The sequence below is a fragment of the Xiphophorus couchianus genome, chromosome 15, assembly GCF_001444195.1.
Source record: "Xiphophorus couchianus chromosome 15, X_couchianus-1.0, whole genome shotgun sequence".
NCBI classification, from domain to species: Eukaryota; Metazoa; Chordata; class Actinopteri; order Cyprinodontiformes; family Poeciliidae; genus Xiphophorus; species Xiphophorus couchianus.
In genome coordinates, this window is record NC_040242.1 from 17,770,797 (window position 1) to 17,825,486 (window position 54,690).

Sequence of the window (54,690 nt, forward strand, 5' to 3'; positions counted from 1 at the left end):
AGAGGAGAAAATCCTACAGATCTGGATAAACGGCTCCTGAGCTTTTGAGCTTTCAGCCGTTTGCCATTTGGTCTCTGCTGTCCACTTAAGGAACGTAAATCCCAACGGGCACCAGTAGCTTTCAATCCAAATTATTTCTTCTTTTTCTGCAAATCAGATGTAGCAGTCGGCAGACAAAATTAAACATGTTAAGGAATTGGATGAGGCACATTAAAAATGCGCGCGTAAAACCATTCGGCACAATAAGTGCCAATTTAGTCCATGAGTTTCATTCACGCTGCAGACAGACAGGGCATCTGTACCAAAGAGTGACAAGTGGATGCAGCTGGTGGCCTATGGCCCGAAGCATCCACGTTATCACAGACGAGAGCTGTTAATGCCGGGGCTGAATAGGAGCCCCTTTTGAGTCACAAAATAGCATTCTGATTAGAAAGCCAGGAAATACACATGTGAAGAGCCGGAAATTGTCACAATGCAGAACCGTGGCCCATTTGGCACCGTCTCAAGCTGGGTATGGAGGAATGAGATCCTAACGAAGGGATGTGCTCAATCAGACGCATTGAGGTTACTCGTATGCTTGTTTCTTTTTTTTTTTTTTGGTACGTTTGCAGGAAATGTTCCATTTGTCAGAGTTTTTTCTTCTTCCCATGTCACATTGATGCTAAAAAATAAAAGTGCAGTAGCACACTTGCAGGTTTGCATGCAATGTTTGTTGCCACATTTGTTTTTTTATTTTAAAATTCCATGTTTGTTTCCCATAATTCAAAATTCCAAAAGTAAACTTTTTTTTTCTTCACATTTTAGTTAAAGATGAAAAAGTCTCTCAAACTTTACATCAGGAGACAAAGCAGGGTGTAAAAACAAAATCGGAATAAAAGATGAGTGTTAGGATGGATGGATGGATGGGAAAACAAAAAAAAGTATACTCTACCAATGGGAAAAATAAGTAGTGATTTTCTCAGAAAGCTGTACTATCTGCTAGTCTCTTGTGAAAAAAATGTCAGAAAAAATTCTACTCAGATTCATACTTAAACATCTTCACTTTAGGACTAATTTTATCTTATTTCGTGGATGGAATAATCTTATATTTTTATATATTTACAAAGAACATAAGCGGACAGTTTTGTTGTTGCACAGCCTATTTTAAGGTTTGCACTATTTAATGTTTAAAGTTAGCCAGAGATAATCAAACTACAAAACTAAAAAGCACATGACAAAAATCCTTGTTAAAGCAAATGAAAGTGGGGTAAAACACTTCTGTACACAACTCCTTTGTAAATGTTTCAAAAACTAACCCTCTTGTTAAATTTAGAGCTACTTTTGTTTCTCTGTGGACGAGTAAAAGGAGAAATTAGTATCTGTGATAATTAATATGTTTTAAGAAGCAGTTCAGCACACGAGCTCACACTTTAAAACACAAAGTTTGAAGTTTTCCCTCCATTTAATTGAAACAAATTGGAAAATTATTTAATTTACATGACGGAAGCAACTGATCCATATCTGGGTTTTCATTTCAGGCTGAGCCTCCACCTTCATCAGGATTAATGACTAGCAGCTGTGCACCTTAACTCGCGACGCTCTGATTGGTCAGTGAAAGTCTCCCACAACTATAATCAGCTATTTGCACGTTTATGTAACTCAGGCTGTAGGAGGTTGCTCATCAAATATGATGGCTGGCTTGGCCTACTCAAGGTAACAACTAGTTTATGGCTTCCTCTTTTTTTTCTCCTTTCAACTTGATTTTTTATTTTTTTTAAAAAACAATTTTATTCTGATGTTTCTCAATAGGCTGTGGCTACTTGTCATACTGGCTGGTGCAATTAATGGATACTTCACAAAGAAAGGTAAATCCACTTTTTGATCAATCTGGACACATCATGCCTTATCAGCAGAAAAACTGCTAATGTCTCCCTTTGCAGCTTTGGATCCTCTTGGGGCTTCTGGTACAAACCGTTTTTAGTTCCAGTCGGGAACCTGGCCCTGGATATGTCGCTGAAGACTCTGCTTTCTCACGTGCGCCAAAGTGAGCTGCACAGCTTTATACAGATGAGCAACCTAGATGCACTCATCCTAGTGCTCAGATGAGACCAGTTCCTGCTCTCTATGGGTCGGATGTATATCCAGTACATCAAGGATTCCCTACCTTACCAAACCAAGGTAGGTGACTAGCTAGAGGTGTTCTCTGTCTTGGGATCTAGGCTAAATGAATTTCTTCTCCCTCAGTTCAGTGAGCGGTCGATCCTCCCACTCCTTTTTTTGGTAAAACTTCCCCTCTGGTTGAGTCAAGCTTTGTCTCTGAAAGTCCTGGCTACGTGAGCCCTCCAGGGCCATTTCCCATGTTCCAGCCAGGAGAAGCTTCTTATGAGAAGAGGACCTACGAACAAGGAGACTATGACTCTGAAGACAGAGGCCCTCCTCCCCAGTACCTTCCTGTCCCGCCTCTAAATGAATTTGCCATTGGTAGCCCACTGGCACTGGGCACACCTGTAGATCGACTTCAACATGGTTATCCTCTACTTGAGTACATGTTGAGTAGGTTTCCACCAATCAACTTGCCCACCGACGAAACCAAAGGCATGACAGTGGCCACTTTGGTGATCCTTGGTAAGGATCACGTTACCATACGTGTCAACTGGAAACCTACCCAAATCGTAAAAGGTACCCTCTTCAAACTCAACAGAACATTGATAAGGCTGGCTACAGTGTTCACTAATGTTGTAGCTGAGTCTCTAATGGTGCTGATCTGCAGGAAGACTCCCCTAATGCCAGGGGAGTCTTCCCCTTCACCAATCTTTCAGAAGCTCACTCTGCTGAAAGATTGTTTAACTCTTTGGCAACCTGGATTTTAATTTTTCTGAAACTACTACTTGACCCTTGATTCTGTTAAGCTCAGTAAGTGCTTCTTTAATATTATATGCCTTGTGAGACCTTTAGGATCATTCTTGTTTGCACACATTTAAAGATCTAGGCCTTGTGACTAAAATATATCAGGCTGCTGTATGCTGGCCACTAAAAATCTTGTATTTGCCTATAGATTAGAAATGTTGGCAACATATTTTTCTTGTGCCATAATGGAATTTTTTAATTTTTTTCACTATGTATTCACAAATTGTGGAAAAGATGAGTTAAATTAGAGGGTGCTAGGAAGGCTTATGGGTCAAATCCAGTGCAACCTGTTCCTTACTGTAAGTATTGAGTTACATTTTTAATTCTTGTGCCTTCTTACAGCTGAGGAATCCTTAAAGGGTTTGACTAGAAATAAAAACCTGATCATATACTGTAGGCCACAGGTGTCAAACTCCAGTCCTCAAGGGCCGCTGTCCTGCAGTTTTTAGATGTTCCACAGGTACAAAACGCTGGAATGAAATGACTTAATTACCTCCTCCTTGTGCAAATCAGTTCTCCAAAGCCTTGCTAATGACCTAATTATTCTATTCAGGTGTGGTGCAGCAGAGGCACATCTAAAAGTTGCAGGACACCGGCCCTTGAGGACTGGAGTTTGACACCCCTGCTGTAGGCTATTTAGATTCGCCAGAGATGTCCATAATATTGATTCAATTAATCCTGTATTTATTGCCTTCAGGTAATTTATTTTTCATTCTTTACCATTAGGGCATCTCATGACAATTCTTGCTTTTCTAGGATTTCTTCAGTACGAACTGATTTTTCTCCCCACGTTCCTAAACGTTTACCACCCGACTGACTTCTGCTCACAAATGTTTATACAAGTAAATGTTGTCCATTACTCGAGCTATGAAAGCCATAGCTACAGTTTTGCTTGAAAAAGCAATGTCCGTCACCATTTTCCAAATTGTCAAACATGTCATTTATCATAGAGGAAAATACCAGTCTCAACACACAACCTTGTATTTAATTACTAGGATTTATCAGTTTAACTCCTTCATTGAATTTTATAGAGTTCCTCAACATCTTATTTTATACTTTCAAAATACACTCCCACAATAAAATTTATATCCATATTGTATTGGCAAGTGTGGGAATAAAAGATTTGGAAAGATCACACAACTGGTTTAATACATTACTGAAGGCAGACTGGCTTAAAATAAATGCTAACAAGTTGATTTCACTTGTGATATTGCACACATAGAAATTGTGACTGACATTCAGTATGTTGTCCAGATCTAATTTTCAAATGATAAAAAAAAAAACCCCGAGCTGAGCCCAAGATTTACCACCAGACCCTTAACAGAACCAAGAGTACACAGAAAATGGATGGAAGAATGGAAAGATCCAACATAATCACGATTAATGCCTAGCAGCTGTGCATCATTAACTTGCTGCGTGCTGATTGGACGGCACTGCTTACTCGCGACCGTTTATGAGCCTTCCGCAGTGCATCCTTAATCGTAATAGTACAGAAGCTCGTTCAACACGATGACTGGCTCGTTGGCCTCGGGGTAAGGAGTGGGTTACTGCGCTGGTTCGTTTCTAGTCCTAATCATCTGCTTTTCAACAGGGTGTGGCTCCTTATCATGCTGACTGGTGTGAATTAAAGCTATCCCACCAAGAAAGGTAAAAATATATAAAACAAATCCCCCTCCCTCCCACCAGCTCTGACCACTCCCGGTTTGGGCTAATGGTTTCTTAATACTGTGCTGATACATCTTTGATGCTAAGAAAGAGGTGTCTAATAGTGCAGCAAACTAAATGCTGCTTTCCTTTTGTCCTGTTCTCATTCAGTAATAAAGAGATGTTGTACCGGTGCTTTATCGTCTTAAATCTTCCAGGTAACTCAAAAGCCAAATCTAGCAGTCGTGTCCCAAGAGGAGCGCCGTCTCCTGACGACCTGGAGTTGGTTTCTGAACCCGAACCGCCTGGATTCGAGTACATGAGCCTGCCAAACCCGCTTCTTTTTCCAGAACTCCAGCCAGGTCGGCTGTCCTTCGTAGAGAAGGTGTACGAGCAGGGGACGTACGACTCTGAATCTTCAGAAAAAGGCCCGCCGCTCAGACGTGCCGCAGCTCGGAACAGATTCCGTGGCTGTACACCTCCGCCGGCAGTCCAACCTGTACGCGGCGTCTGGTTTGGTTGTCAGCCGTATTACCTGTTCCTGCCTCCAAAACCAAGAGGTTTGAGCATTTCCCCATTTCTGAGAGGCTGGTCCAACACCTCAGTGAATCCATTTATGTCCAAGGTGACACAGTTCAGACTAAGGCTTCATCCAAGGTTTTACAACTCTGTTTAGATTGACCCGAATGTGTTGACTTGAGGCATATTTTGAGCACTTATTTTTTTTATGTTTTCTTATTGATAGATTAAGGGCTGAGTAGTTATTTTTTTTGCTAACTTTGGCTAATGCTATCTGGCAGCTTTTATTTTATAGGAGTGTTCTGAGAACTTGGTAGTCTAAATCAAGTTGAACTGATTTACTTTTGTGTTTAATTCAGGTATTGTGTTTGATTACAGACATTTTACTTTTCCCCAGCCCTCCGATCTTATCGGCCTGTCACAGCAAGCAGCAACTTTTTACTGCGTTGCAATTGCATCCATGAAAGGCTCTCTGCATACTGCCGTCTTAATACACCTGGGGTGTATGCCGTCTGCATACACCATGTTTTGAAGACCGTGTGATTTCCGAGAGGGTGGAAAAATCAGAGCTTTAGCATTAAATGCTGTGTATAAAATATATTGATATAGGACTACAAAGATTTAAATGGTCAACATTTTTAGCCTCTTTCTACGCCACTCGAGTGTCTTTTGTAGGTGGGTTTTCAAACCAATATGGTGAGACTTGACCCAGTGTTGAGTCTACATTAAGGTCTTTTATCTCATGTCGTTAGGATTTACAGCAAGCAGGTGCATAAGTTGGACGACGGCTCTGTATTTTACTGTAAAAGGCTGTCTGACGCGTTGGCGACTCCCAAGAATCTGTTCGTGTTGGCTGTAGCGTCAGAATAATTAACTCTGATGGATGGCTTCGGAAGAAAATGAACATGACTTTACCGTGAACTTTTTTGGGTTTTTCAAAACAAAACTGCTTCCTGTTCATTTAGGTATTTGGATTTACGTGGCTTCTCTATATTTAAAAGTACTCTGACTTGGTGTGAAGAAAAGATTCTGTTTTGTGCAACATGTATAGGGAAGGACAGTCTAATATGAACACGCGTTTAATCATTACAATGACTTTTCAAAAGACTCATTGTGACTATTTCAGTTTCAACATGAAGGCATTAAAATGCCTTTTTAAATGCAATTTTTGTAGATGATTCATATTAAAGTGTTCATTTGCTACCTGTACACAAAGTAAAGGGTTTGTATTAATGCACAGAACGGTAGCATTATGAGCAGACTAGATGTTGATTAGAGAGGTGTATGGTAAGAGACTTGACTTGAATTGGGAGAAATGATTTGTGAAAAATCTCAGCAATAATGTATTTTAAACTAAAGTCTTCCAAAAAACAACTGCTTTTAATATTTTCTTAATGGTTTCTATTCTTATCTGTCATCAACTTCCTCCACATGCATTTGCAATTTAATGCAAAGAAATTGAGGACAAAGCCCACACGTTGGAGGGGGCAGAGCTTGAATATTGTGATTTCTACAGCACAGATGGTGGGAGTGGGCACGCTCAAAGTGGGCCTCCACATAATTAGTATTACTGTTCTCCATTTATCTGGTGTATATATATATTCTGTCTGTCTGGTATGTTCTGTGGTACACCTTAAAGCGCCACACCTGTGAGTTGTACTCTGATTTCTCCGCTCCCACAGCGAGAAATAACTTTTTAAAATTTTTTTTTTTATGGGAATTTAAAAATTGTTTTTACAAAATCATCAATGAGGCTTATTTTAAACAAATCAAACCTACTATTGAGGAAATTCCTAATGTTGTTTGACTCTACGTATCTGAATTCAGACGCAAATGTCTGTCCTTTCTCCTCTTCAAAAACCAAATCCCTTTCTGTGACTCTTTGGTGACACTGTTGGTGTTTCTGGACTGAGGTCACAATATTCTAAACAAAATTAATTACATTTGATTGGACTCTGTAATCTTGCATAACAGGAATCTGATTGTCCAATCTGATTTGGACAATTTTTGTCATTAGGGAAAACTCCACAGCAGCGACGGTTCCTGCTCTTGCTCTGCTGCAGCAGCAACCATTAAAACTTCCCTCACCAATGGCTCTTTCTTTTTTTTTTTTTTTTTTTGAAGCCAGGGGACGAAGAGTGACCCGCAGGAGAGAAGTGGCAATTACATCCAGTCAGATGGCCACTTCACACACCTGTCACAGCACAGATGAACCCATCATAAAAGGCTGCAGAGAGGACAAAAGCGAGACAATTCCCCCACTGTGACCCTCCAGCTTCCACCCTGTCTTTTTCTCCTCAACTATTAAGACATAAAAAAGGGTAAATCCCAAGATAATTTGATATTTCATCTCTGCTTTTTGCATCCTGCCATAGTTTCCTGTTGGTAGACATCGTCGTCTCTTCTTCCGAGAATGCGCCTGAATATGGAATCATTGTTAGGTTAAAAGTATTTCAACTCAGAAGTCAAACTTTTTCTTTTTTGCCCATTACAAAAGGAATTCATGGCACCTTTTCCATTTCAGTTTCCTAGACTGTACCTCATGATGGCAACACATCTGAAGATGTACGTATTTAGGTGTTTGGTGGCACTAAAGGCCTTTATTGACAGAAGTTAGACTGGAAATGGGCCGAGAGAGAACAGGGGGAGACATGCACCGTTCTCGAGATTGGTACTCAAACCGTTTACGATGAGAACCAACAGCCTCCTTAGATGAGGCGTCATCACGTACCAACAGGTTCTCAATTGGGTTTAGGTCCGGACATTGATTGGGGAATTGTAGAGCGTGGAAGAAGAACTTCTATCTAACCCGTTTCTTTGTAGGTTGGGATCTGTTTCACATAAGACAAACCTACAGCCCAGTCTCAAATTATTATTACTTTTTCCCAAAGCGTTCAGCTGGTATTCTCCACTCTGACCAGCATCCTTGTTCCTGCTGAAGAAAAACATTCCTGCAGCATAATACGGTTGGTTGATGTAGTGTTAGTCTTTCTGCAGTGTTCATTGCTCTAAATGGTCAATTTCTGATCTTAGCTGGTTTTGATTGAGCTTATTTTAGGGTGTCGGAGTAAAGGTGGGGTCAGTAGATTTACCCTGCACTTCTCAGATCTTCTTCAGCTATATCCTACTTTGTGCTGGTGTGCATATTGTATTTTATGTTTGCAACATGCAGAATCGTGGACTGATTCAAGAAGTATGAACACTCTAGCAAAACATCAAATCTCCTGCCTCCTTCTGTAGACGATGGAGGAGAAATGACGTAAAGTACGAAGCATTTCTGTTGCTTGTTCACCTCGGCATGGTGCTTTTTTTTTTTTTAATGAAATCGACTCTTTCGTCAGATTTGGAGTGCCGGCAAAAAAAGCAACTCTCTAAAGTCTTCTATTAGAAGGAAAGAAAACGTGCGAGATCGGATTCAACTGTCAAGTTCATCTGCTTAATTCTGGACTTGCATCATAAATACACAGGATGTGTGGAGACCAGTGTTCAAATCTATCCCCCTCCCTCAACCCCCGCCATAGCAAACAGACCAATTGCCTTATGATTAATGCTGAGTTTAAAAAAAAAAAAAAAAAATTGATGGCTTAAAGAAGCTGAAGGAAAAGCTGCCCAGTGAAAGATGGGTGTAAGGCGCACTCTGTAATTAAGCCAGTCTGCACTTGATGAAAGCAGATCACACTGGCGGGCCACGGCTTCACAGCCAGTTTGTTTTTACGACATAATTACAGTCCAAATCCAATGAGAAGATTTAATATCGCGCCACGATGAACATGTGTCCAATGTCAACAACGATACTGACCTCCCCAGGGCAAGGTGTGTGTGGTGGGGGGAGTAGATCACGGGCGTCAGGAAGCCTAGAGAAGAGATTTTTATTTTTGTCCCCCCCCCCGCACCACCCTGACGGTCTACCTGCGTCTGCACACACCGTCTGGGAGGTCTGACACCGGGGGAATCTTACGGACAGAAAGAAGAAGGGGGGAGTTCAGGAAGCGAGAAATGGCAAATAAAGGGATCAAAAAAAGAAGCAGGGAGAAGTGAGGTAACGATGCGGAGAAGCAGCAGGCTCAAATGTGCAGACAGGGGAGGGTGTGGCGGCCGCGGCGCAAAGATAAATAAAAGTTTTTGCTTGATGCCGCCTCCACGGCGGGGCAGTGGCCGTTAGAACAGCAGTCACAGCCGGCTGAGCCGCTGCAGCCAAAACAAAAAAAAATTACTTTTCATCACTTCAGGTGTTTCACTTCATTTACTTTGACTCAAGAAGCTCACCGCAAATCACAAAATCTTAGAGTGTGTTCGATCTAGTTTCTAGGAAAAAATCTTAGTGCGCTTGAAATAAAACAAAAGTAACTTTTCAGCGAGATACGGGAGCTTATTTTAAGTAAATAATTCCTTAATATTGATGAAAAAGTACTAGTTGACTTATAACAAGACATTTTTCTCGTAAATGAAGTAATCTGCCAATCCCACTACTTTTCAGTCGATATTAAGGAATAATTTACTAGAAATTTCCTGCATCTTGCTGAAAAGTTACTTCTAAATTAGCTTTGTCTTATTTCAAGCATACTAAAATATAGAATCTAAACCAAATATTCTTGGTAAGATTTTGTGTTTTTTGCAGTCCAAAACAAACAAACAAAAAAGAATCCATCTTGCTTAAAAGCCAATCTTGTCCTCCATACAAATTATGGGATGGTCTAAATATAAAAGAGGAGGTACTGAAAGCAAACTGAAAGTTTCTGTTTTTGAGATGGGAGTTGTTTTGATGCTTTGTGACATGGCTCTGATGTAAATGACCAAAACCTCCCAGAAAGTGGCTTCAGTGTGTTCCTCAATCTGAAAGGGGGGTAAAAAAGAAAGAGGGGAAAAAAAACCAAAACTCAGTTTCCTGTTCTTCTTCTCCATACGCGATGCGACCGCAACGCCTTTGTTCCTCATGGTCAGATTCTACCAGAAGAGGGAACGGCCCCAGGGGACTGCCGATGACTGACCATAATCGACCACACACTGCTTTCTGTTTTCTGACCAGCCTTGTGCCTTTTTTTTTTTCTCTCCCCATCCCAAACTTTTCACCCCCCCACCCCCAAGTGTTCTCAGGAGCAGCCAGCTGGGCCACATTTGCTCTGGTGGCTGTGTTGCCGGGCGAAGCCCAGTCTGCTAGTGGGCGGGCAGCGTCATATGACTGAGTACTGGTCAGGGCCCGTAGATTAGTAACTGGATATCCACAGAGAGGCCATAAGGCCTGAGCCCTGTGATCCAGTGGAAAGAAGGGTCGCCGCGGTAACTTTGTGGTCCCGTGCGGCCCAGAGCGCGAACCACAATCCCTGCTGACACCCTCTTCCCCTCGAGGACGTGGTTTTACTCCAGATCGTGATTTCCCATCGCCGCGACTCTCTGTCTGCGATTGTAGGTCTCTATCTAGGACTTTCTAGCGAAGAGGATGCAGCACATCCAGCTTCCTGGAGCCACTTTTCTCACATGGAGGACACACGGAGGTCTGCAAAAAAAAAAAAGAAAAGGCTTATTTTAGTTCCCAAGTGACATTTGAGCTGAAACAAATGGTTAGAGAGCCAGAAGTAACCAACTTGTGCGTTTGAACACGAGTTTCCATGCAGTCGTCAAGGGCATGCATGACATATTAATTTGAAGCTTTTTAAGATGCATTTGAAATTTTTTTTTTTTTTTTTCAGTTCAGTCACTTACTTTTAAAAGAGAAGAATTGGGTGCAGATGTTTGATTTTATTCCGGACTTTATCCTTTTTATTTAGTTATTTATTTTATTTCTACCCGTCCAGAATCAAAGTTATCCACATTCAAATATGAACAGAACCATATTTGGTAAATGTCCTACAGTGGACACATTGTCATTACCACTGAGGACAGGGTCATTCTACGTCACATCTTTCTATTGTGTGTTACACTTTAATGTACTTTGGAGCCAATGTCCAGCTTTAAAACATAATTAGCACAAATGAAAATGATTTGACCCAAACTGTCGCTCTGTGGCAAAAGGATTTTATTTATGATTCTTGAGATCAACATCCTAACCTTGAATATGCTTGTATTAAAAAAAAAAAAAAAAAGTCAGTAGCTGCGCTTCCATTACAAATGTGCCCAAAACATTGTCGATATTCTAATGTGGAAAGACAAAATTTTGCAATTTAAAATTGTATGTGAATAAGCGTGTCCACACAAAAAGCTCTTAAAAAACATGATGCGCCATCATCCTGTCGTCTTCTTCGTCTTTTCCGCCAGTAGTAACATCCGGTTGTTGATCATGTGACTCGTGTGACGTGTAAAAAGATTTTCCATTGCAGTTTTGCGAAATGCACCGATTTTGATACAGATGAAAAACCGCCACAATCTAACTCAAACTAAATTTTTTTGTTTGTTTGTTTGTTTCATCAAAAAAGTTAGTTTTTTTCGATGTTGGCACGTTTCTTTTGAGCACATTTATTTTTGTAATTCCGAGTTGCACAGTTGTGTGGCCAGTGGAAACAACTAATGTCTGCAGAGCAAAGAAGAGAGAAAATGGGCGATGTGTTGGTGACGGTTGGTGACAGTATTGTGTTCTGAAGCTGTTTCACCATCAGTATGGTGTAAAAGTGGTCAGAATAATAAACCTGCATAATTCCAGGGCCAGAAGGTATAGAAATGACATAAATTCAAACTTGTGAATTGATTCTTGGTTTTTTTGTTGTTTTTTTTTTTTTTATTTATGCGTGTGATACCAAAATGAAAAAAAATGGCTCAAATAAAACCCTAACATCCCTGAAAATGACATCCATGGTGACGATGAGTGTTTGCAAACTGTACTGCTGTTGCCCTTGTTTGTAGCAGCTTGAGCAGCAAAAACAGATTAATGGCAAACTCTGTTTGCGTTCAAAACTGTAAACTGCGTACTGCTCTGAGGGGGGGAAAGAAAGTGAACTGTGCTTGAGCAGTTTCAGTTTGTTTTTTTACTTGTTTTCAATTATTAAAAAACATCAGTAAACACTGAGCCAGTGGAAAGTCATGCCATCCCCCCGCTGCTAAGTCAATACTCCTGCTATTGCTCGGATAAAAGCTGTAGTAATTTGACGTTCTTCTACAATGTGCACATTTCTGCTGACCAGAACCCCCCCGAATCATCAGCATGGAGCCCAGATGATGCCTTCAGGCGCAAACATACATATACAGAGAAAAAGGGAGAGAGAGAGAGAGTCAGAAGTTGGGGAAGCTGCAAATGCTTTTAACATCATCTGTGTGGGTAATTTATAACAGATACTTCTGAAGCAATAATCACATTTTTATATAGAATTTCCATTCTGAGGGCTTTCATGGGTTGCTGTTTGTGGAAATGGCAGCCAAGCGCGGAGAACGTCTCCGGACTTACCTTGGGGAGAAAAAAAAAAAAAGAAGCTTGGATTTGAGCATTTGAGCCTCCTGACTGTTTTCTTTCTGCCCCATCTGCACCCTAATGTCGTCTTCTCTCACTCCTATTGAACTCTCTCTGTCTCCTTGCGCAAGCGCGACAACGCCCATCCCATATGCGATTTTTATTTATTTATTTTTTTTAATTTTTTTTTTTCTGCAATGGCCTGCAGGCTTGAGTGAGGACAGACCTGACTGCAGTTGGCCTCATCTCAACAAATACCTGACGGCTCCTCCACGCTCATGCCAGGACTCATTTCTGAAGCATCAGACGGTCGGCAGCCGCTTTCAGGAATAAACCTCATGAGTCACATTTAAAGGCGTCTTTGTTTTTGTTAATGCGAGAACAAAGAAGTTGGAGTAACTCTCACCTCTGAAGTTTAATTTACCAGATAATGCTTCTGTTTCTTTGTCTTTCAGGTGAAGTGCTAGTGTTGGATTAAACATAATGGGTTGACATGTCTTGTCCAAACTCATTCCTCGCTGACAACGAGGTGAGAATTTATTAAGAATCAAACATACGATTATCAACGCGTATATTGGCAGAGAACACAGTCGATTCGTTCAGCTCTTCCTCTTTCGGTGACTTTGTTCAGCATAATCCCAGATAGGTTGGTTCCGTTGACATTTCCTATGGCGAGTCCAAGAGAAGCTTCTATCAAGGTGGATTCCTGCTGCATTAAAAATAACCCTTTAAACGGCTGCAGCGGTTATTTACAGAAACGAAAAAGACTGTTTACAACCGAAGTGAAGGTGGGAGGCGGCGCACCAGCAATAATCTTCCTGTGTGAAACGCACAAAAAAAAAAAAAGAAAGAAACAAAAAGGAGCGCAGGAAGTACTTCCAGTTGAAGTAAAGTGTCTGTTGGAAAAGCCGACGATATTTTCTTGGATTAAGAAAGCACAAATTTATTTACTCTAACTGGAAGTGCTTCATTTACTGTTATTATGCAAGTCTCCAGGGAACACCGTTGGTAACGCTGAATACCTTCCCAATGGAAACAGAAATGACTTGGGTTGATAAAGCAGCACTTGTCCACCATGTCTTTGGCTCCTCTCAGCCTGGTGATTAACTTCAGCCACCGAAGTTAATCACCAGCTTTTCTGGATTTATGCTAAAAGAAGATCTTGAGGCAGTTTTTGGCTGTAGGTTGGATATCGATTGTTTCTATTTTCAGAGCCTGAGAATAGAGACAATGTTTAACATTTAAACATGTTAAATCTTTGGTTTAGAGTGTAAATTGTTTTTGTTGTCAATTGTTTAAAGATTAAGATTTTTCTGTCATGCATAACTACAAATTATTTGTGGACATTTTGCCTGTGTGTTAACAGAAAATGCAGCTTTGGGAACTGAAAAGCTCGGCGCAATGCTACTTGACACGCTATTGGCTGGGATTTGCAAAGCAGCCAGTCCTAGAACACATTTGAGATGGTGCATAAAAAAAAGGTACATTTGGTCTTTGAACTATTAAAATAGGGAGTCATACACATTTTTATAGTATTTGCTGGTCCTTGTCTTCTAGGAGAGCACTATATCGCAGAATCCATTCGTAAGCAGGGTAAATCTGTTGGCTAATTTCCGTGTATGATTTAAAAAAAAATTGTTTTATTGATTCCCTTGGTTTTAGACAAAAAGCTGAAAAAGCTTTCCCCAGAAAATGTTAAATCTTAAATCCCCAGAAAAACTCAAGGTAAAACCAAGAAGCAGCTGCTTCTTTGTTGAGCCATGACTCATTTCTAGCCAAATAGTCCTGAAATCTTTTCATTTTATATGCATAAAACTGGCATGTCACATATTAATGTCCTAAAGGGATAGCTTAGGCACTCCACATAAATCAAAAATCATCGTGAGTTTGCTGAAAATTGAGGAAATCTTCAGAGTTTTTTTGGGGGGGGAGGGGGGACCTAACAGCTAGTCAGACTGGATTCAGCACATCTTAACTGCTAGAAACAGAGGTGTTCAAAGTGTGGCCTGCAAGCCATTTGCAGCCCTTGAAATGATTTTGTGAGGCCAATCATCTTTTTTTTTTTTTTAACCACAAGTAAGGGAACATTTACTGCTAATAACTTAAAAAATCTGAGCTGCTCCTTTGCAGAGCAGACTGTGGGAAGGAAGGAAGCTGAAGGAAAATCCACACATGCTGGGAACGACGTGTAAACTCCTCAGGACAAAGTCCAGATCCATCGAGACGCTTATAGGAGACCTTGTTTTATGACAAAAGCACTGATCATACCAGTCTCCAGTCTTTTGGGAATACATTTTTAACTAAAACAAGTCGGAAGAGCAATTAAACGTTATGTGTAAGTGTTGCGTTTCAAAGTCCTGATCAAATTCTTGTCAAACCTGGATCACAGCCTGAATAAAAAGAGATGGTTCTCTCGTAGAGCAATTGCAACATTTATTGAAGTGTTGGCTTTCTTGTATTGATTTTTCAACACATTACAAAAATACATATATGTTCAAAACAGCAGATGTGTACTGTTCTGAAAACACTTTTTTTTTTTTTCACAATGATGCACCACTTCCCCCCTTCCCCCCCCGCCGCCCTGAAAACAAAAACAAAAACAAAACAAAAAAAAGGAACAAGGAAACTTTTTTTTTTTTTGTACAAAGAGTGTAGGTGAAAGTGTTGAAAAGTGAAATATGAAAATGTATCCAAAACAAATTACAGCTTTAAGTGCCATCACAAGACCTTCAACCAAACATGAGGAGAAGACCATGAAAGTCCACGAAGGTCCTTGAAAATTGATTTGGAGAAGAATTCCTGCACGAAACCGCCGCACTGCCCGAAGGGTTTTTGCTTCAGCTTTATTTTCCTCCGTTTTCTTGTTTTTCAATCATTTTGTTTTATATCCACTAAGGATAGCTCAAGAAAAATAAAAAAAGTCCCCCAAAAATTATATATATATATATATATATATGTATGTATATATATATATATATATATATAAAATCAAATAGCTGGAGTCAAAAGTGACATCACTGTTGTTTGAAAAATAAGGAAAAAGAAAATATCTGCCACGACTGAGCATTTTACATAATTTCCATACAGTGAACAAGCAATCATACAGAAACACAGTAATGTAGGTAAAAACCCCTCCACCAGGAAAATCGTACAAAAACTGCCAAATTATCGGAGAGAACGACGGAGAAAGGAAGGAAAAAAAAAAAAAAGAGAGAAAACTTTAGCATCATTATCAACACTGACAGAGTATTTTCTTAAATGGCATACTTCAACACTGTAAACATATTATTAGACTGAATGTCTGTGTGTGATCTGGGGTCTCTGTGAGCTTTCCGCCGTCCCATCGTCCGAGTGCGTTTGCCTGGCCTCGTCTTGTCCTGCCTCTGAACGGGGGATAATAATACACGACGTGTTTAAAAAGAAACAAAAATAAGAAAGCACCTTGATTCCTTTTCTCTCTCGTCTCCTTTAAATTGTTTTTGCATTCACGCAAAATAATATGCAAGCAAGCTTCTCTCCCGCCAGTCTCGCTGTTGTGTCGATTCACCAAAATGATAACCTAACGACGTAGCTTATGCTGAGCTCTCATTGTGACCGCGACATTTTTTTTTTTGTCTTTCTCAGATTTGCCAGGAAAAAAAAAAAGAGAAAAGATGATGAAGAAGAAGTGAGATTGCATTTAAAGCGCAGTATATCTTTTTGTTCTATCAAAGCGAAGTGGTGCAGATAAAACCTGACAATAGGCCAAAATGGTAGGTCAAACTTTCAAGTGATTATGATTTCGATGGCTGAGGATTGCGGCGCTACAATGAAAGATGTAGCCTCGCTCTCCTTTCTTGTGGCTCCGCCGTCTGTCTCCCTCCCTCTCACGCTCGCTCTGTCTCACTCTGATGGTCTGTTATAAGATGTGGCCAGTAGATGTGCATTTGGGTACCAAAAAAATACAACTAAAAAAATACACGTTTCATATGCTTCCAATTTCATTTGAATGACTACTCTCCCCAGTCAAGGTCTTGCTCTCTCTCTCTCTCTCCCTCTGTTTCTTTCTCGCACGTCTTCATTTCTCGGCTCCAATCTTTCATTTTTGCCACAAGAATAGCCCCTACTCAAGGTCGCTCGGCCATCCCCTAGTGCAGCTGTGCTCCAAATTATCATAACTCATATGGCTTTTTCATTCTTTTTTTCTTTTTGTTCAAACAGACTCATTTTAGGATGAACGATGCAGAAAAAAAAAATAATATATATATATATATATATATATATATATATATATATATATATAAAAAACGTAATCCCCGAAAGACACGTACGGGCACACTGTCTCAAAATCTGCTACAGGGAGTTAAACCCCCTCATCTCGCCGCGTGAGGCGAATGAGCGGCCTTCCCGTTTAAAAAGCAACTCTTAATGCTTGAATCTGAACTGGTGGACTGAGAAAAGACGCCATCAGAGAGAGGGAGAAGCTCGGAGCGGAGGAGCGCGAAGGGATGCGAGTTTCATTTCAGTTGAGAACCAGATTTCTTTGTTTTTTGTTTTTTTTTCTTTGGGGGGGGGGGGGTCGTCATAAGATACAGGAAGTCAGCTCTGGTCGCCGAGACGTTCCACATCAGACACAGGAGGGAGTGGTTTTGACAGGAAAGCAAATTTTGCTCAACAAATGACGTTGGACAGTGAACTGGAGGTGGGCTTAATGAAGAAAAGAAAAGGATGGTAGTTACATGTCAGATATGTAAGCAGCTGGTTTTTTTGTTTTTTGTTTTTTGATTGTGTAGATTTAGGCCATCTTTCATTTACAGTCAGGGCTACTTTAACATATATATATAAAAAAAGAATATTTACAAACCATAAAAAGGACTGTTCCCATTCTCACATTAATCACAAGTAGTCTTAACTTATTCAACATATTAAATATGGTGGTTTAATCCTACATTAGGAATGTACTGAGCATCAGTTTAAGGGTATCTCTGTCAAGTGCAACCTTTATTTACGTCCTTTTTTGCAGGAAGGACACCGATACAGTAACTGCATTTTGAAATTGTTCCAATGTTTTGTTTTTTTTTTTGTTTGCCATTTCTTAAAAAGGACAACGCTCCCTGAATAAATTAACACCAACATACCAGATCTCTAAGATAATGTCGGATTTTTAAAATCCAGAAAGGATGTTTTATTGTCAGGCAGACATTCAGTGCTTTAGGCCTGTATGAGGGAATGGATTGTAATCCGCTGCTGCAGGTAATATAGAAAACAAGTCTTTTTTTTGTTTTTCCCTTTTCGTTTTTTGAAACTTTTAAAAGCTAACTGCTTCACACAAATTTACTCTCACAGGATAACAAGCTTCCTTAAAGGAACAAAAAAAAAAGTAAAACATTGTATTCGTGGGGACGTCTTCTCAGTTATAGCATTTTAGAAAAAAAAAAGTTTCTTTTTAGAACATTTCAAAACTAACTCCATATGAAATCCCACAAAGGTTTACCTGCACATGCCAAATATCATTACAAAAATCCAATAAATACAGAAATTATTGCACAGTAGAAAGGCTCCATAGATTCCTAACTGATAAAATCCTCAGACTGTTTGCCATGAAACACTCAGTTGAGCATTTCAGACAAGTTATTAAAGTTTCCATTTGGTAATATTCTCAGGTGGCAGTTTCTGTGACAAGAAAAAATGATAAACATCAATCAATCTTAATTTGTTTTTTTTGTTGTTTTTTTTCTTTTTTCAAGAGAGCAATAATCCAGCCAAGCCCCGTCACTGAAGAAGTGGTGTTAGGAGGTGTGTGGATGTGTGTGTGTGTTGCGTGTGTGTATGTGTGAAGGGAGAGTGAAGATGTGTGTGTACTGTATACAATATGCTTTATAACTTATCGCTGGTGGCTTAACCTCTGTCCGCTTGCTCCAGTTTGACCTCACTGGCCATCAAATGTTCACCATGCCATTTCTTCATGTGTTTCTCCAGTGTGCTGTAGACACTGAAGGGCATGTGGCAAATGTCGCATCGATACACCTCCTTCCCGAACTGACCGTGGGTCTTCATGTGACGCGTCAGCTTGGAGCTCTGGGCGCAGGCGTAGCTGCACAGGTCGCACTTGTACGGCCGCTCCCCCGTGTGGCTGCGCCGGTGGACTGTCAGATTGCTGCAGTTCTTGAACACCTTGCCGCAGTACTCACAGGTGTCGTTTCGCCTCTCCTTCGAACTGGGAGGCCGGCCGGGCCCCGGTCCGCGCAGGAGGTGAGGGGTGCTGCTTCCGCTGCGCCCCGACGTGCTGCCGCCTTCGATCAGCTCCCCGGGCGGAGTGGAGAAGCGCAGGCTTCCCGTTTCCGAGGAGGAGTGGTCGGAGGAGGTGGCGAACGGCGACTGACGGGAGTCGGTGAACCCCAAGAAAGGTTCTCTGATGAAGTGGCGGGAAGCAGCGTAGCCAGCCAAAAGCTGGGAGTAGACATTTTCTGGGGACATGAGGGGTATGGTTGGAGGAATATCCAACTGTTCTTTCTCTATCTTGATCCTCTTGTTGTTGGAGGTGTTCGGGCTGGTGATGGGAGTGGGCCTACGCTGAAAAAGCCCAGGAAAGGCCTCCACTTCACTTACACTGATCCTGCCATTCATCATGGGCCTAATATCCTCTTGCTCCTCTCGCTCTCTGTCTGGTTCCCTGTCATTTTCTCTCTCAACTTCATTCCTCTCCCCACTGTCTCCATTAGGTTGCCTCTCCAAGCTTCTCTTGTTAGGGTTAAGTCTAAGGTGATTGTCCAGGTGGTTGTATGGATGCATCATGCCCATCCCTCCATTGTCATTAACTCTGTCCCCACTCATGGGTTTCTCCTCAGGGGACTGTCTGGGACCATTTTCTCTGTTGTGACTGAATTCCTGGGAGTCGTCACTTAGGTTGGAATCTGGTCGACTCCCATTCCTTAGCTCTTCCTCCTCCTCCTCTTCTTCCTCCTCCTCTTCTTCCTCATCTTCCTCTTCTTCCTCATTCTCCATCTCCATAACCCTTGCATCGCCCTCTCGATTTTTTCCATCACCTTCTCCTTCCTCTCCCCGACTCCCCTGTTCTGGGGAGCCCGTCATGTTCCCAGACTTGTTGTGCATATGTGTTTTCATGTGCCTTTTAAGTTTGCTGGCCTGGGAGCAGGCATGATCACACAGATGACACTTGTAGGGCCTCTCTCCTGTGTGACTGCGTCTGTGGACAATTAGGTTGCTCTGAAACTTGAAGATCTTGCCACAGAACTCGCAAGATTTCGACTTTCCAGGGGCATTATTCTGACCCTGTGCGTCTGGAGGGCTGGAGGAGCCGTGGCCCCCCTGGGATACAGGTGGCTGTGGGGCATAGGTGAGAAATGTTGGGGGCTTGGCACCAGGCTGGAAAAGTGTTGGACTCAGCAGACGGTGCATGGGTGGCACGAGGTTTGGTGACAAAGGTGGCGTGGGCCCGCCGTTATTGGTTGTGTTGCCCGCTAGTTCTCTCAGTCGACGGGAGAAGTCCATGGAAGGAGGCTCCATGGGGGTCATTCTCATCACCCTCTCAAAGGCACTGGGGTGCTGTGACAGCAGCCCCATTTCCTCTGGGCCCAGTCGCTCTAGAGGTGGCCTAGGGGGAGGCGGAGGGCTGACAAAGGGCGGCGTCGCAGGAAGGCGGGTCTCCATGTACCCTGGAGGGTGGGGATGTTCCCTGAGCAAGGGCGCAGCCATGCGGAGGAGGTGAAATGGGTTGTTGGTGTCGCCAAGGAAAGTAGGGAGAGGGGAGCGAGGCAAGGCATCGACTCCCGGGGGAGGAGGCAGAGCCATGCGGGGAGTGAGGGAGCAGTTGGCCAGATGGTTGTCGAGATAGATGCGGATGCCATGAGTGTGCTGGGCATGCTGAAGCAGGAACCAGGCGCTGTTGAAGGTCTGCTTGCAGGTAGTACAGATGTAGCTGGATGGTTCGTCTTTATCTGAAGGTCAAGAGAAAAAAGGGAAAAAAAACATTGTAAAAACACACTTCTCAAATAATGTACAAAAAGCCTTTTTATTCAACAACCACACTGATCATATAGATGTAGATTCTTTGTCAATGAAAACATGACATTTCCAGTTGTGCAACAAGTAGGAAACTGGACCCGTCGTTTCGTTTCCCAAAAAAATTTCACCTCTTAGCTTATAAACTTTCAATCTGTTGTCAGGACTGGGGAAGCCTTTTAGAAAAGAGTGGCCATGTCTTCAAGAAACATGAAAAGAAGTTGAATTCTGTTTCAGTGCTTAAGATAAGCCAACCTTTGTCTTTTGAATTATTGTGCGCATGAACATGTGAGGCATTTGGGAAAATTTATTACCCTGAGACTGAAGCGTAAGATGAGCTTTCTGTTTGTGCGTTGTGTTATGAGACTTCATAAGAGAGGGTGTGTTTCTACAGGCTAATATAGGTGGCAGGTATTGCCCTTAGGCTGTGACACATTATGCAAATTCTAATGTCAGCAGGGCTTTAATATACAGATCCATCTCGTCAACTCTGTCATTTCCATATGGAAACCGGGGAGCGAACAATGGGTAAAAAGCTGAAGATATTAGGGCTGGGGGTAGCGGATGGAACAGGAGGGGGAGACAAAGAGAGAAACCAGAGAAGCACACACCAGAGAAGAGATAGAGCTGATGAGTAAATAAAAGTGCTGCTGGTTTTATAACTGTGTCCACATTAAATGGATCCCTGCGTCACTGGTGTAGTTACGGGGGACTGTAAAGAGATCTGTTGTGGCTCCACACTCTGAGAACTGAGCGTCACTCGTTGACAAATTACCCCTTTAAATGCAGTGACTTAATAATACCAAATGCATCTATCAGTCACTGTGGCATGGCCCTGTCAGCCTGCTTTTGACTCAGGAAAAAACCCCCCCAAAAAAAACCCAGTAGAGGTTCATCTAATTGAACGCAGGCTTCCACTGAAGAGGCATTTCCACAGTCTTGTGTTTGCTTGCAAGGCATCTGAATCTACTTTATGATCAGCGGCTACCGCAAGTGGAGTCAAGTTGGTACAGTCGTCCCAGAGCTTGAAGCCCCGGAGGGGCCAACACAAAGCCGGGGAAGTTAGGCTTGGCCAGAGTTTTATATGATCAACAAAAGAGTCCTTAAGATGGCTGACTGCCTCAAAGCCACCCTTTGTAATGGAATGTAAAACACACATGCAGACATGCATACACGCTCAGGAATATGTTCTCTCCACTCCACAGTCTACATCCTTTCTCGCACAAATTCACACGCTCTCACTTTGCACCGAGGAGAGCAGATGAGCGAAAGCTGATGTTGGATCAGTGTCTGGTACAGGAAGCTGATTTGGCTCTGTGATTGGTTTGGCTTGCCTCTGGGGAGAAAGGGTCAGAAAAAGTTAATGAGGGGCTCATTTACTGATTCTGTCGGTTTTCCTCCGCTATTAGCAGTGCTCTGGTGCAGCCGTCACTTTCACTATTTGTGTGGGTTGGGACGCGACCCGACTCTCGCTGCTAATACGGGGTAGCGCGTTGACGCGCGCGTGCAAATCGGAGCCCCCCGTTTTGCGCACACGCGAGGGGGGCATGTGCGCCTGCGTTCGCACACGCACAGCTGCGTGCGTGTGCGGGGCGAGTGGAGGGCTGCCTGCCCGTGTTTAGTTTGGCTAAGCTTCACACGGCCGCTTGGCAGCGGAGAGCTGGACAGCTTAACAGCTTGGATGGGGAGAAGAGAGCCAGGGAGGGGAAGGGAAAAGGAGGAATGGAGGGGTAAAGAAGAGGGGTCGGGGGGGATTTAAGGGACCTGACTGGCTTGGGCGCACACACTGCACCACACACACGGAGGCTATTTACATGCCCCCACAGGGACAGAGCTGTATTATCTCTGGACCTATAACTAATAACTATAAAGGATTGAGCTACTTCATGTCTGCTTTTTCTATTCTTTTTTTCCACTATATATACACTAGGATTATGAATCCAAGTAAATCAAAACCCGCCATGCTTATAACCTACTAGCCCCACCACCGCTACAGCAACAAATTTGCATCTTGTCATATCTTACACTGGTGCACCATATGCTGCCAAAGGAAGCGTGGCAGCTAATAGAGTGGCAGTCAATGGTGGCTGCTTAATGATGGCCAAAGACAAATTTCATCAACTTCCCCAACAAGCAAGAGAGCAACAGGGGGTGGGGGGTTGAACAGAGAGCAGGAAAAATGGTAAACCAGACCATAATAAAGCAAAGTTACCCAATGAAATCGAAGTAACAATTTACATACATTGGATTTTAATTACGGGTTAAATTATTTAACAGCTAATAGACATTTAAATGAAATTGGATCATTTAAACTATTTTTAATGAAATTACTTGCTGAATTAGTTAGTCTATATTTACTTAGATCACTTGGCTGATCTGGTTCGTCTTCATTAGCAACACCAACGGGCTGAGGGTTAGCAAACAAATTTGACTTTAGCATTAATGCTATTGCCAAGCTAGCTTCAACAAATTTTGCCAGTTGTAATCTTGTCAGTAAGATTTGTAAAGCAGGTCATTGTTAACATATCTTAACAAAAACAACAGAACAAATGTAAAGTTTTGAGATCAGTGTAAAAAGTCAACCTCTCGTTGCGGATCCAACGACTCGGCTTTTGCCAGTGCCTTGGGTCGGTTCTGTTCTGTAAAGATGTGTAGCTTTGTGTAGTATATTAGCTAAAAGACACCATAGTTTTCCAGTCAATCTCAAAAATGATTGTTCCCAATTAAATTAGCAATTTTCTAACAAGTTATTGGGATCCCGTATCTTATGTGGTTTGTGACTTACAGGCTAATAGATGAGGAAGAAAAAAGCCGTGGCTAATGATGACGACATAAAACTCTACAGATGTAATAATAAACTTTCTGAATGTATTCTGATAAGGTGGCATGTTAATCTTTCCTGTGCTGTCCTTAGTTATTTTCATTGACAAAGATTGTCTCTGCGCAAAGTTGCTCAGCTTCAGTTCGACTTTAACTGCCCCCTCATCTCAAACTAGAAATTGCCTTAATCTGTTGACGGAACCAACAGCTTCAGTCATTTAGTCAAAGTTTAGTATTTATTACAAAAATTGTAAAAAGCTGACATTATTTTTACGAACTTATATACCTGTTCTTTATATATACAGCTCTGGAAGAAATTAAGAGACCACTGCACTGAACTCATGGTTATTCCACCAAATATTGATTTCTGAACTCTTCCTGAGTTAAAACATTATTGCTGTTTCTAAATGAATATGAACTTTGAGGTCTGAAAGCGCTGCGTCTTTTTCAGTAAAATCAGAAAACCTGATCATTTTAAGTGGTTTCTTAATTTTTTCCAGAGCTGTGTATAATATATATAATTAGTATGCCCCAAAACTATTTTTTTATAGTGTAAATTGATAGGATGAAAACTAAACGTTAAAAGAGGGTTGACATTCAGTGCTCTGGCCTATACAAGCCCTCATTAAAGGATCATGGCGGGTCATGTCATGCTTCAGTCTGTGGTAATCAGAGTCGCCTGCCCGACATGCAGGGCCTGACCTTTCCCCCCTCTGACCGCCGAGGTCAAGTGCCAGTTAGAACGGTTACATCCTCCTCCTTCTCAACGCAGCCACCGACGCTGGACCTAATCGGCCAATTTACTCTGCCACACATTCCTATGTGCGTGTGTGTGTGTGTGTGTGTTTTTCTTTCTTTCTTTGTGAACGAGGCTGAGATGAGAGATTAAATGAAATGGAGTCGCAGCAGGATTCGGTAATACGCTACACTGCGTTTCCGCTGATGTTTTTTTTTTTTGTTTTTTTTGTCGTTTCGCCAGCAATTTGTAAAACGCTTTGCTGTAATGGAATTCACCTAAAAGAGAGGGGGGACTATCTGTTATTTCTCTGCCCAGGTGTTCACGCTGGCAGGCTTTCCCATGAAAACAAGGGGCGGGACGGGGGGAGGAAGTGCACAATACAGACCCGGGACCAGCTCAGGAGGGCAGCTCTTTGTCCTGCGTGGGGAAACAAGGGCTAAGGGCCAGGAGGCCTGGAGGAAGTTATTAAAACATTGGCACATGCATGGAAGCTGAGGTGGGCCAGTAATAATGCTCTCCCTCTCTCCTGCGTTGTTTTTTTTTTTTTTTTTCTTTTACTAAACCACCAGGCCAATTAACCCAGTCTACAGGGACTGAGATCTGAGCTTTACATCAGATTTTATTCTTTCCAGATTGCCTTTTATAGCCATTATTTTGCCTTAAAAAGTACAAACAAAATGCCAGTGTACAAAGAGGAGCCACGGTATTGACTGTTTGCATATGGCCAGTGTAGCAAAGGTGGCGTGAGTCTGGTAGCGCTGACGTACGAACCAGTCTGTACGCTGCGGCCGTGTGGGTTTGACTCTAGCTAAGAAATTCACATATGCCATCCTGGAACGCTGACATGTGATTTCTGATTGGTTCATTAAAGCCTGAGGTCCCTCCGTTTCCACTTAGTGGCCTTTATCAGGTGATGTAATCCTGTGGGACCTGCAGGGTCAGCGTTGTGCAAGAAGAGAACGGGTCAAAGGAGACCCACGACTGTATGGCAGCAAATTCACATCATTTGTTTCTCATTTTGTCTTGACTAAATCAACACAAAATAGAAAGTTAATGGCTTTCAAATGTTTGTCCGAATTAAGAAAAAAGAAGCATGCAGACCGTATCCTCCTTCTTTTACTCAGATACTTTCACCAATGGCCTACAGGAGTACCTGTGTGTAATTTAATCGAAATTAAGTATAAATCCAGTTGTTCTATTGAAGAACACTGGAGAACAAACAGCATCATAAATACTTAGGAACACAGCAGGGGCATTGATGTTAATATCTTTTTTTTTTTTTTTAAACCTGACAGTAGAAGTCATAAATGCTAATTTAGCTTTTTGCTGCACATTTTGTTCAATGAGAGCATCAATAAATATCAGTAAATTCAAAAATAGGGTTAAACGCAGTTACTTTTTGCAGTTCAGTTGAATAAATCTCCCTCTCTTTTTAAGTAAGTGGCGTCCTGAAAAAGTCAATTTCGGTTGAGAATGTTTCTGAAGAACAATATTTGTGTTTGTGGCGCTCTCAATGCTGTGCCATGCACTCATCGTTCTGCAAAACTATTTATTGCTTAAAAAGTAATCGGTAATAAACAGGTTTTTTATTGTCATACTCTTAATGGTTATCATAACAGGACCACAAAATATTGCGGTAAAATTCTACGTTTGTATCTCCCGCCACTAGTGTGAAGTTTAACCCCTTCACTGTCACCCCACAAAAACACTTACATGCAAGTCAGTGGGTCTTTATGACAGTTAAGGGGTTAAGTTATAAAACAAGTTAACAGACTTGTTACAGAGTGTAAGACTTTATTTTTGTTACTCCTACATGTAAAATATTAAACCAGCAGCCTAAACACATCATTTAACATGGTAGTGGCAGCATCATGTTCTGGGGAAGGCTTTTCTTCAGCAGAGCTGATATGAAAGTGGTTGGAGTTAAATTCAGGGGAATCTTTCAGGGCAGCAGCAGAGATTTCAGCAGGACAATAATCCTAAACAGAAAGATGAAATGGTCCAGTCAAAGTAACTAAATCCAGTTGGTGATCTGTGATGAGAATTGAAAGTTGATGTCAAAAGATGTTCTCCATCCAACCTCACTGAGTCTGAGCTTTTTTCTTTTTTTTTCCTGTTTCTAGATCTGCTGGAGCTCAACAAGCACCAAATCTTTTTTTATATAGTTGTATGCAAAACAAAAACGAAAACCACATATCCTTTCCCTTTCAACCTACAATTATGTGCTACGTTTCATAAAAAAAGAACGGCCAATAAAATACAGTAAAGTTTGAGGGTAATGACATGACAATGAAAACATTAAAACAAAAAAAAAAGTGAAAAGTTCACAGTGTGTGAAATTCTACACAGAGCTGAGCGGCATCCGGACTCCAGAGCTCACGGGGCGAGTTATCTGACATCCGGCGGCGGAACAGACAGTGTGGAACAACGTCGCATTAATGTAAGACACGGGACAGAGCGGTGCAGGTGCTGGCTGTTAGGGAGGAAGATGAGGAGAATGTGCTACAGGAGGCGTCAGGGACGCGAGCGAGCGCCGCGACATTCCGCCGGTTCAGGTGCCGCTCCGCCACTCCGGCATTCCATCAAGGGCGACAGCGCGCCGGGGCGGCACATTTGCATACAGAACAAAGCCGCCCGCAGGCTAGGCCACTGGGACGTAAACCTGCCCTCCTGCACCCCTCCCCCGCCCCTCTCTTCTCTGTTTTCAGTGCACACAACACACAGACACACACACACGTGCACCCCTTCGCTCTCTTTGTTCACACACTCACACAATCCCTGGGAGTACGTGCATGTGCACCTGTCAGGGCTTTAGCTGACACCTCCGCTGCTGGTGAAGCAGCTCCTCATTAGCATGGCTGTGATCTAGGGGGTACCCAGGGGTCCCAGCCTCCTCACCTCACCCCTTGCCCCCCCCATAACCCTCTCTATCACACCTCCCACCCACCACCCCCGGTTGCACCTCTGCTCTGTTCCTCGTCAGAGCATCCCCACTCCTCCTTTTCTCCTTCCCTCAGCTTTTGACGGCTTGTTTGTCATGAAGGAGACTAATCAGGGGCCACAGAGATCATCTGCCAGTGTGCGTGTGTGTGTATGTGTGTGTGTGTGTTCTTTGTCGAAGAGGATGGCAAGGACAGTAATGTCGCAGCGGAAAAAGCAGAGAGAAACACGTGTAGCAAAAGAAAGGGAGAGGAAAGGGAAAGGAGAGAGAGAGCATGGAGGGTGGCAGTAGCAGGCAGGGGGTAAGGCTCTCACACAGTGTGACTGGCTCCATGTTAACTCGTAGCAGCTTTGGCCTGTTAACCATATACATCTGTGTGTGTGTGTGTGTGTGTTTGCAGCCTATATGACCAGCTGAAATGCCTTGACAGGCCTGAGAGAAGATTTAAAGCAACAGCACGACTTAAAAAGGCCCACAGATTTCCCCCCCCCGCCACACACACACACACACACTCCCCCAAAAAAGCCACGCACAAAATGTTTTGTTTCTGTTCCTTTATCTGCAACCTTTTCCCGCAGTGGCCCATCTCACACCGAGCACCTGTACCCAAGGTATCCGGGTGCTCCGCCCCGACCCTCATTCCTCCTGGGATGTGGGTCAAACGAACAATAAAAAGGTGATCGGGTGTCTCTACCGAACAGCTTGATCGCAGGCGCACACGCGCAAAAAAACGCACGAGGAGACGGGGCGAGCTGAACAACAATGCGCAAGAGGGAGGAGAAGGAGGATGAGGAGCGGGAGGTTCTCGCGGAGCGTGTTGCTTCCATTAGGCAAGGAGGGCACAAGGGAGGCGGCGTGCAAAATGGACTGGCAAGACCTCTCTGTCAGTGAAGAGCTACGACTCTTGGCAAAGGAGCAACGGAGACAAAAACCCAGAGAATGAGAAGAAAAAGGGGAGCTTGGTGAAGTGCATTAGCTAAGCTCTCTGTGGCATTTCTCTAAGCCTGACTCATTGCCATCAGCTCCAATAAAATAAAATAAATAAATAACTGCATCTATTTGTGTGTGTGTGTTGGGGTAGGGTGGGGACACAAGACGAACCCCACGCACGCTTCTGGGGTCCGCTGTCTGTCATGCGAGCCTGACAAATGGACGACACTCAGCCGTGCTTGCGGTTGAAAAGAAGATGTAAGAGAGAGGAGTGAGATGGAGTCGGGGATTAAAGATGTTCGGGCCGCGCGGTGGGAAAGACGAGTCACGAGGAGAGGAGAGGAGAGGTTCAAAGTACGAAAAATAAAAAACACACATTCCTAAAAGAGGCAGCTACAATGGAAATAAAAGTAGAGATGTGTTTCGGTTTTCTCTATCGGCGGGGTGAGGTTACAATCAGTCAGTCAGTGGCGGGTCTAGAAACTTTTACATGAGGGGGACAAAAGAGGGACAGGTGGGAAAGGTCATAGCAGGGTGGCAATGCTGAACATCCTCTGTGAAGTATGTGAGAATCTCCCAGCTATGTAAAAAGAGACAACCAAATATCCACAAAAACAGGGGGGGGAAACTGCTGTACTAAGAAAATAAAGGCAAGCTTTAGGTATACATGCCCTTTGTCATTTATTTATTTCATAATTGTGTTATTTGAAAAAACGTTTTATTTTAAAGACATAACATTTATGGGTTGAAAGGGAGGCAAAGCTTTACTGCAGGGTGGCCAACTGACCCGCCATGCCCCCCCCCCTGTAGATCCACCCCTGCAATCAGTTCATCTCTGATCTATTATACGATGACAGGTCAGCAGGGGAAACCAGCAGCATGATATTTAAAGAAATCAAGAAAAAAAGAAGCAGCAGTGTCATCCTTAAAGTCATTTAAGTGTGAGGTATGGTGATTAAAACAAGACAGAATCTACAATTGTTCACTAATATAAAAAACTATATATATATATATATATATATATATATATATATAAATACATATATATACTTTCACAGATGGGAATAAACTGCAAATATTTCTTTAAAAAAAACAGGAAAAAACTTTAAAAGGAAGTATGGCATACTGCGACAGAAAACTCAAAACTGATTTGACAATAAAATGGAGACTTGGTGTGCAGGTACGCCACAGTGTTTGCTTAAGGTTTTACCTCGAAATGAGCCTGAGGAACGCCGGCGCATAAAATGAAATTGACTCGTGCGAAATTTTGCTACGTGGAATCTCTAAATGTCACGCAAATGTCATTTTATACATGGTAGCCATCACAGCATATTTGCCTAAGCGCAGCACACTGCGAATAATTAAATTACTTACACATAATACCTGCAAATTGTGATAACTATTTAGGCGTCGGATCACAACGTGTGGTGCTCATTTCCTGTTGCGAACGCTCCCGAGAGCGAGCCTTTTTCTCACACGTTGCATTTCAGACAGTGGCTCTTTTGTGGTGCGAGCTTGTGGTGTTTGTGTATATGTGTTTGCATGCTATATGCCTATTCATTCACAGAGAGTGCCATGCAGTAATGGGTCCCAGCTGGGCTCTGCCCACTAAAGCTGAGTAGCCGGTCCTGCTTAACTGGGAGCCCACAGGAAGAAACAAGCGAGGCCTTGAATGGTGCACGAGCCCTCCCAGCTTACAGCACCCCATTAAAAACTTTATTCTTTCTCCCTTTACAAACACAGTAAAACCCAGTAGAGTCAGCGCCGGATAACAGTCGTGACCCAATCCCTGTTGCTTAACGTGTTTCTTCGCTCCACTGTAAAAAAGGAACTCTGTTGAATATTAATCCTAAACTATTCACATCTGAATCAAGTATGTCAGATTGTAGTCTGAAATAGTGATGAAATAAAACAGTAAATGTTGGTAACAAATCCTGGCAGAACATTCTGATTAAAGTTCATTTTATGGTTTTGTTTGGCTAATTTCATTCATCACACTTGATGAGAAAACACTAAGGGTGAACATATATACATCAGGAACTGTTGATTAAGGCTTTTCAAACAGCTTTTTGTTCTTTTTTAACTTTAAATGGTAAAGTAGCTATAACTACTACTATAACTATACTACTACTTTACCTATAACTACTACTTTACCATTTGCGCTAATGCTAATTCATTGATATTTAACTCTGAAGCAGTCATTCCCAAATTAACGACACATCTCATTTATGGTTGTCACGGAAACAATTTACATGCCACCTTGTTGGAATAAAAATGATCTTACTATTCTTGTAACGCTTTATGCCTTTATCAAAACCAATTAATACTGTAACACAGGAGAACAAACTAATCTGAAACTTATTAGTTAAACTATGTTGTGTAAGTACATTTTTAGAATTGGTCATATTTTCATGTGTCAATTTCATCTTTTAGCTGTTAATCTTCCACAATTTCTGCTCTGAAGTACGTTCATTAAAACACAGCCGGCTGCATCAGTCCTCCAGGCCAGCAGTGGGGGGCCCAAGAGCACTCAACTTCTTACAAAAAAATATCTAGATTACAAACTTTCCATTTTGAACTGCGAGCTTTGTAAAAAAAATTTTTTTTAAATTCCCATTTAGGATGCTTTATTTGTAGTTTAAAGAACTGAAAATGCAATAATTAGTATTACGTAATTAAACGGAGTAAAACAGTTCACTATTATTATTACTATTATTACATAATTTGTAGTCAGGGTTTAATATTGCTCGTCTAGTTACGTCTGCGGCTCCTGTCTTTGCTGGAGTCACATTTTATTCACAAAGTAACAGCAAATTCATCAGTAAATAAATGTCAGCTGGCCCCTCTTTCCTGACTCCTCACTCAAACGCTGCACTTCAGACACAACTCCCAGACTAAATGAACAAATCAGAGAAGCAATGTTGTTTCCACCCCATCTCTCCTCCCCCCACCCCCCACTTATTTACTGCTATTAATTTAATGAATAATAAAAACCGGAAATGAGACCGAATATCATAATCCTGTTAACAATCCTGGGATGGCTCTCGATTCCTATATATCCAAATGAAATGCACGCAGACGTTTACATCACTTTTGTTGAGGGTGGGTCACTTTTAAGAGTTTGTTTCAACAGTGTACTAACATTGATGTCATGAGAAAAAAAAAGGTCTTTTCTCACTCTCGCTTGTCAGATCGTCTGGAGGGAGCGCAAGGAGTATTCCATTACACGGTAATTTGCAAGTCATGTAATTAGTGTTAACTGAACTCCAACAAGGAGAGAAATTGTCTTTTTACCTATGAATAAGATTTTATTTTTACATGAAGGCCTCTGCCTTCAATGTAAACGTGTAGTAGAGTTGTTAGAGTTTCTAAAACAGGGTGTGACTATTCAAAAGTTTATCAAGTGACATTTTCAAGTCCAAGTTCAAAATGATCCAAAGCAGACGTCTGCTTCCATCTGAGCAAATGTAAAAAAAAAAAAAAAAAAAAAAAACAGAAAACCACTCAACAAAAACAAAATTCATAAAAATAAATATTCCAGATCTTCAGCATTCATGAATATATAGAAACAGCTTATTGCCAGCTTTTATATCCACCTCACTTTTATACCTTCACTTGCAAGTCGCTATGGATAAAAGTGTCAGCGAGATGCATAAACGTAACAATTTCAACAGCTTTTTCCACCCGCCAAAAATCCAACAAACAAACTCTGATTTGTCTGTGAGAAAGAAAAAAGAAAGAGTTATGACGATGTTAGAAAGTGTGTTTTTCTTTGTTTTTGAGGGGGGGGGTTGTTCTTTTTTTTATCATGTATGTTTATGAGGTCTTTTTTATGATCTATTGAACACCAGCAGCACAACATTATTCACGTTGCAACGGTCATGTCTCCAGGGGAATTCTGTTCTCTCTCCAGAGTGTGTCCTGAAACATACCCAGGTGTGTCAAACGGTCTCCTGTCTTGTCTCCAACACATCGCCTCAGATTGCTACACACACACACACACACACACACACGCCCGCATACATATACACACCCACGTGCACGCTCAAATGCAAGCATGAACATTGATTCTTCTCTCAACACATATTTATGAAGTGACACGATGTGGCTGAATTTGGCCCCGGGCCCTCCCCTGTGGCCTCTCCCTCTGTTTCTCCCTCCTTTTACCCACTCGTTCATTTCTTCTTTTTTTCCCCCTTCGTTTTCTTTCTTTCTGTCTGTTATCATGCTGATACATTTCCTGCTCCTGGCACGGCTCCTGCATAGCTTATGGTTAAAGCAAGCTTTCATCTATCCAGAGCCCTCCAGGACACACACACACACACGCACACACACACGCCTACATAAACACGCTCGCGCACACATGCAGGCGCTTGGTACGGGCCAGTGCTGCCCCAGCCAGACCACAGGCCCAGACAAGCTCCGCTGGCACCATCACTCTGATAACATCTCGAGCTTTATTTCATTTCTGGCTCGCTCTGGGAAAGACCAGCATGAAAAAAAAGAGAGAGAGACAGTTTGCTGGAAAAATATGTATTACTCCAGCATACGGGGAGCTCCTTAACCCTCAGCACTTAACCTCCACCCCTCTCTCTCTCTGTGTGTGTGTGTGTGTGTGTAGTGCCGACTACGGACGTGACAGCGCAGGCCCTCCGCCGTTCAGAAAGCAACGGATTGCTGTTCTTTTCCTGCTGGCGGCCCCACGGTTTTATTAAGTGATTAAAAGTAATAGGGTAGGAAAAGTTTCATTAAATGTATTTGATCAATATTTGAGGTATTGACGATATTCCAAATGCCCTGGTTTATGACTGAGCTTTCAGTGGAAAGAAAAAATAAAGACATAGATGGGCAAACTGAACCAAATCAAATCTAACGACTCTGTAACTGACAAAGAAAAATGTTAGCGTTAGATTAAAAATGAAAGTACCTCTGCCTTTTATTGCCAAAACATCTGCTTTCTACTTATTTTTTCCTCCCCCTTTATTTAATTTCCACAGTATGTGAGGGGTGTGTGTGTATTATAGAGCTAAAAAAATATATGGTTCTAGATCCTGGTGTTGGAACAAGCCCGCATCAGAACAACACAGAAGGTGGACAGGGCTGTGCCAAAATTGAATGGGACCCTGGGCAGCATGGGACCAGTACTGTTTAATTGAAAACAGGATTCTAAAACATCATCATTCGTCATTTAACTCCATAGCATGTCAGTCAGTTGGCATTACTTTGTAAAGAAGTAGCTCTTTGGAATAAAGTTTTACCAGAAACCAGTCATTTCTCAGTTTTACTATTTTTCTTCCACAGGAATGAAAGAGATTCATCACAACTATTTCATACCTTTGCTTTGCAATTTTGTCAACACATGCCTCTGTTTTGTACCCGTGATCTTAACCTTGTCATGTCACTTTTCTGCTCCTGGCATTGGAGCATTGTTGATGAACTTCCAATTCCATGTGTAATTAAACTTAATTATTCACATTCTTACTGAAGACTGTTTACTACACACCTTTCAACCTATCCTAGTTTGGGCAATTCGAGTCCCAAATAAACCCAAATAAATCTGAAGTGATTTCCTGCTTAGGGTTTCTAAGCAACGTTCTGCTAGCAGGTATGTTGCTAAGTCAGATAAGCACACTTTGTAGCGCTAGGCTATGAGTAGAAAGAAGAAAATTACTTGAAGTCATCTGTTGTGTAGTGGGCACGAAATGTCCCCATAAGACACACAAAATGAAATGTGGTCGGTGTGATTCGTCTCGTCATAAACAGTTCAAATTCAGCCAAAGAAAAGTTGTCCCACAAAACAGCCAAAACTACAAAGGCGCAAAATGAGAAAGCACCTGCTGATATGAATTATGTTTGAGAATTAAAGTCCTCTCCGGAGCCCCCTGCTGGCCTGGCGGACAGTTCGCCTATGACTCAAACTGGTTCATATTACATGAATTGTCTTTGTAGAGTTCTCTTTTATTGTAATTACTCAACAAGCAGATGAACTGAGGGAGAGCAGGGGGGATACTGTAAATGTGCTATGAAAGTCTTTCAATATCTCTTGTGGTGAGACGGCTTGTAAAAAGGAAATATGTTGTCTCCTCTCTTCTCTCACAATCCCACCCAAGTCAGAGCACTAATAAGATAAAGAGGGGAAGAAGAAGAGTGTAGAAGGTAGCTGATTAACAAGCACCCTACACTTTACTTTTCACTGCTATAAATAGTAGCTCAGTTATTCTCAGAAGCAAACATATACTGTCATATAGTGAACAAGAACCGTGCATGTTGTCTAGTAATCTGCACAAGGTTTAGAGCGGGTAAGCAAAGTAGGCCAAGCTAGACATGCAGCTGAGCAGGTTCTCCATCTGAAGGCATGCTTTCACTACATGTACTGTATGTTCTTTTTAAGAAAAGAAACGCTCCATTACTCAGCACATCTGCTAGACAGAGCGAGAAAGCCGGCAGCTCAAATACTGTAACTACAGTCGCGTAGTCAAAATATCTTGATTATAGCTATTTACACAGTGAACATAAACACGTTCGCAGATTCCCACTGACACAAGGCGACTGACGATCGGTGGCAGCGGGAGCATGAAGTTCACGTCAACACTTCACTCAAAAGCTAAATGCAAAAAAAAAAGTGTGTGTGTGTGTGTGTGGTTGCGTGTGTGTGTGTGTTTTTGGAAGGGTGGGGAGGTGAGGGTTGTTGCGCCAAGGCGTCAGGAACGCCATCGTCGCTCGCCATGTGTAGCAGGGACGGTGCGTGGAGTTTTCTTTAAAGCCTCTTCAGTAAAAAGGCTGTTAAGGAGCAAAGAGTCCGCACATCTGGAAGACACAGTCAGTCAGCACATGCTGAAAGTTAGCGGTGGCGCTCGCAGTCCAAATTAGTGGCAAGTTTTATTCCCCCGCTGTGGTAGGAAAATATCAAATCTGCTGCCATATGAGTGCCATAAAGCTGGCTGTGGAGTGTTTGATGCCTTCATGTGGGAGCCTTTAAGCTGAGAGTGGGTCTGCATGTGTGCGGGGGTGTGCGCGCGCGTGTGTGTGTGTGTATTTAGTGGGAGATGCAGGCCTTAATGGGAGATGAGAGCCATTGTATGCATTCTTGCACAGGCATATGTTTTCTGTTTGTGTGCCTCTTATCGCCGTGCGTATCGACGTCCGTGCATTCACAGGGAAATACACCTATATATATATGTGTGTGTGTGTGTGTGTGTGCAGCTGTGCCACTTTAGCAGCCCCCTTGCAGACCCAGTTGACCCTGCTGCTATAGAACAGACAGACACAAGCAGAGTCAGACGGCCCCTGGGGTGGTCCTGTCTGAGGCGCGGTATTATGGGCCAACGAGGCTAGGGGCCCATACGCAGGCAGGGACACGTATATTGTAATTGCACACACACACATATGTATAGGTCCAAGGACAGATGTGTGTAAAAGCTAGAATACATACAAGAAAGAAATCTGATGGAAAGGTTAAATATCTTTACCCTTAATTTTTGTTCCAATCGGCAGCCTTTAATTTGCCCATTTATTGTTGCACATGTGCAAACTTTAGGAGGACTCAAGCAGTTCCTTTCACTTTCACTAAATTGCTGAAAAATGGCAGACAAAGCTCGCAAACCACAAAAATATTTGATGCTCATCCTGCAACTACCTGCAGGTAGGTGTGCAGATGCGAGCGGCGGGGTGACACATCACCAATCACTTCTGCACAAACCTCCAGAAAATGACTGAAACTGGAATAATTCAGTTATACATACTAGCAAACTTCAACTGTGATAGTTGATGTTACTAAATGTGTAATTTGTGGGGTGGGGGAAGGAGCAAGTGTATGTCATTTCCTCCAAAAAAAAGGAAAAAAAAAAAGAAAGCAGTGGAATAAGGGGCAAATCTGCAACTCGCAAAAGCAAGAATTAAAAAAAAAGAAAATTAACATGCCTGCAAGGAGACTCAAACTAAATTCCCTGGCAAGCATTCAGATCACTCATGTAAGAACACACACACGCACATATACTACTTTACACATCTCCCACCATGTGACCCCTAATCACAACCCCAGAGCTTGGACATCAAATGAAGCAAGTTTGGAAAAAAAAAAAAAAAAAAAAAAAATCATCAGGAGTAATTAACGCATTTTCATATGCAAATGTGATTAATGCAAAACTACAAAGTCATTATGCAAATCGACTTTTCCTTGAGCCTCTGTACAAATATTCGCAGCTCAAATCAGGAATCAGTCTCGCCATCTTTCTTTTTTTCTTTTTTTTTATCTCCTTTTCCCTCTATCTCTCACTCTCTCTCGGAGCAGAGATAATACGTAAGTAGCATGTGAAGTTATTTCCGAACTCACGCGGTGTGTGTGTGTGTGTGGGTGTGTGTGTGTGTGTGTGTGGGTGTTTTCATGCGATGGGGCCGGGGCTATGGCATTACGCCGCCTGCCTACTGATTACTGGCTGCTTGGCACTGGAGCGAGACGGGGAAGCCGGCGAACAGGGGAAGGTATGAATATGCAAAAGCCTGATTGCTTTTCATGATTAAAGCCTATTTAATATGGAAATGAGAGCAAGCCAGGTGATTAAAGGAGCATTGGGTGGTTGGGCAAAATAAAAAAAAAAATTAAAAAAGAGGGGATGAAGAAGAGGTGGGGTAAAGGGACACCTTCAAGTCCGTACAAGTGGAGAGGTGAGCAAACTGGAATGTCGCTGAATGTCAATGTCGGTTTCAGATTTAGTCGACCCGTTTGAGTGCAGGAGGGTTGCTTCATCTTTTGAGACATTTTCACAAGTTTTCATCCAGTAACCACAGTGATTCATTTAAGGTGAGAAAAAAAGCATCCCGTCTTGCCCATTAGCTGAAGACTTTAAAAGAGAAAAAAAAAACCAAACAACTGATCTTATCATGTTAAAATACTCCTTCGTGCACTTTCACACCCGCAGAAATTTCCTACATGCAAAGTGTGACCGTTCTTAAGTTTATCTCCACTTTGGTGTCCTTTGATCGTCAAAAATCAAGTGGCGCTTTGGTCCTGGATTGAACGCCGGTTATCTGTATCACCTCGAGCTGTGTGTTTTCACCCCGCCACAAGAAAAAAATAAAATAAAAAAAATAATAAGTACAGCAGAAGTGACACAAGCGAGATCACAGGTGGACAGCGAGCAAAACGGAGAGAGATGTTGGAGGATGTCACCGTTGCTCACATCATCTCATGAAATATTCAACTGTGTGTGGTGAAAGAGACAGAGAACGGGAAGAGGGAAGGGTTGTCATGATGCCACTTCACCCCCGTGCCTTAAAGTGCTCTGAGGTGGCGTTCAGGGGAGGTATTTGGGGTGGGGAGGGGGGTTACGACAGGCGTCCTGGGAGGAGTTCAAAGCAGGGCCAGGGTCGTCTCAGTGCGGCAACGCTCCCTTGGCGACAGCTTCTCCCGCCTGTGTTATGACACGCATCATTCTTCACATGCAAAAATAAAAATAAAAAATCCATCCAAATATTATCACACACACACACAAACACCCATACACACTTTGTGCATGCATCAGCAGGAGAATCTCAGGAGGGGGGGAGGGAGGAAAAAAATTAAAAAACAGGGCAGGGGAAGGCCATTTTTCATCTACTGTACAAACCGTATAAAAAAAAAAGAAAGAAAGCATGCACATGTAGGGGTGTGTGTGTGTGTGTGTGTGTGTGTGTGTGTGTGTGTGCGTGCGTGCGTGCGTGCGTGTGTGTGTGTGTGTGTGTGTGTGTGTGTGTGTGTGTGTGTGTGTGTGTGTGTGTGTGTGTGTGTGTTTGCGCTGGTGCGTTTTGCACCTTTTGGGGTTGAATCTGCTGGCCTTGCAGCATGTTTTTGCAGTTCAGGCGAGCGGGGCTGACAGACAAAGAGGCCAGACAGGATGTTATAAAACACAACCAGGTGAAGAGGAGAGGGGTTGAGCATATGCCTTGCATGCTTCACAAGCGCGTCGTGCGTTATTAGCGTGCAGAATTCGCCTCCCTTTTTCAGTGCACCTCCCTGCTTCCTCTGCTTGCTCTGCAGGTCGGATCTGCCCGGTGTGCCTCGAAGCTCGCATGCAGTCAAATTATGATATTTCCTTATAGGGGGAAGGGTGCGCGCGCGCGGAGATGTGCGAGTGAGCGCCTCTAACACTTTGGACTTAATTAGTCCTAATAATGTAATCTAATTTGCTTGAAACTTGAGACAGACTTGAGTGGCAAACTAATGTGTTGAACAAAGCTCCCCTCCTCGCTTTCATTTGGGGGCCTTGGAGTGCTTTCATGTCCTGTTCTCTTAGTGATAAGACTTTCTGTCTGAATGACTAACTGGCTGCAGCTCCTCCAGGCTGACTCAGTCTTTAACGCTGCCTAGTTTTTTTGTCTCCTCTGACTGTCCTGCAAAGGCAAAATTGAATGTAAAATGATTGATTGGCTCTTTTTTTCTTCTCCCCCCTCCCTGTCTTTGTTTGTTCCCAGAGCTGTTGAAAGCTCTTCAAGTTTCCCAAATCTAATTCTCTCCACCACCCCCTCCCAAAAATAGAGACGATTAACAAAAGCCACATTGTTACTGAGCGGCGGTCAGATATTTTTATTATCTGCTGAGGGAAAATCTTGAGAACTTCTTTTTTTTTGGAGCGTCGCTTTCATTCTCGCAAATCGACAGCGACGTCCAAACCTTCGCTGTCACATATTTTCTCTGATCTCCTTTTACAGATACTTCCCAAAGTGACTGACGATGGCCACACACAGCTGCCGGCCACACACAGACGCCGCGCATATGTACGGGATAGCTGCACAGACAACAAAAAGGGGGTCTCTACTGAGTTTGGCTCGAAAATAAACAAATTGTTCAGATCTGAAATGGCCGTAAGGCATTTTGAAATACCCAAAAAGCCAGTTTGGTCTGCTGGAAATCTGAAACAGAAACCAAAGGGTTTTCTCCCCAGCTTCCTTGTTCGGCTCAAAGTTGTTCGGCTTGCATCTTAAGCCGCACGGGGCCTAAAGAACTCTCTGAAATGTTCCGCTAATGCACGAGGAGCAATATCCTCCCAGGGTGTTTTATGTCCAAACAAAAGCTATTTATGAACAGGCATAACCATAGAGACGGATGTGTTGTTTCAAGTAATGACAGCAGTGATTCAACGCCGGCTAATAAGCGCTTTCGTTTTGCTCCAGTAGTTAAAAGTCCTTTTAGTAAAATGCCAGTGAAAGTGCTGAAGTAACCACAGCTGTCTCAAGTCTACCTGTTGCTCCGCACTGCCTCTCAGGAGCCTCAAAGAACGCTACTACTTTTTATTACTCCACTCACAACAACAAATATGTATATATTAAAAAAATCCAGCTGCAAGCTGCCAGCCAGCTGGCTGAAAGAACATCTGAAGTGTCCGCTTTGACTCATTTGGTAAACATAACAGTTCTTTTAAGACAAAAAGAGGAATCTTCTTATGAAACTTGCTCTTGTTTTTAGCTCCTATTTATTAGCTTATTTAATTTAGTCAAATTTCTTAATTTCTTGTATTGTTGACTATGTTTGTACCGTTTTCATTTATTTAATCAAAACAGGGTTCTCTTGTAAATGAGACATTGGATCTCAATGAGACAACATGTATATATAAAGGTCAAATAAAATAAATTAAACTTTGACCTCACCTACAAGAAAGACAAACTAGGCTGGGCATTGGCAGTCAGCTGGCTGAATAGAGAATAATTACATTTTCAGTTAGCAGACAGCATAATTAAACAGCTAATGCTAAACTCAATAAACTACCATCAGTCACCAAAGCACAACCGATACGCTATTTATTTTGCCCATGTTCAAACCCATTTACAGCGAAAAGATAGAAAGAGGCACACAATAGCTAAACGTGTTTGCTAATTAATATGAACTAGCAGCACTTGGTGTACAAGTTCAGAAAAATGTTTTAGTTCTTCAAAAAATGATCTTGCTGCTCCCACAGCGGATCAGTAGAAAATGATCAGAATTGATCCTGATGTCAGTTTTGGCCTTACAGAAAATCAGTCCAGATCATTTTAAGTGGTCAGTCCTTACTTCTGCTTTTTAGGTGATTAAATACACTCTGCAGCAAAACATTTTTCTTAGCAAAAAGCCTGACTTCACCGATTTACATAAAGGCTTATGCATGTCTAGGACCAAAAGCTTTGTTTCGCATTATTACCACTGAAGATGGATCACTGGCATGGAAAAAAAACCTAAACAATAAAAACAACATTTCCAAACATGATTTCTGTGACAGTTCTCTATTGCTCTATTGCTCTGAGCGGCATTTTGGTTCAGGGGTCTGAATCAGCTGCTTTGTTCAATTTTGCCTTGGGCTGGCTCTGTTTTATAAAAGAAGCACCACCATCCACTTTAATTTTACAGCTTTATTCTATTTTTGCATTCATCTTTGCATCAGGATAATTTTTTTAAAGTATAGAAAACATTATTATAGCTACAATCACTGATGTATCATTTTAGCTGCAGCTGGAGTCGTCGTGGCTTTTTGAAAACTTTTACAGTAAAACTATTTAGATTGTGTTACATAAGACAGTTTTCAAGTAACCATACTGCGGCACTGAAATGAAGATTATCATAACGTGAGATTCTCGTACAGACTCTCACTTTAGCCGCCATCATCGCAACTACATCAGTTGGAACTGACGAAGTGTGAAGTCTGCAACGGCAAAAAAGCTGAACAGAGCTACTTTAGTCAGAGAACGAGCCGTGAAAGCTTCCCTTTAACCACTCAGATCTGACCATGACACAACAGCGGAACACAGCGATGACCGGTTTCTGCGTTAGCCGTTTAATGGTGCGTGAAATTCCGTCTGGAAACGTCTTAGTCTGCCGAAGCCTTGTGTAATCCTGGACAGCCTTCCCAGCCCTTTGGGTGCGATGGTGACTGTCTCCTCTGATAAACTCTGCATTGGTTTCCCCACAGCGCCGGCAGTCGGCAGGCTCTACCATTCTTCCACACACCCCCTGCTTTTTTTTTTCCCGTCCCCTCTCCCCCCCAAACCCTCCAGCTGTTTTCCCTTTCGCTCCCCCCACCCTCCAACAGCCGACTGAACGGCCCTGCAGCTTTATTAATCCGTTTCTCCTCACCCCTACCCACGCGCAGACGGAGTTTAATCTTTAACTTCTGCATATAATGCTGCTGGATTTTTTTTCTTTTCGTCAAACGCTCCGATAAGTGACGTGCTCTCGCAAAAAACCAAACAAAAAGGGAAGAAATAAACCACGTTGGTCTGGTTGTGTCATCGTTTTCTCCCGTTTTAGAAGGAGTTTCAACTTCAAGACCGGCATGTTGGGGTGCGTGTGTGTGTGTGTGTGTGTAACTAAAAATAAGTGCACATTTGCAAAAGATTTTCACACTCCTGGTGAAGATGTGAAAAAAAATTACATAAATAAATCTTTTATTGCAGTAGTATAATCTCACACTGATTTTTTTTTTTTAAATCATCACCCTTAGTTTGAAACATATACTTCTATATCATTATGTCTGTAGATAAAATATATTTTTCACTTTCACTTTACTTTTCCAAGTTGATCTAGGAACTTCTAATTGGCAATTAAGACCTTTTGTTGATGTGGGGAATACAGAAGATGTGACACAGAGGCCTGTTTCTGTAGGGTTGACGTGGACCAATGTTTATCCACAACATACAGTGTGCAGGATGGAAAAGTAAGTCAAAAAGATAAAAATAATACTACGCCAAACACCACAGATCCCTGTTAAAGATCTTCAGTGAGTGCCAATCAGAGTTCACAAAGTTTCCATAGCGACCATTAAACCATATTTAGATGCCAAGAAGCTGTTTGGAAGTGATACTAGCAACAACAACAACAACAACAAAAACTTTTCAGCCCTATTATCATAAATGTAAACATGTGGATGTTGCTAAACTCTACTGGGAGTTTAACTAGAACTTTGAGCTTTGATTAGGTAAGACTAAGATTGAGCTTATGGATAAGAAATCCTTCAGGTTTGGTGTGAAACAAACGGTAAATATGAAGAAAAGCAACTGTTAAGCATGGAGGAGGATCTGTGATGCGGTGGGACATTTTTCTCATCAAGCAACCCTGGAGATTTTGTTAGAGTGGCATTGTGAACTTTTTTTCAAACACTAACATATGGGGAACAAAAACAAAGCAATTGACAGCAATAGAAAGCAAAGAACAGATCATCACTGGGTCTTTGCAGCAGGGTAACGATCCAAATTAACACAGAAGTGATTTGCCACAAACGTCTCATTTGAATTTGACCTAAATCAAATAAAAAACAAAAATATCAATCTGAGGAGTGAGCTAAGAAGAGGAACGGTCAAAAACTCATCGATCTGTGTGCTCCAAAGTAGTGAAACGTGTAAAAAAAAAAAAAAAAGCCTGTCCTATTAGTAAAAAGTAACAGTAAAACATATTACCAACAGGGGTTAAAAACAAAAACTGTCGTCAGTTCACTTCAGTTTATTCTCCGCTGAACAAACAGACTCAAATTAATGGCTTGATTTTTTCTATTATTATTATTATTATTTTCTAGTGTGAGATTATGCTCCTGCAGCGTCAAGATGAAATGATTTCAAGACTTTTTGCACATCTTTACCAAGGATGCTAATAAGTACTCACTACAAGCATACGCACTCACTACAGACACTTAGCTGTAGAGGGCGCTGTGTGGGTAATATCCTCCTTACAATGAAACAGACACAATTCTGCAGCTCTGAGTCACTCAAATGAAAATCATCTCAAGCCACATTAATCCCTCCTCAAGGCCACCGTCAAAATAAAAGCTTTCTTTAAAGAGACAGCTGTGTGTTTTGGCAGCAGTCTGCGCCACCTGTGCATTTAACACTCCGTACCTCCTTTCTCTTGTTTGGGGCAAATTCCCTTGGCCGGGGTCAGCCTCCTGCGCTCGTCTTCCTCCCCTCCGGGGGTCACCTGGACGCCCACCTCCACCGGAAGCGATCCTCCTCTGCCGAGCTCCAGCGAGCGGGCCCGGGGCGAGACGGGAACGCCCATGATCCCGCCGGCCTCGCCGGGCTTGGAGAAGGTGCCGGGCCCGCCGCCGCCGGGCCCCCTGCACAGCCGCCGCTTGTGCTCGATGAAAATGAGGATGTCGCCGAGGGGGAAGTTGGTCTGACACTGGCCGCAGGTCAAGAGGTCGTGCTCCCCGGGCCCCATCCTCCGAGGACTCGGGGTGGACGGCTCCGGAGAGGGAGATCGGGCGCCTGAGTCATGGTTGACCTCCGCTGTGAGAAAAAGAGACGCAGAAAGCAATTTTAAAAAAAGACATTCAGTCAGTGAGAAAAACATTCTCAGAAAGAGAAAGAGAGAGGGAAAAAAACTCAGCAAGGTTCAGTCCTGAAACCAATACAAGATAACCATCCCTCTGCACCACACAGGGTGGTCATTACATTCAACAAAAAAGAAAAACTGCGTCACGTTCGGGGGCTTGAAACAGCAGAACGCTGTTAAGACTCCTTTGCCTAGATAAACACCTGCGCCGCTTATCTCTGAGAGAGATCTGCGTAGGTGGGACCAAAAACACTTTACTCTACATGTCGGGGTGCGCCTGCGAGAGTGTGCGCGCGCTCGCTCCGCTTGTGTTTTGTGTTTGTGCGGCCAGGAAGCGATTCATCTCAACGGCGCAGGCTTGGTTTCCGGTGAGGGCCCTTCGCCGCGCCGAGCTGTCACAGCGAAGATGGTTGCCTTCCACCACGTGGGAGCCTCGGCTTCTGCTCGACAAAGTGCATAGCGTAACCAAGGCCACATCCACAAGCCTCTGTTCGTGTGTGTGTGTGTGTGTGTCTGTGTGTCTTAAGAGTGCGAAACATGAGGAAAAGAAAGAAAAAACTGTTTTATGTGTGCATGATTGGATCAAGACTCAGGTGAGTTTAAACGGTATTCTCAACAGACTGACGATCCATAAGCCAAACCTGGGGTCCTGTTAGGAGAGTAAATCTCATTCTTCACAGATCTGACACGGTCATTAATAACCATTAGAGCGTTCTTCTCGGCCTCCTCCCGCTGCCCCGCCACCCCTATGGCACAGACACGTCCCTCAGCTTAACGCAAATTCCTCATGGACAACTTCCACTTTTTTTTCTTTCTCTTTTTTCCTGTCTCCACACTACTCTGATGTACCACCATGAAAATGTGTCCTCTTCTTGAGAGCACCGAGGAAACCTGAAGCTCCAGAGACGGTGAGGGATGTCTGGGCGAGCGGGCGATCAGGGAGGGAGCCGCGTTGGTGCCTGGGGGAGAGAGAGAGAGGAAGAGAGGAAGAGGAATCCATCTCCTTCTCTTTTGTCTCTCCCTTTCTCTCCTTCTCCAAATGACACCCCAGTGAGTGATCAGCAAAAGATTAGAGCAATTTTTAAAATTTTCTTTTTTCTTTTAACTATCTTCTTTTTGCCTCTCTTTCTTGTTCGTTTTTGGATTCCAGTTTGCGCCAAATTCCCGCCAAAACGTCTTACGCACGAGTTGCCATCTTCCCTTTGTACTTCCGATTCGTACAAACCATTTCACATTTATATACTTATACTGCATCTTAGCTTATGTAATAATTCAATTTAATTTAAGTTAGCAGTTATTACTCTCTAAAAAACTTTGCAATACAGGCGATTTCGTTTTGCTTTGTGTCGGATTGCTAAAAAAAAAAACATGGTTAGTAACGGCTCCTGATCAACCCAAATTAACTCTGAGGAACCTTATGTTATTTATCGGAGCTATGTATTTATATGACAATAGAATATTACTTTAGCTCTGGTTAAAATGAGGCATGGTTGGTACCAAACGGCCTGTAAGTCGTGTACAAAACGCTCAAGGTTTTGAAGGCCCGAAACGGCGCAGAGGAAAAAATACAAGCGTTCGAAAACGCAACGGATGTCCAGTGACTTTAAGAATTTGTGTTTGGCTAAATGACAAAGCGTGGGTGTGAAGAGAAGAATTGCCATTCAGCTCCTTCCTACTTCCATTTCATACCTGTAAACAAACCATTTTGTTACCCTCTTAAACAGTGACGGATGAGTTTGGTTTTTATGACTTACAAAGATGGTAAAAATGCTGAAATCTTTTGTTCACTTTAATGTTTTATCGCTTTCTCAATGTATTTCTCCACGTTGAGTTTTTTTCTTTTTTTTTTTTACTCTATCTGAATTTGGGTCAGGTTACTCTTATCTAATCTCCATCTGACAGATTATGACCCCCGATCAAACCGAAAGAACTCTGAGCAACTTCCTGTTCAAAGATAAGATTTGAATTTACACTTTGGAGAATAACAAAAAAACTAAGTATCAACCTGTGGGGTATAATATAAATTTAAAAAATAAAGGAAAGAAAAAGAAAAAAGTTCGTTTTTTTTTAAAGCCTTGCAATTTTTCTGGTATCATGTTGGGAGAATTGGGCATTTAAATGGAAATCCGAGCGCTTTGAGCTGTTTTGTGGCTATTTAGTTGCATAATTGATGAAAACACTTAAGTAGTAAGAAGTAGAAAGCAGTTTAAGGACAACGAGTACTAGTTGAGGCTAGAAAATGGTTTGTTTGAGCTTAAAAAATGGAAGTAGGAATGAATGAAACGGCAACATCTGGTTAAACGTTGGTGAAGAATCCACCAGTAGTTTTCCCTGAAGTAAAGAATTGTAGTATTTTCGGAAAACGTCGCCATTTTGTTTGGCTCTTCTCCCTGCTTAGATTAGTTGACATGTGACAGATTAAATCACAAACACCAAAAGGCTTTCTGCTAATAATGGGTAGCATTTGTCAGAGCCTTATAACTACATTTCCTTTTTGCTCATTGTACGTGCAGGAGATAGAAAATGACTTTAAATTATCCGTTGTCAAAGCAAAGCTGCAAGCGGACGTTGAGTATATATGAAACGTTTGGTGGCAGATGGCCCTGTTTTTGGACCTGAAAAACATCAAGGCGACAAAATGACAAAACTGGTAAAGGGGGGAAATGATCAGCAGCTGTTTCTTCCGCCGTTGTGACTGTTGTTGTCTCCCTGGCTGCGGTCACCATCTTTGTCCTTTTTTAATTGTTGCGCCCCGTTCGCTTTGTTCCTCGAATCAGAAACTGTGTTTCCGGCCATTCGGTGACACACAGCCACCGTACGCGACATTGAAAAAAAAAAGAAAGAAAAAAAGAGAGAAAATAGTAAAGAATGTGTGTGCAGCTATCGTCCTTATTGCTCATCTCAAACCGTTTCTCTAAACTTCCCAATCATCTCTGTTAACCTCTGATCTTATTTTTTTTTAACCCAATTTCATAATTTCCCTTATTTCTGTTCAGATAAATAACTCCTCCTCCTCCTCCTCTCTGGGCCCAATCACCCATCCACCCACGTAAACACACACACACACACACCAGCACACACACCTGCATCGGCACATTCTAGTCATCTCCAGTCGCTCCAAGCATGGACCAATGCCAAATATCTTTCTCTAGATGGCGATGGCTTCCTGGACTCCTGCCAAATAATTTCCATCTCATATTCTTTGACGGCAACGGAGGAAAAACAAACACACATCTACCCACAGTTCACAGCTTGTAGCCATAATTCAGACGAAGCGACACTCGGGCCGTGTTAAGGCGATACGCGCCATGCGTGCAAGTGGAACTTCACACTGAGCCGGCCCGAGGCATAAGCAAAAACAAGCCCCTCCTCACTGGTCCAAATCCCTGCTTAGGACCTCCGAAGCAGCAGGGGGCCCCCGAGAGTCCCCTGAAACCCAAAATGTTGGAAATGCACCACTTTTGTGTTGCTTGTAGTCGAGTTGGTGAAGAATAAGGCAACTTTAAAAATTCACTCTGATTTTTAAATAGAACAAAAGTTTAACAAAATGCTACATTTTTACCTGAATCAATTTAAGTTTCAGAAGTGCTAACATGCTGTTCTACATATAAAAAAGTGACGTTTTGGAGAGCAGACCCATCACATTTTAACACAGCTGCTCTTGCTCCTGCGAATAAATGAGTGAGAATTTTCCACAAATGCAAACCTCGCCGCTCTTCCCTGCTCCACTGAGCCTGTACTGAAACAATAAACACAAGACGCGACGGCAGGAGGAAATGAAGCCGATCCAAATCTCTACAATTTCAATAAACCTTCTTTTAAGGCCTCCTTTTCTGGTGAATTTTGCAAACCGAGCCCACGTGATTGCAGATCAGTCCAATGTAGAGGACTCATCAGTTATTCCTAAGTTGTTTCCAAAGAGGGCTCTTCAACCCATTTCTGCCCAGGGCCCGGCTCAACGTTTGGGCCGCCCCTGCATGCACAGGAAACAAACAGGACAGGTGGTGAAGGGGGGGAACGAGACAACAAAACGAGTGGATGAGCTGACAGGCGCCCTGCAAACCGAACCCCCGTGTCTCGACTTGAGAGACAAACCTAACGAGGCCTGTTTTGCTAAACCTACGGTTGAGTAACGCGGCCTGAGGGCAGAAGGCGGTGAATTACTAGGAGCTGGCACCGAATCTATGCCACTGGAACGAAACTCGGACACCTTCTCACAACCACGCCCGCTCGCTCATCTTTCCTCAGGCTCACCTGCGAGAGGGAGGGAGGGAGAAAAAAAAAGGGGGGAAATGTGTATGCTAGAAGGAAACAAAAGAAGGAATGCGTACAGAAGGGGCTAAAGAAAAAAATCTGGGAAAATGTTGAAATGGAAACACGTATAAAGGAGAGAGGGGAAAAAAACATACTAATGTGGCATATCAGGGTGACAGACAGCGTCTAATTCCCCCTGCATGAGAGAGGAACATGCTTGATAGGTAAAGGAGCACAGCTGACGCTCTGTCAAACATGCCATCGCAAGGGAAGGCGTTATGATAGCATTGAAAGCCAGCTGTCTAACACAATACCACACATACTTTGTTTGTTTTTTTCTTGCTTTCTAGCTCACTCTGTTTCTTTTCTTTTTGCTTCTTTTTTTTTTTTTTTGCTCTTCTTCACACACACGGAGCTGAATCTTCACCCCGGTGACACTCCTGTTACTCCGCCTTATCAAGTGTGGGTTAAAGTCAGGCAGCCTTAGAGCACCCCCTATCAGCTTGATGAGGGGAGAGTCAGTCAGTCAGTCAGTCAGTCAGCCTACTGCTGCTGCTGCTGCTGCTGCTGCTGCTGCACAATGTGTACCAGATGGGAAACGCTGCTGAAGACAATGGGCCTCTTTCAGGAAAAAAAACAAATCAATTCATGATAAAAAGGGGCAACAAAGCACCTAATAAAGGTCTAGTTTTCTTAAAAAGGCAAGTCAGTGATTTGATTTTTCTTAATAGTGAAATAATAAAATTTTCAAACTTTTGTCAGAACTTCATTACAATTATTTGGTTGAAGATGACTGAAGCAGATTGTGACTCTAACCGCTCCTATAATCTCCTGAAACTCTCTAAATAATGAATGCTTAACATCAGGAGTGAATTTAAAAAAAAAAAAAACTTTTCAAAAATTGTTTTTTGCCTTAATCAAATTTGAATTTGCTAAAAAAAAAAAAAAAAGAAGAAGATTTAAAAAATCCTCCGACAGGAAGCATCAAGTATTTAAACGTTTGCCAGGGTTTAGATCTTGACTTTTTTTTTTTTAGCATTTCAACTCAAATTTCTGATTATTAGTCAGATTTCCTAATAATCTCCAAGGCCACAGGCGCTCGGATGACAAGTCGACTGAATTCAATAGGTTTTAACCTGCCTCTGTTTCTCCAACCGTGCAGCTTAAAAAACACACTCAATCTCAGGAGCTAAACCCCACCGGGGAGAGAGGGGGTGTGTGTGTGAGGGCGTGTGTGTGTGTGTGTGTGGAGTGTGGGGGTAAGATTCACTCTGCCATTGAAAACAAATGACACCAGCAACATTGCAGATGGTAGCAATCAAAAATTCAAACGATGAACGGGGCCCCGCTTCGCCCATCCTCTTTTTTTTATTTTTCTCATCTATGATTTGCCAAGCAGAGCTGCAACACTGCAACATTGTGTAAGGCCAGGCCTGCTGGTGTGTGTGTGTGGGGGGGGGGGGGGGTGAGTGTGTGTTTAATTATCTTATCAGCATTTAATCTGTAGCAGTCCCATTCCTTTATCGTAAATTATCGTAAATCTTGGATTATCAGCCTGAGTGTGAGCAAAATAAAGCCCTGCTGCTGACTGTGACCTGTCACTGAAATTGCCTTATGACCTATGAGGTATGACGCTTGGAGATGCATAAATCATATTTTGGCAAATTTGTGTAATTGGGGGGGCTCACCACATTGCAAAACTCACCGAACGCGTTCTGTAATGTTTCAATCATTGAAAGAAAGACAAAAATCGTAAATCGCTCAGCCACCCCGACCGTCTCCTGCGAGATTATCATCCCGTCAACCGCAACGTTTGTGTGAATATTTGCTGTGGGGTGGAGTGAGTGAGTGAGTGGTAGGTGGGGGGCGAGAGCGCGTATACGGTGGGTTTCTCTCCCCCCGGTCGTTTTGACGGCACATATGGCACGGATAAAGACGAAAACACTGACTGTTTTGCGAGTAGCATGCCAATTCGGAGAGTAAACAGTTATCACGAGGCGTTTCCGTGGGATGGATCCCGCTCTGGTGATGGTACACTGCAAAACATCACTGTGGAGGGGCGGGATGAGGGTCTGGAAAGGATGGGGGTCTGAGCAGTAAAAAAACCCCAAAAACAACAACAAAGAAAGAAACGGTGCAGTTCATGATTTTCATAGGATTTCATCAGAGCTGCTGTAGGACACAGCTCTCGGTTTGTCACAAACGCAACACCTTTGACCTCTGAGTGTGATCACAAAACAAATCATTAACTGGAAGCTGAATGTTGGCTTATTGAGCCTTCTAGCAGAGCAGCTTCTTACATGTGATTTGTTTTAGGCAGTAAAGCCACACACTTTGCATGTGGTCATGCAATCTGAGCGTAACTTGTGCAGACTCACGCTAAATGCTGAATTGGGGTGTGTGTGTGTGTTTTTTTCTTCTTGCCTGTGTTGCATGGGTGTACATTCTGTGCATTTTCTGCATTTAAGTGTCCCTAGATGTGTGGCCGGGCGAGTGTAGTTTCCAAACACATACACACGCAAAGACATACAGGCACCGTCCTCCATTGACAAGCCCATCCAGAAATATGCTGATATTCAGGTTTCTGTGTTCAGAAACAGAGTGTGTGACCCTATGGGCCGCCGGCGGCTGAGGAGCACAAAGAGGCATTCGGTTACATGCCGTTCTCCCTGAATCTGATGTGCGGCTGACATATGCTGGCAGAAACTTCACATTATGCTCACATAAAGACACACACGCCCACACGCACACACACACACACACACAGTGACCTGTCCCGACAGGCGACGATGAAAAAGCGTTGACGAAGAAGACAGCTGACGTGTCTTTGTTTTTTATGTTTTGTTTTTGTTTTGTTTGTCTCACACACACACACACACACACAGGATGGTTGAAATTGCTCTCTTTAGGAAGACACAGTTTAGTTTTCGCCCACGCTCCTCAGGTGGTCGTCTGCAGACCCTCCCATCAAACAACCCGCAGCATAATGCTGCCACCAGCTGCAGAGCGATGAGGCGCGTTGGCGCTTTCGCTTCGCTCCAGCTCGAGAGCCCCTTACCGAATCTAATCTGCTCCGTCGACGCTGAAAGGTGCACGCCTTTTCTTTTTGCAGAACATTTCTCTTTCTTTGGCTTCGAGCGTTTTATAGAATCTACAAAAAAATTTTTAAAAAGAAACAAAAATAAAAACAACTAGAAAAAGAAAAGAAAAAGTGAAAAAGCTTTACGCTTCAGTCTCTCCTTAACCTCACACCTGTACATCTGAGGTCAATGCCTGAGGGCACGGTTCAGCAAACATCGAGTAAAAGAACAGGTAGGACGACATTTAGATCCTCCAAATTGCCCGTCCTGTCAGCGTCCGACTCTGATCGTTTTATTCAGACTTGCACTCCAGCAGCTACACGCTAAGCTGAGCGTCTGTGCATTAAGTAACATGTCCAAAAGCCGCTCCTGTTCCTGCAGCTGCTGCTGCTGCTGCATGTGTGACTGCTGGAAGTTTTAAGCGTGTAGCTGTGTTATTTTTTTTTAATTTTTTTTATTTTTTTATTGTTTTAAACAAGAACAGATCCATCCTGAGGACACATGCATGTTACCTCAAAAAGGCAGTTAAAAGACAATGTGTGACAACTAATTGTCAGTGCAATTATCTACATTGAGTAGAAGAGGAATGTACTGACTGTGAGGCAGGTGCCTGAAGGCTGTTTTGTAATTATTATAGGAAACGTGCCAAAAAAAAAACACACACAAAAAAAAAGGTTCAGGATGTTCAAGAGTTGATGTTCAAAATTGAATAAGTTCATTAAAGGCAAAACTATTCTAAGTTGTTGCCAAGTGTTTGTGTTATTTCTCTGCAGGCAAATGCTGGACACACACACACACACACACACACACACATTCAGTCAGCTTACACGTTTTTAGAGAGATTTAAGATCGAATAAACTGCCAGATTACAATCTACAAAATTGATTTTTTTTTTTTTTTTTTTTGAGCCCTTTAAGGCCGGTGTGTTGGTTCAAAACGTCCTCTTGCATATTTTATGGACAACCTCAAACGAGGAAACTCAGGAGACAAAGTGGATGGAGCAAATAAACGATGAGCCGAAATCCACCTCACACTTTTCAGCACAGAACAGATCCGGGGCCTGAGATTACATCATGAAGTTTGTGCAATAAATTACCCAGATTAGGGAGCCCCTTTGAAATTGGATTTAGGCGCACGCCAAACCCAGGGAGATGAAGGTTGGATTGATATAATTGGATTTCGCGACTTTTTCTTTATTTCTTTAATCGGCAGGGCCCCCTCCTCGCCCCCGTTATAAAAGTTATCTGATCGCAGTTTTGGAAAGCAATAAATCGAGACAAAAAAAAAAAAAAAAAAGTCTACATTGTTGTTATTATCACAACAAATGTGCCGTTTTTTATTTTATTTTATTTTATTTTTACTGTTTTGTTCTGCACGAAGGAGTTTTGCAAAGAAAACTCACGTTTTTAACGCATACATTTTTACTCTATTCACCTTGCAGCGAGGTAGTCGTAGCAATAATAATAAATAATAATAATAGGGCCTTTAAGCTTCCGGGGGAGGAAAAGAAGTGGAAACTTTGCGCAAATTTACAAGAAGTTTGCGACGAATCGAGAAAGACAAAATGCGAGGAACGCGAATAACAAAAATGGGAAAATGTGAGAAAAGTGCAGTGGGAAAATGCGCGTTGTGACGAAACGCCGAACACATGTGCGCGCATGCTTTCCAACTCAAAACAGACGCCCTCACTGTATATACTCGAGGAGGTGTGAAAATGTCATGATTTTTTGGAACATAACGCTTATTTCACTTTGTTTTGTTGTCGTTGTTTGCAAGTAATAATATTAAAAAAAAAGAAAAGCGGAAACATACCGTGTTTATCAAAGCATTGTCTTCCCCCTTGTCATTTATTTCACATGTGCTGCGTAATATCCCAACTTTAGATAAATAAAACACCGCATATGCGAATTACAATTATAACAATACTATATATTTACGGTAAAATACTTCATTCTTGTAAATAATTTTTTTTTTTTTTTTTAAAGTCTAAACCAGGAGTGATAAAAAAAAAAGTAAGCGATAAATAATGCTGGAATTATTATTTAGCAGGTCGACATTAGAAGATGGACTCACCTTGGACCGTCTCCCTGTGCGTCAACGATAAGTGCTGCGGGTTCACCTGCTTGCGGCGGGACATTGCCCCGGCATTTACTCTGGCATCGCCCGGTGAACGGCACTTGGAGTCGGCTTGAACCGTGGTGTCGGTGAGCAGCTCTCTCTCTCTCTCTCTGTCTCTACCTCTCTCTCTCTCCTCCGCACTCCCTCCGATCGCGCGCTCTTATCGCTAGCCCGTCGACAGTCTCTGAAGGTGTAAACTTTTGATGCGCGTTAAGGAGCCGGAGCAGCAGGGCTGAAAGTCGGAAGATCCGCGCACGGTGTCCTGCGGTGGAAGCAACACCTGGATCGGGTAGTGGGGGAGGAAGCCAAAGCGGGGCTTTCTTTTTCTTTCTTTCTTTCTTTCTTTCTTTCTTTCTTTTGTTGTTGTTGTTGTTGTTGCTGCTGCGATGGATCGCTGAAAGCAGGTTGGGAGAAGTGTGGCGTTTGTTTGCAGATTGAAAAGAAAAAAGAAAAGGGAAAAGAAATCCTGGACTTCCCAACCTCTGCAGCGACGGCGCTGATAGAAAATCGCCCCTTTTTTTATTTTATTATTATTATTCTTTAAAGATTTTTCTCTTAAAAGCCAATGATCGCCGTATCTGTGGGGGCCAAATAGCAGCTGTTGACTCTGTGTGCTCCCTACAGTCCTTCCATCTCAGCAGTGGTGCGCTAAATGACCCTTTGGCACTGACTCCTCCTGTGCGTTTTGGCATTGGTGCGCGGAACGGCAACTCTTGGCTCCGGCGGCACTAGCCTCGCTGATTGAGAGACACATACACACACACACACACACACACACAGACGAGAGAGAGAGAGAAAGAGAAAGAGTGAGTGAGAGAGAGAGACACCAGGCGGGCAGATGTGACACCTCCTCCTTTTCTTCCAACAAGCCTTGGTCCGATGTTTCCCAGTGTCCTACGGCGTTCGAGGCTACTTCGAGTCGACTCACGCGACGAAAGATGCTTCTGCCCGCCCGCGTATACGCGCGTGTGGCCCGGCGCACACGCTCGCGTGCTCGGGACTCAAGTTCAAGTGCGCTCGTGTGCCGCCTCGCGCGCCAGGCAGTTCGCTGGATGAAAACGCGCGGACGACCCGGCGGCTCCCCGGGGCTCCTCCATCAGCTCCGAGAAGTCATCAGCGGTTACTCGCTTCACAAACGGTTCTCATGCCTGTCTGGGCTTTCTGGAGCAGCGTCACGTTACCAGCAAAGGAACAAACCGTCTCACCTTTGCGTTTATTATCAGTTTATATAAAGAAAAGGAGCGCGTGCAATTGCCCTCCCCACGCACCCCCCTCATTAGCATTAGCTACAATTTATTTCTCCTCATGAAATGTCACCAGAAATTTCACATAAACACACCGATTAGAGCTCGCGCTCTCTTGATCTCTCGGCCTATCAGGTCAAACATCTAATTGGTCTTATGATACTTTTATCGCGCGCAGTTCTTTAAGTGTTATTAATACTAGATAAGGCTCGAGTGAGTAATCAGTGTAAATGTGAAGCATATATTTCCACGCATTGTGTAAGAGAGAGAGAGAGTGGATGCGGGGGGACTGCGCGCGGCATGCTGCGGGTCCGTTGTCAGGGTAGTTTTAAGGCAACAGTACCCTCTGTTGGCACAGTAGGGAGGCAGAGCAGACCTAATCAGGAGGTGGCACCTTAAAAAAAAACAAAAACAGCTTTTCTCAGTTTAGCCCGGCGCTTTGCGAAAGTATTCAGGCTCCTTAATCTTTTCCACATCTTGTTAGCTTAAATTTTATTTGGCATTTTATGTGACGGATCATCGCGAAGTAGCGCGGAACGGGGGGGAGTGCGAGGAAAAGAGATGCGTCCTTTTGTTTTTTTATTGTTTCACAAAAACAAAACAAAACAAAAAAAAAACTATATATATATATATATCTGTTTTCAGGTCATTTTACTTTAATATTCCCACATAAAACAGACTCATCTTCTTTGTGTGGGGGTGGGGGTGGGGGGGTGTAAATGAAACCCAGAGGTTTATTAGAGAGGGAACAAACGAGGATAGCAGATGGGAATTATTCAACTGTATTGACTAATACAGTTGTGTTGTATTAATCAAAATTAGTACAAGACAACAACAAACACATGGCATGTCACCCATACCAAACGATGCA

General features: G+C 42.7%; 1 protein-coding gene and 1 long non-coding RNA gene across 2 annotated transcripts; one reads left to right on the top strand and one right to left on the bottom strand.

Moving 5' to 3' along the window:
- The first annotated feature begins 1,534 nt into the window (after positions 1–1,534).
- Positions 1,535–2,887, top strand: LOC114158892 (uncharacterized). The gene is made up of 3 exons (XR_003598493.1): positions 1,535–1,844; positions 1,920–2,157; positions 2,224–2,887. It is a non-coding gene; the product is annotated as an uncharacterized LOC114158892 (long non-coding RNA).
- Positions 2,888–14,840: 11,953 nt separating this feature from the next.
- Positions 14,841–54,006, bottom strand: bcl11bb (BCL11 transcription factor B b). Its single transcript, XM_028039628.1, has 3 exons — positions 52,531–54,006; positions 42,688–43,077; positions 14,841–20,361 (listed from the first exon to the last, which is right to left on the bottom strand). The coding sequence occupies exons 1-3, from the start codon at positions 52,592–52,594 to the stop codon at positions 18,302–18,304; spliced, it is 2,514 nt and encodes an 837-aa protein (XP_027895429.1). The 5' UTR covers positions 52,595–54,006; the 3' UTR covers positions 14,841–18,301.
- Positions 54,007–54,690: the final 684 nt, after the last annotated feature.

Coding starts and splice junctions, on each gene's coding strand:
- bcl11bb (XM_028039628.1), bottom strand. CDS start 52,594: ATGTCCCGCCGCAAGCAGGTGAACCCGCAGCACTTATCGTTGACGCAC. Junction 43,078..52,530: donor GCACAGGGAGACGGTCCAAG/GTGAGTCCATCT, acceptor TTTTTCTCACAG/CGGAGGTCAACCATGACTCA. Junction 20,362..42,687: donor CCCCAAACAAGAGAAAGGAG/GTACGGAGTGTT, acceptor CTTGACCTTCAG/ATAAAGACGAACCATCCAGC.